Source organism: Triticum aestivum, chromosome 7B, assembly GCF_018294505.1.
Source record: "Triticum aestivum cultivar Chinese Spring chromosome 7B, IWGSC CS RefSeq v2.1, whole genome shotgun sequence".
Taxonomy (NCBI): Eukaryota; Viridiplantae; Streptophyta; class Magnoliopsida; order Poales; family Poaceae; genus Triticum; species Triticum aestivum.
In genome coordinates, this window is record NC_057813.1 from 511,368,874 (window position 1) to 511,440,962 (window position 72,089).

At 44.2% G+C, this 72,089-nt stretch overlaps 1 protein-coding gene across 2 annotated transcripts; it reads left to right on the forward strand.

The window, feature by feature from the left end:
- The first annotated feature begins 4,533 nt into the window (after window positions 1-4,533).
- Window positions 4,534-41,191, forward strand: LOC123155977 (rRNA (cytosine-C(5))-methyltransferase NOP2C). Of its 2 annotated transcripts, XM_044574149.1 has the most exons (12): window positions 4,534-4,777; window positions 8,060-8,384; window positions 9,046-9,193; window positions 9,376-9,513; window positions 13,970-14,032; window positions 16,031-16,152; window positions 30,010-30,247; window positions 30,591-30,784; window positions 37,423-37,523; window positions 38,104-38,185; window positions 39,771-39,835; window positions 40,731-41,191. In XM_044574149.1, the coding sequence occupies exons 1-12, from the start codon at window positions 4,593-4,595 to the stop codon at window positions 40,843-40,845; spliced, it is 1,776 nt and encodes a 591-aa protein (XP_044430084.1). In that variant the 5' UTR covers window positions 4,534-4,592; the 3' UTR covers window positions 40,846-41,191. The 2 variants fall into 2 exon arrangements, with proteins under 2 accessions (XP_044430084.1, XP_044430085.1); XM_044574150.1 differs by lacking the exons at window positions 37,423-37,523; window positions 38,104-38,185; window positions 39,771-39,835; window positions 40,731-41,191 and adding an exon at window positions 36,922-37,110.
- Window positions 41,192-72,089: the final 30,898 nt, after the last annotated feature.

Here is a 72,089-nt window from a genome sequence, read left to right on the forward strand (position 1 = left end):
TACATGTGTGAATACATAGACAAAACTACGTGTCCCTAGTATGCCTCTACTAGACTAGCTCGTTGATCAAAAGATGGTTAAGTTTCCTAGCCATGGACATGAGTTGTCATTTGATAACGGGATCACATCATTAGTAGAATGATGTGATGGACAAGACCCATCCCTTAGCTTAGCATAATGATCGTTCAATTTTATTGCTACTGCTTTCTTCATGTCATATATATATATTCCTCCGACTATGAGATTATGCAACTCCCGGACACCGGAGGAATGCCTTATGTGCTATCAAACGTCACAACGTAACTGGGTGATTATATAGATGCTCTACGGGTATCTCCGAAGGTGTTTGTTGGGTTGGCATAGATCAAGATTAGGATTTGTCACTCCGAGTATCAGAGAGGTATCTCTGGGCCCTCTCGGTAATGCATATCATATGAAGCCTTGCAAGCAATGTGACTAATGAGTTAGTTGCGAGATGATGCATTACAGAATGAGTAAAGAGACTTGCCGGTAACGAGATTAAACTAGGTATGGAGATACGGACGATCGAATCTCGGGCAAGTAACATACCGATGACAAAGGGAATGACATATGTTGACATTGCGGTTCGACCGATAAAGATCTTCGTAAAATATGTGGGAACCAATATGAGCATCCAGGTTCCACCATTGTTTATTGACCGGAGAGGTGTCTCGGTCATGTCTACATAGTTTTCGAACCCGTAGGGTCCGCACGCTTAATGTTCGATAACGATTGGTATTATATGAGTTATGCGTTTTGGTGACCGAAGGTTGTTCGGAGTCCCGGATGAGATCACGGACATGACTAGGAGTCTAAAAATGGCCGAGAGGTAAATATTGATATATCGGAAGGTTACATTCGGACACCGGAATGGTTTTGGGAAGTTTCGGATGATTTTCGGAGTACCGGGAGGTTACCGGAACCCCACGGGGAAATAATGGGCCAACATGGGCCATAGGAGAGAGGGGAGCCAACCCATAAGGGGTCGCGCCCCCCTCCCATAGGGAGTCTGAATTGGACTAGGGGAGCCCCCCCTTCCTACTCCGGTTCCCTCTCCCTTCCCCTTTTCCCCTCTGGAAAGAAGGAAAAAAGGGGGGAGGGGCGAATCCTACTATGAGTGGAGTCCTAGCAGGACTCCCCCCATGGGGCGCCCCTGCTGGTCGGCCTCCTCTCCCCTCCTTTATATACGGGGGCAGGGGCACCCCAAAGGCACAACATTGCACTACTAGGGAAAACCTTATACACAGAACTTTAGCAGTAGCGTGGGTCAAAAAAGCACGCTTGTGCTAAGTAGCAGTAGCGCGCCCGCGCAAACCTCACTACAGATAAAGTTCTAGCAGTAGCGCACCTTGCTCTAAACACGTTACTACTAAAATTCCCACGGCTTAGCCTATAGGCTACACATAGTAGTAGCGCGCCTATAGGCTACTAAGATGGTAAGATTTTTACTATTTGTCCTCAGTGTATCTTTTCCATACATTATTTTTAAGCTAAATTTCATTGCTAAGTATGTTACCATACGATGTTCTTCAACAGGGACTCCCGATGAATGTTGTGCCTCATGGGATCGAGACTAAAGGTAACATGAGTATTGTTAGGTTATGGCCAAGATATCCTACAAATCACTATAGTGCATTCAGGATTAGCGATGAATTCTTAATAGTGAAAGACTAGACCAAATTTGTGATGGAGGAGCGCAGAGAAGTACTAGGGCCAGCAAACAGAAATGCATCCCACGATTAGGAGACAAGTTCATCTGCATGCTCCAACTTTATGAAGGAGGAGATCTACACATGTTTTATATTATTTTACCTGAGAGAGAGAGCAGCAGGAGTGATTAGCTAGCTAGAAATGAGTTTGAAGATGATGATGTGCTACACTATGACTATGATGATTAAATAGCTAGTGCTGGTGGTAATGACTATGATGATTATTATTAGCTAGTGTTAGTGGTAATGACTATGATGATGATTAAATAGCTTGTGCTGGCGGATTAAATTCAAGTGGAGACAACATGTGGTGCACATCGAAAGTACTACTAGTCCAAACTAGATCAAGTTTAGATTAATAGTATACCTTTGACATGCACCACATATTGCCTCCACTTGAACCTAATCCACCTTCATCTGACACACTGTTATGGACATAATGATATAAACCTCATAATTGGTATTGTATCAAAATTTGTATAACGGCGGATAAATACACTAAAAAAAGAATACTAGTAGTGATGAATAGTAAACACACAGCAACTAGCTAGATTAGCAGTAGCGCGGGAGAGAAGAAGCGTTGCCGCTATGTGTCTTAGCAGTAGCGCGTGTGACACATGCTACTGCTAAGTAATAGCTATAGCGCCTTATTAGTAGCGCGGCAGCACACGCTACTAGTGGGCTTTAAACCCGCGCTACTACTAGGGTTTTCCCTAGTAGTGTTGTCTTAACTGAGTGCGGTGCCCTCCTCCACCATTTACTCCTTCAATAGTATCATCATATTGCTTAGGCGAAGTCCTGCGCGTATCACATCGCCAACACCATCATCACGTCGTTGTGCTGACGGAACTCATCGACTCCATCGACACTCTGTTGGATCAAGAGATCGAGGGACGTCATCAAGCTGAAGGTGTGCAAAACTCGGAGGTGCCGTACGTTCGGTACTTGATCGGTTGACTCGAGAAGACGTTCAACTACATCAACCGCATTAAGTTAACGCTTCCGCTTTCGGTCTACGAGGGTACGTGGACACACTCTCCCCCTCTTGTTGCTATGCATCTCCTAGATAGATCTTGCGTGAGCGTATGATTTTTTTAAAATTGCATGCTATGTTTCCCAACAGGCACTAGACGCACCTGTAATTTGGAATTCGAGGATGAATACCATAAGCAGTAGCAGAGTTTCCCCTTCAATTAAATTGGGTTGTTGCCCATAATATAGAAAAATCATCATGCATAAGCTTAGTTATCAGGCTCAAACATCAAAGGTTACTCAAAAAATCAAGCATAATTTGTCTTCCTAGCCACATTCAACTATGCTTAGCCCCCTCAACAATCTTCATCAAGCTGCTCTACTAATTTGGCGCGGAGGGGCTTCTCATAATTTTGAGGAAACTTTGGGAGCTAGGAAATCCACAATATTTAGAAAACGTCAATGAAGACAACCTAGTCATTGTTAGGTGCATTATACCCGATTTTACACTTTGGGCACATATAACTAAAGAACTGAGTGGCAAGTTAGTGTCCTAATCGTGGCGAGATTACTTCCTCATGCTTGGTCGGATGTGAATCCTCTGACTTAATTGAGGTGAATTTGGGTTGCTAACATGACTTAAGTTAAAGAAACTCAATTGTGCTTGGTTGTGGTCTTGTAATGCTCAACCCATTGGGTTGTTTTTGGAGTGGTATAATGTGTGGAAATCCAATTCTTCTCTTGGGGCATATGCTCCTGTGCATCAAAAATGTTATTTTGCAAATGCCATTTTTTTTAAAAAGGTGTGTTAATTGTGACATCCAAATGCCACCCGCAAAATTTTAGGGGGAAAGGTTAAGCATTTTGACCTCTGCAGGAAAAACAACAACAACAAGTCTAACGCTAAATGTTACCTCTAAATGTTACACTTAATATTGTTTCTTTTCACCGTTGAAGCACTGCTACCCTGTTTCACATAAAAATTGTCAAGCACGCTTGTTACACTAACAAGAACATCTAATAAAAACAGAATTTTTAAAATTTATCTACTACTTATTTTGAGCTTACTGTTCATCCAGAAGCATTTGCACCCAGAGCCAAAATGGCCATCCCATTTGCTTCGGTGGAGATTCTTTTCCCCTTTCCCCAACTCCCTTGCAATGATCCGTGAAAGAACATTTTACAAATAAATTTTGGTTTAACCTAAAAAAAATGACCTTTCCACACCTACTAGTATGAACCCATGGACGATCACACATTTAAATGACTACAAGAGCATGCAGAGCCCCACCAATTCGACATGCATGTGCAAGCGTGCTTCTAGTCTTTCAGATCGCCTCCATGACCCTTGATGGGTAGGTTTTCTGTCCTCGAAGAAAGCAGCAAACGCGGAAGTTTGACAACTATTCGAGGTGGATAGTGTTTTGACTAAAATCAAAACAAATAGGAATTTATTTTAGAAAATGTGCTTTTTAAACAAATATGTTCATGTATTCTACATGCCTGCAAATTTTATCAAAGAATACATGTGCCATAATTTTAGAAAACAACAAAAAACATGTTCAAAGGCTATTTTTTCTAGCATGGATTTTGCTGTTTTCACACGTCGCAACACATTTCTTTTCTCACATTTTTCAGAAAACACAAAAAATTCTTTCATAAACATTTTAAGTTTTAAATTTTTTAATTGTACATTAGCTCTATTTTTTTTTTGAACATGTACATTAGCTCAATTGTACTGTGAGCTTGAGCAGATTTTTTTGAGACAAAGCTTGAGCAGAGTTTTTTTTTGAGTCGCTGCCCAAAGAAAGCCCAAACCCAAAACCTTGCCTTGAGAGGAAAAAAACCCCAAAACCGCCCAAGTGCCGATTCCCGACCGTCCTCGCAGTTATGGATTCCTCCTCCGCCTCCCCCGCCGGGGCGGCGGCGGCGGCGGCTGCGCCTGCTGCTGGTGCTGCTGCCGCCACGGACCGGTACACGTTCAGGCCGGGGCTGCGGTGGCAGCCGGAAGTGGAGGAGTACTTCGCCTCGGCGTACGGCCGCGACCACTTCGCCCGCATCTCCCAAGCCCTCGCGTGAGTTTGGTTAAATTCCTGCTAATCTTAGGTTCCTTGCTGGTTATTGCTTTGAGTTTGGACGAGGGTAGCTGGAATAGATCCTTAGGGTCTTTGCCGGGACAAGTTTAAAGATTTTTCTGCGGGCGGCCTTGCCCTTGGACAGCCGGTGCCTATGCTTTTGTTAGTTTTGTGTGCTTCAATGTTCCACTGGAACAGCTGCGCTGATTAAGACGAAGCTCGAAAAGCTTTTCATCTCGATGCGTTGATAGCAGAATAGTTATGTACGAGTCCAAGGAAGGGCCGGAAGCAACACCGCTAGACCCACTGCAGCCAGTGACGGATCCAGGAAATCAACTTTGGGTGTTTAATTTTTTTTCACCCTAACAGAGAAGTCCATTGGCCCATGGCAATACAAATTGTTTACAAAAACAAAAATATCTCAAAAGACAGAAACTTACAAAGAGCTACTCCCTCTGTTCCTAAATATTTGTCTTTCTAGCGATTTCAACAAGTGACTACATACGAAGCAAAATGAGTGAACCTACACTCTAAAATATGTCTATATACATCCGTATGTGGTAGTTCATTCAAAATCTCTAAAAGACAAATACTCCCTCCGTCCGGAAATACTCGTAGGAGGAATGGATGTATCTAGACGTATTTTAGTTCTAGATACATCCATTTTTATGCATTTCTCCGACAAGTATTTCTGGACGGAGGGAGTATTTAGGAACGGAGGGAGTATATATCTAATTCCAAAGATAATTCATATGTTATTTTTTTACTAATGAATTCAATCCAAAGATAATTTATTTGCTGTTTCTAAATCAACAGTCTTCCTCTTTACTAATGTGGTCATGTGCAGACCTATATATATATCTCTAAATGACTAAATCCAAATATAAGCTCCTACAAATGTACGTGCCGCTCATTCCATGACCCGTTTGTGCTGATGTTGCATCCGCGACAGGCATGGCACTGCACGGCTTGACTATGGGGGGGCTCCATCCTGCCCGCCTCCGGTGCCGTCGGCTTGGTCGAGCCCTCCACTGGCACATCCGCACGCCCGCTCAGGCCCCGTGCTCGTTCGGCTCTGGTGCTGGTGGATTTGCTGAATTTAGACTGAGTTTTTTAGGGGCATTTGGACTAAGTTGAGCTGCTGAGTATCTCTAGTGTAGTCCTGCATGAGAGCAGAGGTGGTTTGTTGCTGCTTTTGGGCTGCTGGTTAGTGGGTTGCGCCGCTGCAGCCGATGGGCTTATTGATCTGTTTTGCCGATGGGCTTAGGATTCTTTTGCAGGAAATTTTGGGTGTACATCTGTACACCCATGACCAATAGTGGACCCGCCCCTGTCTGCAGCACTGCCCCAGTGCCCCTGTCTTTGCCTGTAGACAGACCTCTGCCCTCATTGTGTTGGGGAAGCTGTTGGGTGTTGGGCTACATTGTGGAAGAAGGCGGCATTGTGCTGCTTCGAGATCCACCATGCCACGTCATGCTCATTGAATAGGTAGGTGCCCTTTCGAGGGGTGGTGTGGGCAGAGTGGATGTCTTGCTATCACGAATCCACTAAGTATTCTCCAACAATGGGCAGCCGGGTGGTCGATCGAATCCTTGAAAAGGCCTCGTGCCATAAGGTTCAGGGAAGGGGCAGCCGGTGAGGAGGCGGGCCATGGTCTCCTCTGACTGTTCACAAAGCAAGCGCCGTGGGGCATGCTGCAAACCACGCTTCGCAAGCCTGCCTGCAGTCTAACAATGGTCATCTGTTAAGGTTCACCTGCGGAGGAGCCCAAGAGTTCAGTTAAGCTTCTAATGTCTTGGAAAAATAACGGCCTCATTGGTTCGAAGACTTTGTGGTTTAATTTCTCCTACATTGGATGGTAGGAATACTTCACCGTTTCTATGAAACCAAAGCAATTTCATAGGAATCAAAACATTTATCACTTCCTCTATTTTGCACATGCATTTATATCATATTACTTTGCACAGTTTGCATAGATTCATGCGAATAAAAGAGACAAAGAGGCCCTAATAATCCAAATAGAAAACAAGCTTAACTCTGATCTCTCCTGCATGGTTCGAAAAAACAAGCTCAACTCTGAGACTGTTCTATCCTAAGTCAGTCAACTATGATTCTGAAGTAATGTGAGACTACAGTGGCTGTGTACAAACAGAAACAAGGTGCTGATATGATTATGGAAAGACCAGTTCTTAATCTAATGGCTAAAGCAAAACACAACTAGAATTACTGTTTCAAGATTCCCCAATACTTGTTTGACTTTAGACTTTCTACTTAGTTGCTCTAATGATTGAAGGAAAAAAAAAGTCTTTTTGCATAGTAGTAGTTAATTAAGTACTCCCTCCATCCCACGATATAAGAGCGTTTTTGACACTAGTGTAGTGTCGAAAACGCTCTTATATTATGGGACAGAGGGAATTATTTTTTGTGTAAGTAAAAGTTTAGGATTTTTTATGTGATTAGGTTTAAGGATGAGGAACATCCGAACATGAGCATTTGCCTTTGCTTGTCTTGTTTTCAGTTTCCAACCTGCCAACTTGGTTGTGTAATTAACTTTATCCCTGCCTTTTCAGTACAACAAGGTGCAAAGCTTTTGTGTTCTCTCTCTCTCAAAAAAAAGAACATTTAAGCTGGAGAGAAATATAACTCAAAAAGGGGTATTTAAGAACAGAAGTGTGCTTTTACTTGGCCAATTGGTTTATAGAAAATTCATCTTCAACTCACCACTACAGTGTATTGATTGTCGAATTTTCTGATCCCATGACTGTCTGTTAATTTCCTAATTCATATGGTGTAAGGAGAATGTGTTTCGAGAAAGAGATGAAAAACAAGATGATTTGGGGTTGAGAGTTAAAGCTTGTGAGGTTTGAGCATGTAACTGCAACTTGGCTCAAACCCCACCCACTGAACTTTGTTGTGCATATGCTTTCGCTGCTTCCACTTATTACTACAAACACCATTTGTATCACTTCACTGAGCATGTGGATGTTGCTAAATCGTAGCAACACTTCAAGGATATTATGATTATGGTGAGTTTTCTTGGGATAGTACTCTGTGTCCTTGGCTTCCTTCACAGTATACTGTACATACTTTTCTTTACTATGTTTAGCCTTGGGAAATACTAAGTGGAAAACTAGAGTGGCTCATGACTTCACCATGCAGTCAAGTAGAGATTGATGGTAGCAGTAGTAAAAGGAGCTAAATCTGCAGTTTCGTGCCAATTTCCAATGACCTACGGTATTAATGTTATGTTATGACTAAACTAAGTTTAACTTTCTTGATCAGGCATCCTTCTTGCTACTCTTGCATCCGTGTGAATACTCTAAAGTCTAGCACTGATACTGTCATGCAAAAGCTGCTGAAATTGGTAAATGAGAATGAACTTTCTTGTGGATTTAATGGTTTGAAGATCGGTGAGCAGAATGGTGGAGAGCAAGCACATGAAGGGAGTTACCTGGTGCACAAATGCCCATATTCAGGCCTTGAAAATGTTTTATTTGTTCGAGGTTCAGGACCACATGCTCTGCATTACAATGACCAACCTGGTCACTCTATGAAGGAGATAATTGTAAGTCGAAAATGTGCAGAGTCAGTTCTTCGAGGAGCTCAGGTGTGTTCTAAAAACCACCACCATCTTTCAAAAGGCACTGTTGGTTATTCCTTCCATATTTTTTTCAGAAACTTCCACATTGACGTAGGACATTAGACTTCTTTTTTGCCATTCAAGTCTTGCATGATGTCCAAGTTTTGCGTTATCACTCTCAATCCCAAATTTAGCTGCCACATTTTTTCATGCATGTTTATCTACTTCTCAGTAAGTCAAAACATCGTTCGTAATGTCACAAACATGCTCATGATGCACTGGGAATACCTACTGTATCTTACTAAACTACCTTTAACAAGTTCGGAATGATTGTTGTTGCCCTTCTACAGTTAGCTAATTTATTTCCTTTTTTCTGGTTAAATGTAATATGCTTATATTGTTTTTTCCCTTTGCTGACTATTGCATCTATTTATTTTCTCTTGAGCTTCTTGACCTGCAATTGATAAATTACTGAAAAGAGTTTTCAGAAGTCCTTGGTGCTAGACTGGGCGGTGTGCATTAATCTTAATGTCTTCATCCATCTACATCTTTTCCCTGGAATTTGAAATTTGGAATACCTTAATTACTACTCCTAGATGCTATCTCACTGCAAGTTCACTGTTATTACGAAGCACACACTCCCTTTTCTGTATGTTTGATATTTCCTGTTCATTTGCTTTATCTTTAGGTGTATGTCCCTGGTGTTTTAGCTTGCAGTGCACATGTTGAAAAGGGTGATAAGGTTGCAGTGTCAGTTGCTATTGAACAACCTGTCAAGAACAGTGGTTGGGCTGTTGGTATAACACGAGGAATCGTTCTACAGGGGTTGCAGTCAGGTGAGTTTTTGTAGTGGAAGTTGCCAGTTCTCTTTGATGCCTTGTTGAATAAATTGATATGTTTTTTCTTATATGCCTTAGAATAGATGGTTGAGCTGTATTTGTTTTAGTTTGGTGTACAATGTTGTTTCCCCTGATCAAAATACAAGGTCATAAGTTGTAAAGTCTACTTAACATTGCAGATGCACATTATGAAGAGAGAAAGGGTTTGTACATTGGTCAAGGGATTGCTGCAATGTCAAGGGCAGGAATATTTCGTGTTCTTCATGGAGTTGCAGTAGAGATGACTGAGAGGGTATACAAACTACCATCTTTTAATGGTATGTTTTTTTCTTGAATACGCAAGAGAGCTGCATATCGTTGCATTAAGAAAAAGTGTATAGAAGATTAGAAGTACAACCCCACAAATCCACATAAACAACACCAAATTACATATGCGTTAGCGACAACATAACGACCATGACCGAAGCAATTAAACTACTAAACAGCCTCAGTTGACAGTAGCCTTAAGCTGCACGAACCACTTAGCTCCTGCCAAATAGTAATTTTTTTGATACATTTTTGAACATTTTTTTGCAAAGGAGCAAAGAACATCGCTTCCATGCCAAGCGGAAGACGTTGGTCATCCGCTTAACGCCGAGGTTCAACCCGTCTGCCTTCTCCTTCAGGAACCGCAGGGCGTCCCGTTGGTTGTCATTTAGAAAGGGGTTGAGCCAGGACTATTTAGTCTCCCGATGGTGCAGAGCGGACAACATTCCGAAACAGTGCACTATAATTCTAATGGAACCCGGGTCATGACTGCTTTGACAGAGTCACAGGGCAGGCAGTCTCCTTGCCTTTGCGATGTGAACGACGAGGGCCTTCGATATCCCTGGGCGTGAAGATGGTTCATCGATGGAGGACGGCGACGGTGTCAATTAGTGCTCTTGCGTCTGTGGAGCCGGGGAATTAACCACCCCGACATTTTCTTCGTTCCTGACCTCCGTTCTCCACTTCAGAAGCTCGGGGTTGGCCTGCAGGTGGGCTTCTTGAAGTGGCGCCTCCAGATTGCGCCACATCATCCGGTGCGGCCTGGTCGGCTCCCTCGCTGTGCTCGTCCTCTTCGAAAGCGAGGTGATGTTGGGGCAAGGAGGAGCTTGGGCGACCGGCACCGCTATCAGTGCCCCAGCAAAAGTGCGCACATGGTATGAAGGGTCACGACTGGAGTGCCCATTGAGGCACTAGCCAGATTGGCGCCTATCTCGCGCTGTGGCCTGCAAGACAAATTATATATAAAAAGCGAGTCTACTATAATGGACAGAGTAGCTGAAAAAATGACTTATAGGTCTTCTTTAAGCCTTGCTTGGACTTTTTTGAGGTGGCGCTAGTAGAACGATGTCCTGTAGCGCTGGGGAGGAATGGCTAGAGCCGAGCTGGCCGCTGGGTCCATGCATATCTTCTGGCGCTTTTCCCACCTTTCTTCCTCTTCAGGCGGATTTGGCGGGTCGACCTGGGAGCTTGGTGCCCCTTCATCTCGGGTGCGCTTCACGACAATAAAGCCTTCCGTGCTGGAGTTCGACGACCCCTCGTTGTGGGAGGCCGGTGTACATGTGGCAGTCTAGGAGTTGTTCATGGATTGAAGGAATATCATCTCGAAGGTCTCTTCGTCCTTGGACTGTAGAGCCGGTGAACGGACTCCATGAGCGATGTGGCTGAGTAAAGAACAAATTATCAGTCAGTTTGGATTATGAGGATTGACAAAGCGGAAAAGATGAGTGATGTTTACCTCGGCAGCGAGCACCTTGGCTGAGAAGCCCATGTTGGATAGTGCTGTGGGAAAATCCGACATCTTCCCCTTGAATAGCAGGGAGAGCATCTCTTGGATGAATTTGGATTCAAAGAAGGGATCCCAGATTGCCCTCGTGGGATCATCTTCCTTTGTGTACCGATGCATTGGGTGAGCTCGGGATTGAAGTGGTTGGATACCTCGCCTTAGGGCCACATGCATCACGTGCACATGGCTCACTCCTTTGTCGGCTAGATCGCACACTCTACGGTGAAGCCTCTTCACTGTGGCTGTTTCTACCAAATTGTTTTTGGGACTTTAGGAATGACGTTTGATTGGGGAACTGATTGGGGGAACCTGGCTATAAAGTGTGACTATACCAGCTTGGGGAGGGTTGTGGACGTAGAACCACTTTTCCTGCCATGTTTTTATTGGTTTCCAAGAAGTCGTCGATGAGATACTCGGATCTGGCCTGCTTGTAGATGGTGGCTCCTCCGCACTCGCAGGTCTCGCTCATGTTTGTTTGGAGCTTAACTTGGAAGTACCTCCTCCACAAGCCGAAGTGGGTTTCGACACAAAGAAAGGCCTCATAAAGGGTGATGAAGCACAAGATCGAGGGGGGGGGGGGGTATGGTGGATTTTGAGGTAGTAGGAATGCAGAAGACCTCAAAAGAAAGGATGAATGGGAAATCCAATACCGTGGATGAGGAAGGGGGATGAAAAATAACCCGTTCGTGTTGCTCCGGCTTGGGCACGACCTCCGCCAAGACATCACCGTTCTCCGCCAAGACATCGCCGTTCTCCGCCATGATGACCGGAGAGCGCGAGAAGGCAACGGTAGGCTAAGGGAGACGGCTACCGTTTGCGAGGCGTTCTAGCTGGCCGCCGGTTAGTTGAAGACATCCGCTTGCCCTTGGTCTTTGATGGGACCTCCTTGCGGTCCCGGTGTTGAAGGGCTCGCCGTTCATCAGGCGGTGCTTGCCCATGGTGGCGTTGTGGTGCTGCCTTGGGGCTGTAGTGTGGCCACGCAGCGGAGCAACAGGACGCGGCATCGGTGCGAGGAAGAAGGAAGCAGAGGAGGTGAGAGTGTAAAGCCCTCCCCCTCTCCGTTCATTCCCCTTATATAGGTGTATGGGAGGTTGAACAACGGCATCAATTAACGCCACGCGGCAAGCTATCTCTTCGTATCCTGATAACAACGTTAAAGGCGCATGGGGATCGCGGAGTCCGCCGTTAGCTGCGTGCGGGAATCGAGGCACACGTCGTTAGTTCATGGGACGTGGCCTTGGTGGGGCCCACTCCCACACGTCACTTTGACTAGCGGTTCAGGTCTGACACATGGTCCGGTTTGACTAGCTGATGAGATCGGTCCGGTCTGACAAGCAAGACTGGACAAGTTGAGTTTGTAAATGTCGCGTGGGAGTTCGGCCCGCGAGGGTCGGATGCGCGGGAAACTTCTTGTGGCGCAGTTCAGCTATCTTCATCAACAATTCCAGACCGAAGTTGTTCGTGCAACTTCGGAAGCAGTCCGTCATTCGAAGGCCGAGTGCGAGCAGATGCTGTTGGGAAAGCTTTGAAGAACCAGTTTCAACCTCGGCAAGCTGAAGACAATGTGTAGTTCGGTGCTGGTCAAGGTGCAACCAAGTTTGAAGACCGATTCAGGGTTACTGGCGGTGTTATGGCCTAGGGGTGCCGCACCTTGTCGGTTGCCAGCCCAAAGGGTGCCCTTTTGGCTGGTTTTGCCCTAGGCCATCAGTACAACCCACGGGCCTCGTAAGTGCAGACTCTAGAAGCCTTGCCATCAAAGACAAAGAAGCCAGAGCCACGGAGGACTCCCCTCCACGTACGTAGCCGACTAGGTTGTGTAACCCTAGGGGCCTCGGTATGTTATATAAGCCGAGGCCGAGCTAGTCGATAGATACATTACAATCCCTTGTTCATACTTGTACTTTGTACACCACAATCGCAATATACACAACAGTAGTAGGGTTTTACCTCCACCAAGAGGGCCCGAACCTGGGTAAACTCGCCTCCTTGTTTCCCCTCCGACAATCACCACACCAGGATTTGCCGGAATCATCTCCGACTGCTGGCCATTGGAGCCTAGCCCCGAAGGCCAATATATAGATGCATGTATAGAAGAAGAGGAATATAGAGCGAGGTTCCAAACTTTTTCCCAAGTTAACCACATGGTATCAGAGCAACCTTGATGGAGACGCTCTATCCTGGTGGCTGCCGGCAGCACGTCAGTATGACGACCTGCAGATCGACGATGTTAGGAAGTAAAGTTAATAGGGGGCTTGAATGTGCGCGCACACATGTGTTTGTTTGTCAGAGCCTGGTTCACTTAAGAAGAGGAGTAGAGAAGTGAGGTTCAAGAAATTTCACCAAGTTAATCACATAGATAAAGTGATTATATGTTGTTATCATTCTTAAGTGTGCCTCATTAGTAATTAATAGATACCCCAAAGTTAGTTTTATGAAAAATTTCGCTTGAGTTCTATACTTCTCTGTGCGTAAACTTAGGGCTCTGATGATATTTTCTCATAGGACTTGTATTTGAGGTATCTTAGAATAGTTAGTAAGATATTTTGAGAATGAAAAATCGATATAATAGATTTGTTTAAGAAGTATATTGAATATGGGGGTACCATGGCAATGATCTTCATGAAGCATATCTGGCCGAAAGCTAACTTTACCTGAGCAATCGTCTGTGGCAGTGAGAACTAGTGCCAATGATCCCCACGAAGTTACCATTACCCATAGTTAGCTTCCATATTTCCATATCGGACATTTCGCTGTAAATCATATCTGTTGTTCTGGACTAGTAACCAACACATATTTATCTTGAGTTTGACCGACTAGTTTGTGGACTGTGGATGATGCATTCCAAAGCTCAGAAAAAGTGATATAGCATGGAACTGTGGATGATGCAAAATGCCTTTCGCATCTGTTGTACTGTACATTTTCAGATTCATTAAAACTAACTGTCCTTTTCTTTTATCATTTAGACGTGCTTGAAGGGGAGATATTTCTTCAAAATTTGCCAAGTATTGTGGCTGCTCATGTCCTTGGTATGACTTGTATTTTTTTTAGAACATTTCTTTGTTGTTACATCAACCAGAAGTGTGATTTTATCCAACTCATTTTATCTGTTGCTGTGGTCTTTATTATTTGTATGTATAATATGTATCTGAAAACAAACTGCTGCTTGCTTTCTAGCAAGTTAGGATTAAGTAAAGGTACGGGGTAAACAATAAAAGAATGGCTACAGCTAAGGAAATAGTAGTTGTAGGATGGTCGTGACCTCACTGAGACCGACTAATAGTGGGGGACAAGCAACCTAAGGAGGTGTTCGTGGGGGGCAGAGGCACCGCTAAGCACACCCGTCGGCCACCCTATGCAGAAGAGCCTGAATGTTTGGCCTAGCTCCCTCAAACACCCTGGCACTCCAATGCTTCCAAACTTCCCAGGCCTCTAGGACAGATTCCATATGCTGAGGACCTCCCTTTCGCACATGTAGACCCACATCCTTACCATGGTCTTGTCCAGTATCACCATCCTATTGATATGGTGTGGGGTCAGTTCCACCATGCTGAGAATAACAATGGGAATGATAATGTGTCTGCTCAATTGCCATGGACCCTGGACACCCTCCTACCCTGGTTAGAGACCAACAGCTGCAAGATGGTCAGTCTTCAGAGCCTCGTTCCTCTGTTAAGATCTAGCTGATTGATAATAGTGATGCATATTCAGACAGTGTTAGCGACAGTGCTCCTGATCATGAGAGTGTCGCTGTGGACACTGCTTGGGCTAACTCTCCTGTCAGTCTTTAGGAAGTGGTGGAGTTGCTCTTCGAATGGCAAAATATTCAGATTCTTAAATGTGTTTTTCTATTGTTAACATCAGAGCTCCTGAAAAGAGGGTCACTGTAGACATGCAGGATCTCAGCCCACCCTTCCCCTCAAACTTATTGTCAATATGAGTACTTCTGCTGACCTTCGTACTGCCTCTAAGAAGCTCTGCTTTGATCAGAATCTGTCAGAGGACCTGCTGCTACTGCTCCCACAGCATGTTTCCTGTTTTGATCGTTTTGAGGATTGCTTCCAGGATGATAGAGGTGTTCGGATCACCTACTTCAGGTGCAAACGCAAACTGTTCATGTCTCTGAAGCTTCACTCAGGAGGAGCCCTCACATAAGCCAGCTTCATGATGGTCTCAAGACGCCATACCCTCTGCAATCTAAGAAGGGCAAGCTCCCGGGGGTCTCATCTCCTTCCTGCAAGAAGCCCTCTTCTAAAACCTGGAGTTGGACATCACACCACCTTATTGCCAGCATGCACCTTATCTGCCCCTGGACACCACCCAGGCCACTGGAACTGGCTACTGTGGCATCCCTCCAATGCAGCAAAGCTTCAGCTTCCAAGGATTATCAATGAAGATGTGGACTGATGGCCTTGGTGGGATGGGCTCCTTTGCGCCCTTCAAATCTTTTGGTTTTTTGAACTTTATCTATGTTTGTTATCACTGCTGGCCTATAGCCGTTTGCTTATGTGTCATGTTGGGATTGCTTTTGGATTATCTCATTTGCTATGGCCATGCTGTTAGGTGTATGTCACTGACGGACAGCTATGCTGCTCGTCCTTATGATCTCTAACTGTTTAAATATGGATAGAAATGTTTCCTGTGGAGGTGGCCGCCGAACTTGGAGTAGGAGCTGGCGTGGGGCTGTTGGGAGGGGAGGCGCCGGGAGGGGTAGGGGTAGGTTAGAGGGCACGAGCTATAGCCTGTCTTTACGTATTTTATTTAACTAAAACTACAAAAGAAGTTGTTGGAATAGTCAACCAATTACTCTTGCTAGAAACAAAGCAGTTGAAATGTTGAACCGTGGGACATCTGATTTAGTTTTCTCCTAGCAACATGCATGTCCACATATGGTTGACCTACAAGATATTACTTGCATGCTTTAGAATTTTGCTGCTGTAATTATAATGGCGACCTTGGGTTATCTTGGGTTTGAGTGTTTTTTCATATAAACAACAGTATTTCCTGTCCTTTATTTTATTTAACAGATCCCCAACCAGGAGAGCAAATATTGGACATGTGTGCTGCTCCAGGAGGGAAAACAACAGCAATTGCTATCCTTATGAGGGACAAAGGAGAAATTGTTGCCCTTGATAGATCTCACAATAAGGTAATTCATTATGTTAGATTCAGCATACGATATTGCATCGAGTTAATGTTGCCATCTGAGCTTATGTGGTCATGTTTCTCCCCTGCATGTTGTGTCCGGGTCATGGTTTGATGTGTTATATATGGCTTCATGAAATATCCTTCTTTCATGACAAAAGGCAAATAGAAACTACAGTGGTTTGTGCTGGTCTTTCGTGGAACTAGAGAAGGGAAGAAAAGATTGTGAATCTCAAGCTTTGATCGGATTGGTAACACAATAATGCATGCTCACCCTCATCTGTGTCAATGAGCTCTGAGCTATGGTTGATTTATTTGGGGAAGGTAAAAATAGAATTTCAAAAGCGAAAAGGCAATTATTCTGGGCTGGGTGATCCTCTTCTTTAGAAACACCGAGTACAACTTAAAAGCACACGCATACATGCACCTACAAAAGAATAGAGTCACAAAGCTTTAAGATTGATGAAGTCACCAGGCACCTCGCTATCGGCAGGAAGCCTCCCATTGAAGGAACATCATGCCTTGGTGAAACACACATGGCCACAAACTTGGGGTTTGAACCCTAGTGGGCTAGGGGTACAATCAACCTTCTCGCCATCCAACCACAACTTGGTCCTATGGGTTGGGGTGATCCTGGCTAGGACTTCATACTCTTACTCTAGGATAACTCAATTCTAACTCCATCCATTCCTAATTGATGATATGACTCGTATGCAACATGGGTGCTTTGTGTTTGCTTCTCCAAAAGGCTAAAGCTAGTGCTCTCATCCTGTTAGACCTTATTCCATTTCTTACCCAGACTCAGTGATCTGGGTTTTATCTCCTACTCCCTCCGTTCCTTTATATAAGGTGTATTTATTTTTTGATAAAATTCCAGAATGTAAGGTGCATTTCTTCTAACTTCTCATAATTCCCTTGTTAGCCCTCCAAAAAAAGGGAATGTATCTCTCTCCTGATTGTATGTATCTCCTTGTAGCAAAAGAAGGAAAATATCTCTCAGTCGATTGCATGTATCTCATACTTTCCTCGACTAACTGATTTACTTCCCACTAACAAATAAATTTGCCAAGGGTAATTTCGTCCTAACATGTCTATAATTCCGTGCCTTGGTCATCGTGCCGAAAATAATACACCTTACATAAAGGAATAGAGGGAGTATGAAACAAACCACTTTGCTCAGTCCGGCATGCTCCACCTCAAAGCTTGGCGCTGCTGCATATTGGAACTAAAGAGTATGCTAAAAATTGGACTTTGTTGCGGTATGTCAGATATATGTGTCTCCAAAAGGAGTTTACAACATTTATTGAGGGTAGAGGACCAATCAAATAACAAAGATTCTTGTGATAGATAATCTTATGACGCTGTGGCTTGTCAAGGGAATTTTGCCCTATGGAGAGGCTACACATACATGAGGATGCCAAAAGGCTACAAGAGGATGCCAAGAGACTAGAATGCAAAAGGTTAAAAGACATCACTAATATAACTCTACCCCCCCACCCCCTCAAACTCATGGTGGATCCACAACATTCAGTTTGGAGAGATGAAATCCATGTTGCGCTCTAGTTCTAGTCTAGGCCTTCGTGAAGAAGTCTGCTAGTTGTAACTCAGAAGGCACATACTGAAAAGCAATAACATGATCCTGCAGAGCAGCGCGCACATAAGAAGCATCAACACCAATATGCTTGGTAAGCTCATGCTTCACGGGATCCCGCGCAATACTGATAGCACCTGTACTGTCTGACAAGAGGGTGGTAGGTGTAGTAACAGAAACACCTAAATCCTACAGTAATCATCGTAACCAAGTCACCTTTGCTGTCAGAAGAGCCATAGCTCGCAACTTAGCCTCTGCACTTGAACGGGAAACTGCAGTCTGTTTCCTCATCTTCCAGGCAATGAGAGAACCACCAAGAAAACACAGTGAACAGAAAGTGAACCGCGATCCGTAGGATCACTAGCCCACGTAGCATCCGAATAGGCCTGGAGCTGTAACAAGCTGGAATGGGGGAAAAAGAGACGACGATAGATCGTGCCATGAAGATATCGTAGAACACGTAGAAGGTGACTATAGTAAATTGAAGTGGGAGTAGAAACAAACTGACTCAGAATATGGACAGGATAGGAGATATCCGGACGCGCGACAACAAGATAGACAAGACTCCCACAAGATGATGATAACGCGTCGGATCAGACAAGGGCTCACCATCAGAAGCGCGAAGGTGAACATTGAGCTCCATAGGAGTCTCAACGGTGCGCTCATCACTAAGAGCCGCACGAGCAAGAAGATCCTGGATATACTTTTCTTGGAAGAAAAGCCATCAGAGGTGGAGGAAACCTCAATCCCAAGAAAGTAACAAAGAGGACCAAGATCAGACAATAGGAACTGCTCACTGAGATGGGCCTTGACAAAGGCAATGTACTCAGAATCATCGCCAGTGATGATCATGTCATCAACATATAGAAGAAGAAGAGTCCTACCACGAGCAGAAAGGTGGACAAACAACGCTGGATCATGAGCACTGGGCGAAAAACTGACTGCTGTCACCATAGAGGCGAAACGGTCAAACCAGGCACGGGGGGCTTGCTTAAGGCCATAGAGAGAGCGACGAAGACGACAAACCATGCCACCAGGAACAAAATACCCAGGTGGTGGCTGCATATAAACCTCCTCACGCAACTCACCATTTAGAAAGGCATTCTTCACATCGAGCTGAGACACAGACCAATGGCGAACAGAGGCCACGGCGAGAATTGTGCGGACAGTGGTCATATGGGCCACAGGAGCAAAGGTCTCGTCATAATCACGACAATGCTCCTGCTGAAAGCCACGAGCCACAAGACGAGCTTTATAGCGCTCAAGAGAACCGTCAGAGCGAGTCTTTATTTTATAGACCCGCTTACAAGTGATGGGACGAACACCGGGAGGAAGAGGAACTAGATCCCACGTACCTGTGTGCTCAAGGGCAGCAATCTCCTCAGCCATCGCAAATTGCCATTCAAGATGAACAACATCTCGATAAGAAGTGGGCTCAAGGATGGTCGAAAGACCATAGCGAGAAGGAGAATATCTGTCAGGGGGCGGACAAGGCCGAGAACGAAGACCATAAGTCGGCTGAGAGGACGACACACCAGAAGTAGAGGGCACATCAGTAGACTCATCAACAATACGTGGAGTATAATGGAAAGGAAAGGAGGGAAGAGGTGGAACCATTGGAGGTGGTAACGGGGAAGGTATCGGTGATGAAGGTCGAGAGTCATGCGATGAGGGAGGAGAATAAACCGTAGGAGAGGACGGGGTCGGATCTGCAACAACGGGACGAGGAGTAGGAATACTGGGTACAAAGGGAGGTGTATCTGGAAACGTAAGAAAAGAGATGTCCTCCGTGGAAAAGGCCGATGAGGATGGACGTGGGTAGAAGGGATGAGGCTCATCAAAGGTCACATCCCGAGAAATACGCATCCGACGACCGATAGGATCCCAACACTGATAGCCCTTGTGCTCATCACTGTATAGACACACTCAATAGACTGAGCAACCAGTTTGGTGCGTTCATGCGGGGCAAGCAAAACATAGCAAACGCAACCAAACAAACGAAGCACCGAATAATCAGGAGAAAGACCAGAAAGACGCTCGAGAGGAATACCACCCTGTAGAGCAGCAGATGGCTGAATGTTGATGAGATAGGTGGAAGTGGTGACAGCCTCAGGCCAGAAGTGAGCGGAAGAGAGGCGGCGATCATCATGGCACGCGCCGTCTCAAGAAGGTGATGATGCTTGCGCTCAACCACACCATTTTGAGCATGAGCACCAGGGCAAGAGAACTGAGTAAGGCACCATGCCCAACCAGGAATCCTTGCAGCGCATGGGAGATATACTTACCAGCTGAATCTGCACGAAAAACTCGAATAGGAGTGGAAAACTGGGTATGAAGCATGGCGGCAAATTTTTTGTATATAGATAAGACCTCACTACGAGAAGACATGAAATAGATCCAAGTGTACCGTAGAAAATCATCTATAAAGATAATATAGTAGCGATGACCCCCTTTCGAAGCGAAGGGAGCCGGACCCCAAACATCAGAGTGAACGAGATCAAAAGGATGCTCGGACACTGACTCACTGTGAGGATAGGGTAGCTAAATCTGCTTACCAAGCCTACAACCTAGACAATCCAACGAAGCGTTATCGGAGACGAAGCCTAGAACACCATGATGAACCAAAGACGAGAGGCGAGAGCCACATTCATGGCCAAGACGATGATGCCACTGCTGAAAAGAGCTGGTAGATGCAGCAACAGGGGTTGCAAGACTGGCGGCGGTGGCAGCGGAGGGAAGACAATCCAGTCAAGTTCCCAGAGACCATTAGGGTGTTGAGGGCCAGCATTAAGTAGAGCACCCATGCGGCGATCCTTAATGGAACACAAATCAAAGTTAAGAATGACCCTACAACTAGAGTGAACAATCTGACCCCCCAGATATGAGCTGCATGGTAAGTCGAGGAACATGAGCGACAGAGTGAACATGAAATGAAGAAGTGCTAAGAGTGCCTCGACTAGCTACAGGGAGAGGAGTGCCATCAGCCGTAAGAATACGAACAGTAGACTCAAAAGGTCGCACGGATGTCAAAGATGAGGAATCATAAGTCATATGAAAAGAAGCTCCAGTATCAAGGATCCATGGGGATGTACCTGAATGAGTGGAATGTGGTTTCTAAGTGCCAGAAGAGTCAGTCACGAAAATGCAGAACATGTCAGTGAAGAATCCCAAGCAGCAAGCATGCATCGCAGCTGCGCAATCTCACGTGCAGATAGGGACAAGACGGAAGAGGTCGAGGTAGAGACACCTGTCGGTGATGAGTAGTCGCCACCACCAGTGGAAGCCGCGTGTACAGTCAACCGAGAGTAGCGAGTCGACGTAGAGCCGCATGTGGAGTCACTGGGGGAGTCAAAATAGAGCGGTCACCGCCGTGTAAGGAAGCCGCGAGAGGAGTCGGTGTAGAGCGGGCACCATCGGGGGCAGAAGATGCGAGAAGAGTCGATGAATAGCGATCAACACAACCCGCTGAAAACGCCATAGGCGACAACGTCACAGACGAACAAGCACCAAGCACCGAGCGACGATGTATGTGCGAGACTTGAGTCAATGTAAGGAACACCGTCGAATACTACCTCGCAGAGCGGGGTGGCAACATAGCCCGACGAGGAAGACATTTTTTCTCTCTTTTTTTCTCACGTTTTTCTTCTGTTTTTTCTTTTTTTTAATGAATGCAACATTGAAAGTATTAGGGGACAACCAAACAAGCTGGCTAATTAATCGAGGAGCACGGCGGCCCACCAGCGGCCTAAGCAAGCCGATCTAGCATGGGCCTGGAGAATAGCACGCATGCTGGCTGATCTAACGATTTAGCAGGCACGCACACACTGCTTGGATCATGCGACCCCGACGCGGTCAACGCACGCAAGCCTGCGGCGGTGGAGCACGGAAACCGGCGGCCGACAATCGATCTTGGGAGGGAACCAGGCGCTGCGGACGACAGCCTAGGCGGGAACAGGTGGCCGGCGGCCAAATTTGGAGGAGAGCCGGTGATCTAGGCAGCACACGATATGGACGGAGCCTGCGGTGGAACTGGCGGCCGATCTTGGGCGGGAGCCGGTGTCGGCGGCCAAACTTTGATGAGAGCCGGCGATCTTCGAGCTGGGCAGTGCACGATCTGGACGTGCAGGGCGACCGTGAAGAATCCACATACCGGTGACTTGGGTCTGCTTGCATTGACGAGACAAGAGCAACAGCTAGTGGGGAACGAAGGAGCGGCTAGCCGAGAGAGAAGAGCATCGGTGTCCAACGGGGAAGGGAGGTGTAGCAGTGGCCGGTGAAGAAAACAACGGCGGCACAAAATTGGATCGAGAGCATGAGTTGTGCGTGCGAAAAAAAACCCTAAGCTCTGATACCATGTTAGGAAATATGCAACTTATGTTATTGAGAGGCCAAAGCCAACATATATACACACACATGAGGTTGCCAAAAGGCTACAAGAGGATGCCAAGAGACTAGAATGCAAAAGGTCAAAAAACATCACTAATATAACTCTAAAAATCACATGCATGCATGCATTCATGCGTAATCGTCGACCTCATGCTTGCATCACCGGCTTAATTACTAAATCCAAATTTTCAAAATGATTTATCACACAAATTGTTAATCCAATTATCGACCCGTCTTCACCTGTGAGTTCGTCTCGACGAGGGGCTTCAAAAGTAGTAACAACTACTTTTCAAACCCTAGAAGAGTGGTTGTTACTGTTAGAGTAATATATACATAGCTTTACCCTTTGTATTTTCCATGTGGCTATTAATTAGAAGAAAGACTGTTTCAGACGCCTACAATTGAATAGGAGTGCAGACAACATATCAAAGTACAAGATGGCAAGGAAGACTGCAAAGAAAGTTGTGAGTGAAGCAAGGGGTCGGGCGTATGAGGGCCTCTACCAGCGTTTAAACACGAAGGAAGGCGAAAGGGACATCTATAAGATGGCCAAGATCTGAAAGAGGAAGACGAGGGATGCCAACCAAGTCGAGTGCATCAAGGACGGAGCAGGTCGGCTTCTGGTGAAGGACGAGGAGATCAAGCATAGATGGTGAGAGTACTTCAACAAGCTATTCAATGGAGAGAATGATAGCTCTGCCATTGAACTGGACGACTCCTTTGGTGATACCAACAAGCGTTTTGTGTAGTTCGAGGTCAGGGAGACTTTAAAAAGGATGAAATGAGGCAAGGCGACGGGCCTTGATTGTATCCCCATTGAGGTCTGGAGAGGCCTCGGAGACATAGCGATAGTATGGCTAACTAAGCTTTTCAACCTCATTTTCGGGGCAAACAAGATGCTCAAAGAATGGCGGCATAGCATATTAATACCAATCTTTAAGAACAAGGGGATGTTCAAAGTTGTACTATTTACTGTGGGATTAAGTTGATGAACCATGCAATGAAGCTATGGGAGAGTCATTGAGCACCGCTTAAGAAGAATGACAAGCATGACCCAATATCAGTTTGGTTTCATGCCTGGGAGGTCGAGAATGGAAGCCATTTTCTTGCTACGACAACTTATGGAGAGATATAGGGAGCAAAATGACCTGCATATGGTATTCATTGACTTGGAGAAGGCCTACGATAAGATACCACAGAATTTCATGTGTGGGCCTTGGAGAAACACATAGTCCTAGCAAAGTACATTACCCTCACATGTACGATAATGTTGTGACAAGTGTTCGAACAAGTGATGGCGACTATGATAACTTCCCAATCAAATAGGACCGCACAAAGGGTCAGTTGTGAGCCCTTATCTTTTGGCTTTGGTGATGGATGAGGTCACAAGGGATATACAAGGAGATCCCATGGGATATGCTCTTTGTGGATGATGTGGTGCTAGTCAACTATAGACTGACGGGGGTCAATAGAAAGTTAGAGCTGTGGAGACAAACTTCAAAATCGAAAGGTTTTAGACTTATAGTAGAACTAAAACCGAGTACATGAGTTGCGGCTTCAGTTCTACTAGGCACGAGGAGGTTAGCCTTGATGGGCAGGTGGTACCTCAGAAGGACACCACCTTTCAATATTTGAGCTAAATGAGCCATCAAATCAAAGCTGGATGGATGAAGTGGCGCCAAGCTTCTGGCGTCCTTTGTGACAAGAGAGTGCCCCAAAAGCTAAAAGACAGGTGCTATCTTATAACGATTCGACATGCGATGTTGTATGGCGCTGAATGTTGGCCAACTAAAAGGTGACATGTCCAACAGTTAGGTGTGTAGCAGTGATGCGCATGTTGAGATGGATATGTGGCCACACAAGAAAGGATCGAGGTCCAGAATGATATTCGTGATAGAGTTGGGGTAGCACCAATTGAAGAGAAGCTTGTCCAGCATCATCTAAGATGGTTTGGCCACATACAACGCAGGCCTCCAGAAGCGTCAATGCATAGCGGACGACCAAACCTGATAATGTCAAGAGAGGTCGGGGTAGACCAAACTTGACATGGCAGGAGTCCGTAAGTAGAGATATGAAGGACTGGAATATCACCAAACTAGCCATGGGCAGGGGTGCGTGGAAGTTTGCTAGCCACGTGCCATAACCATGACTTGGTTTCAAGATCTTATGTGTTTCAACTCTAGCCTACACCCTGCTGCTGCATGTACGTGTATATATATTGGCCTATGGCCACCTGGGAATACAAGTTGCTATTTCCCCTAACATGGTATTAGAGCCTATTTTTTTTCACTCCCCGCACACGCAGCTCGTGTTCATCCCGATCATTCTCTGGTCTCGTTTCTTTTCTCCTTCGATCTACACCACCACACATCCATCTGCTTCCCTTGATTGAAGCCATCAAGCTAGCACCAACTGACAAGCACACGTCAGTTCGCCCGCTGCCCATCACCATCTGCAAGAGGCATCTGTCCTGTCAAGTCTGCCCACTAGTTAGCAGCCGCCACCCGCCAATCTTTAGACGAATCTCCGTTTTCAATTGAAATAGGGAGACATTGTCCAAAAGATTCTGCATGCAGCTGCGAGCGTTCGGTTTGGTGAGTTATTCAACGATCGAACCATGTTAATTTGAATAGGATGTTAGCAAATACTATGGGCATTCAATAGCTATATATCAAGCGCTTGCTGTGTTGGTAACATCCTATAGATAAAATTGACATGGTTGTATTCTTGAATAACTCATAGAATTGAAGAAGAGATGTCAAATTGACGTTCGCAGCTGCGTGCAGAATCGTCTGGACAATGTCTCACTGTTTTGTTCTAAAATCAATTATTTAACTGTTGGATCTTCATGAAATTTTGAGGCTTGAAGAAGATACAATCCCACACAACTTCAATGGTGGGTTCATTGAGAAGATACTCGAGTCGATGAGAACGAAGAGATTACAAAAGATTTTTTGCCGTCTAATGAGATGTGCAAGTTTTGACTTTGGGCAGCTTGGGAGATATGGTTTTGGGGTTTAGAGCCCTGGGGTAGGAGGAGCTTATATAGAGAGGGGTTAGGTTGGTTGACTTGGCCCTAGGTTTCGTAGTCCACTCAAATCAATGGTGGAAAATGAATCCGCAAAAGTGTGCAACGAATTTGAGGTGACTTGAGTCTCAAGGAAGCTTTCATAGCCGAGGAAGATGTCTCGTTGCAGGGACAAGGAGGTGTGGCTAGGATAGGGGGTCAGTCTTTTGTTTGAGGCGGAGTCGGAGTAAGTTTACGGCGTGTTTGGTTGGGGAACGAAATTGAATGGAATGTCATGGTTCCATTCCTCCGGAATGGGTTGGTTCTGTTCCCGTGTTTGAGGAAGATAGCTGGAATGGAATGGTGACATTTCGGTGTTTGGTTGGCGAGATGGAATGGGATAGTGACAATATAGCTTTACCGAAAAAGGCTTTCGCCCCGCTTTATAAATAAAGCAAACCATCACAACCAACGAGTACAATAAGGTTCACACCCTCACACACAAACATAGAGCGACAGAGACGAAAAGTACTAGGTTCTGTTGAGGGCACAGCTCAACAAGCCCAAAACATAAAAAACAAGGCCAAGCCGCAGGCATGCCAACAAAGTGTGTGAGGCCAACATAAAAAACAATATAGCTTTATATGTTTAAGAACAAATTATATGGCATTTCAGTTGTATTTGTAGGATAAAAAATTTATAAATTGACTCACAAGCATAACAAAGTGCCCCATATCTCAATTTTATTTCAATCTGCTTTCTCTCGAACACTTACGGTGATTTGAAGATGAAACATGCACTGCTTATTATGATAAATATACAACTATCTCTCTTGCATGATAACCTACCTGAAAACAAAAAGAATAACTAGCTGACTCTAAGCAATAAATTTAGGGTTAATGCTAGTTGGCTCGTTGCCATTGAGTAAGCATCAGATTGGAGGAAGAATGGGAAGTGGCTCCTGCGAGTCCTAAACGGAAGACCGCATCGTCTAGCAAGAGGTCGCTGCCGCTCTATCGCAGATCCGGCCAGGTCGCCTCCAACAAGCGAGGTCCGGCGCGCCTGCTATAGGAAGCGACGACGAGCCATATATAGATGAGGGCGGCACCAAACGTCTGACGTGCCCGCCGCTCCGCCGTGTCTGTCACTCATCTCCTTCAGCTAGATCTGTGGTGTGGCGCCGCCAACAGGGATGAGGCGGCAGGGATGAGGGGATTGCTGGCCCAAAGCTACCGGCCAAAGGGAGAGACGGAAGGGGAGAGCCGTCAAATTGAGGGAGAGACGAGAAAGGAGAACCGTTGGCCTTGGGAGAGATGAGGGAGGAGGAGCGACGACCGTGAGGGAGAGGGTTCGCAGGGCGAGTGCGTCGGTAGGGAGATGAGAGCAAGAGGCTGTTCCGCGTGGTTCCTCTATATTGGAGGTATAAGTGCGTTCCACATATGAATATTCTGTTCGGGAGAACGAGTGGGTTTCGATTCCTAAATCAACCAAACACGAGAACAGGGCCCAAATGCGGAATGGACCCGTTCCATTCCACCCCATGACCCGAACCAAATACACCCTTAGATTGCCGGATCGAAACAGAAAATGAGAGTGGGCTGGGTTTTGGCTAGAGGATGGTTATAAACTCAAGTACTAGTAGACATCCATTCGACATGGCCTGCAGAAAAAAGTTTAAGAAGGGAATAAATTATTTAATAATTTATTTTAGCAATTCCCCCGTAGCCCTTCTAGTAACAACCACTTCTCTACAGTTTGAGAAGTGGTATGTTATAAAAACAAGATCACATGCTGCGTGTAGGTTTGTTAGTAAAAAATTAGACCTGGTGTAGATCGTGCAACCGGCCCTTAGTTTTAGGAACGAATAATCTTGTTCCTTCCTTTTTCTTGTTCGTTCGTGTGAACAGATCGAGCAGATAACTGTCTTTCTTCCTTCCTTCTCATGGACAATCAGCATACCAAGGAGGCAACCTCCCATCCCATGGAGCCGGCGACGTCCCTTCTCAAGGATGAGGAGATCAAGCCGGTGGACTCCGTTCCATTGGACAAACAACAGATCAAGCCGATGATCGTGCCATGCGTCATGTGTCTTAAGTGCCTGGGACGATGAACGACTTAATGAGTTGGTTCTCGGACTTGTCATCCTACAAGTGTACCATCTGCAGCGAGATACGAGTTTTGTTCGAGCTGCTCCCAAAAGAATCTTCAACGAGCAGCTCGGAGTTTAAAGGTAACGACGATGAAAATAATGGCAGCGACTTGGACACCGGATTGAAGATTAGAGAGTCTGTGAACATCAAATATGGGAACATGTAGGACTTGATCGGTACTCTACTTTCTGTTAGCAGTAATCCTTGTCTTATACTCCCTCCGTCCGAACTACTTGTCGCAGAAATGGATAAAAATGGATGTCTAAAACTAAAATACATCTAGATACATCCATTTCTTCGACAAGTATTTCTAGACGAAGGGAGTATTTACTTAGCTAGGGAGTAGTAGACTAGTGGTAGGCCGGCTGGAGCTTCCTTAGTAAGGTAGTGCATGCATGTAGACAACAATAGTCAATTTGGTTTTTGCATGTACCAGCAGCTGCTAGAGCTGCATGGTCGGTTTGCATAGGAACCGACTTCTCCTGTACTATATATATGCCTCAGGGCAGCAATATGTTAAACAGCTTAAGTAAACCACTTTCCTGTCTTCACTCCAACTCCCTCTTGCTCCTCTGCGGTCTCTTTCTAACACTTTCGATGTGTTCACAATGTAGGTGTTGAAGATTATAACATGTCGGTTTGAGCATGAATAAATTTATTGTTGTATCTCTACTTCTATTTATTGTCATATCTCTGCTTTTGATGTGTTCGTGATGTAAGAGTTGAAGATTATGACATGTCTGTTTGAGTATGAATACATTTATTTTTGTACGTTTACTCTATTTTTGATGTGTTGCCGATGTATCCATATATTTCCACATGACTTTGAGCGTCCACATGTTAATCACCATACATATATTATTGCCATTGAGTGTAACAAAGAGTTGAAGCCAAGAAGAGCATCAAGAGTTGAATGGAACACTATCATGAGTAACACTAATCCAATTACATTATCGAAGACCCTTGACTAAAACCATTTGGAGTTCAATGCGAAACACTACGAGTTGAATGGGAAACCGCTCGACGACATTATCATGGTAAGCACTACACATCCAGTGAAGATTTAATGACATCGTTAACAATGCTTGCAGCGCATAGTAATGCCACCGGGAGATCGCCGAGCCTCTCTCATAGTTCTCGCCAAGCCTCTCTCCCGTTTCTCGCTAGAGGCTCGGCGATCTCCCGGTGGCATTACAATGTGCTGCAAGCATTGTTAACGACCATTGGATCTTTATCGGATGTGTAGTGCCTACCATGATAATGTTGTCGAGTGGTTTCCTGTTCAACTCTTAGTGTTTCCCGTTGAACTCTAAATGGGTTTATTCAAGGGTCTTCACTAATATAATCGGATTAGTGTTACTCATAATGGTTACCCATTCAACTCTTAATGTTTTTCTTCTTGGCTCCAACTTTTTTCTACACCCAGTGGCAATAATACGTGTATGGTGATTAACGTTTGCACACTCAAAGTCATGTGGAACTGTATGCATACATCGGGAACACATCCAAAGTAGAGTATACGCATGGCAATAAATTTATTCTTAGTCAAACGAGCATGTCATAATCTTCAACTCCTACAATCGGGAACACATACGGCAATAATTTTATTCATGCTCAAACCGACATGTTGTAATCTTCAACTCCTACATCGGGAACACATCGAAAGTAGAGTACCGATCAAGTCCTACATGTTTTTGTATTTGCTTTTCTCAAATTCTCTAATCTTCAATCCGGTGTCCGAGTCTCTGCCATTATTTTTGTCGTCGCTACCTTTATACTCCGAGTTGTTTGTTGAAGATTCTTTTGAGGGCGGCTCAGAGAAAACTCGTATCTCGCCGCAGATGGTACACTTGTAGGATGCCAAGTCTGAGAACCAATTCATTAAGTTGTTCGTCGTCCCGGGCACTTGAAGACGCACGAGGCATAGCACGGTCGCCGGCTTGATCTGCTGTTTGTCCAATGGAACAGAGTCCGCTAACTTGATCTCCTCGTCCTTGAGAAGGGAGGTCGCCGGGTCTATGGGATGGGAGGTCACCTCCTTGATGCGCTGATTGTCCATGGGAAGAAAGGAATAAAGACATTCGGCTGCTTGATCTGTTCACACGAATGAACAAGAAAAAGGAAGGAACATGATTATTGGTTCCTAAAACTAAGGGTCGGCTGCATGATTTGCACCACGTCTAATTTTTTTCCTAACTAACCTACACGCTGCATTTTTTTTCCTTACTAACCTACACGCTGCATGCAGAAAACACACGGGTTGGGGCCGTCCTAATAAAGCATCTTCTTTTTCAAGGGATGTAACACGTGGGATTTGATCAGTGGAAGGGTAAAATTGTCAACAAATGCAACACACCATATAATCTGGATTTGTCCTCAAAAAACAATATACCCTATATCCAGGTCTAGAAACGGAGGGAGTAAATCATATATGTATGGTACTAGGTTTCTTGTATTTCTTTTTTCAGATTCCTAGTTTATCTCCTAAGGTTATGTTCACATTGCTGTGTTAGAAAGCTTTGAGATGTCAGCACCTGAGCAACAAAAAATCTGTCATGATGCACATGCACATGAAAGTATGCCTTTATTTATGTATTTAACATTTAGCATGTGCTCCCTGATGGTGTATATCTTATGTATCTAACATTTATCATGTGTTCCCTGATGGTGTATATCTTTATCCCGAGAATCATTTTCTCGTTGTAATAACATAAAATTATATTCCAGGTGATGGGTATTTTGAAGTTGGCTGACGAGATGGGCCTAAGTTGTATAAGAGCTTATAAACTTGATGCTCTCAAATCTGTACGGAAGGCTTGTGAGGAAAGAAATCTTGGCGTGGCTGATAATTGCTCTGAAGCAATTGTGACCCTAGCGGAGAACTCTGGCCCTATCCGTAGTATAATCGGTGCCAGGGTTACGGATGCAGCTGAAGACAGCTCAACCGCAATAGTTGAGCAGACTGGTAAGCAGCATGCCAATTTATACCCATGTCTTCGTTTTTCTTCACCACATCAGCTCTATTCTGTGCATCATGTATCCTGGATCCTTTTTATTCACATGATGGTATCATATGGATTTTTCAGATCTCTGGATAACATGGATGTTTTAATATTCCTTAGGTATTTCTAGTTTGGAGTGAGAACTGTGTCTGAATTTGTTTGAATTATTTAGACACTAACCTAAATTGTTACACTATTTCCTGAAGCAGCAGCAATCATATTTGTTGTACATGTTGGACACTGTATATGTTGATCTTTTCCACTATTCAGGAATTTCATTTTTTCTTTTAAATGATGGAAAACCAGATGCCAAAAGCTATGTTAGCAAGGCAGACCTCAGGAAGAATTTAAGGCGAATGAGGAACGGGACAGGAAGAAGTAACTGCTCTGGAGGTAGAGTTGAAGACTCAAAAGGATTCTTTCCAAGCAGCTTTGATCGTGTCCTCCTTGATGCTCCATGTTCTGCACTTGGCTTGAGACCTCGTCTCTTTGCTGGTGAGGTAAGGGACTACTATACCTAAATTGTGCATGTTGTTGATCGTTAAATTGCACTTTACATTTTTTGCATCACTATATGTTACAATTGTTTGCCTATGTGAATACAAGAGCAACAAAACAGTAATCATAATTTATAATTACTATCCGTATTGTATTTATATTATAAAATAAACTCAGATATTTCATGTTTAACATAGTGACATCTAATCAAGCTTCAATCCATTATTAAGTTTCATGCACCAACTAGTAGAACCAAAAGTTGGAGAAGGTTGGGCCTTGACATATACTTGAACACCTCCTCTCACGTGTGACTCGATAAGGCCTACATGTGGAAGAAAGAGTGCAAGCAAATATTTATTTAAAATGTGAAAGCCAAGACTTGAACCCAGAGGTTTCAGATTAACAAAGCTTGGAGGTGCCGTACTTTCAAAATAACCCGCTATCGGCATAAAGAACTAGGCACTCTAAAGTCCCTGACTTCTCATGCCAGGAGGTACCAGACCCAACCGGGCACCCTACGAAAATGATTTGGTAGATGTTGATCTGGTATGGGCCTGGCCCATCAGAACTTAGGCCCGTAGGGCCGAACTCGTGTAAGTGAATTAGAAGAGGAGGGCTGATCAATGTTTGGAGACGAGTGCTACCACATCCTACGACACACAAAGACGAGCTTCTAGTACACCTCTCCTCATTCAACATAGTATCAGACGCCGACGACGGCGGGGCCTGACGGGAAGGCGGCGAAGGGGCTCATCTCGGTAGCGGCCACTCATCTCGCGGCTGTGCGCCGGCTAGCGGGGAGGTCTGCTAGTGACTGCGTGCGAGCGCGGGAGACGTGGAGGTGGCACGTGAGATGTGTGGCGGGGCTGCACGGGAGACACGGCGACAACACGGCTTGGTCATAAGGAGACGCTCGTGCTGCTAGAAACTGCTGCTACTAGAGGCTTGTGTTGCTGCTGTGGCTGCTGGTTCTATGTGATTGTGTAGTGATATCATGGGCGAGAGTAATGGATAATCCATTTTTCATTTTTATCTTGCGTCCAACAAGATTTTTCAGGTCTCCAGAGATTTTCTTCATCATTAGCGCATCCCTTCTGGAGACCCGACCCTGCAGAAGAAATTAGTTCTTCTTAACCACCCACATTTGTTAGGGTGGTTGAGAAGCAATGTATCTAAGTGCACCAATTGAGAACTTGGGCATTGAAGCAAATGCACTTCTCTTCACAGAGGGGTTAGTATAGTCAAATAAATATGTTGAGAAATTTTCAAAAATTTGTGGACATAGTGGTTAGAAGAATAATGCACACATTCATCAGACCGATGATTGTTTCACTGTGAAACAAAGGCATTAACACGACCATAAGTGGGTCTGCGACCATTTGAAGACTTTGGTCCATATGAAATCCTCGGGGTTTTTCTTCTTCATCAGTGGTGTCATGACGACATTCACCTGAAGACTTTCTAGAAGGCTTTTGGGCACCCAAATTTTCTTCATTGGGGGACTATTCCTGCAGTTAGTTCCAACAAACTTGGTAAATACTTCACCATTCTGATTTTTGAACAGTTTGTAGTTGGAGTCAAATGACTCATCACAGACATAAGAAGTAGCATAGTTATAGCCAGACAAAGTGGATGGATTGACAGGAGGCCCTTTTGCAGGCACCCAGGTGGTTTGGGGTTACTGCTCAGGTTTTCAATAGGATCCATCTGCATTGATTTTTCTTTCAAATGCAATACCCTCTTTCCTAGGGTTCCTGTTCAAGATCTGCTTCTTAAGCACATCTCAAAGGGTTTGATGCCCTTTGAGGCTTTTGTACATGCCTATCATATACAATTCCTTCAACCCTGCATTTTCATCAGTGATATTTGTGGTTCCTCAGATGAGGGGTTAGTAGCCTTCGAGACAGTTGAAGAAATTGCACTTGCATTTGAACATTCAACAGAAGAATTTGCATTTTCACGGTCAAGGCATTTCAAGTAAGGTGACACAAATTCTTCCTGAGCGGTACTGATCTATTGAGCGAGCAAGACATCGTTTTAGGTTCGAAGATCATCATGAGACGCTCTCAGTTTTTCGAGATCTTGCTTCCTTTGAAGAAATTCAGAGGAAAGCTACTTATGATTGACTGCGAGGGCCACATGACGATTTTGAAGTTCGTCATACTTTGACTGAAGACTTTGAAGATCACCAGTCAAAGATTGACTTCGATCCATTTCCTCATCCAACAAATCATCGCTTTTGTCTAGCAGTTTTTGAATCTTTTCCATAGCAGTTTGTTGCTCAGTTGCAATTTTAGCAAGTTTCTTATAGCTAGGTTTAGATTCATATTCAGAGTCATCTTCATTGAAGGTATCAAAGTAGCTAGCACGCAAGGATACCTTTGGCATCTTTTGCCATGAAGCAATAGGTGGGAGTAGAGTCGTCGTCATAGGCCTCATCGTCGGTGACGTAGCCATTTCCTTCATGGTTGAAGATGGACTAGGTGATGAAATCGGCAGCGAGAGGTTGGCTCGCCACATCCGAGTCTGACTCCTTAGATTCCTCATCTTCCTCTTGATCGGATTCTTCCTCAGAATCCATTTCCTTGCCGATGAATGCACATGCTCTGCTAGAACTGCTCTTCTTGTATGATGAAGATTTTGAAGAAGACTTTGAGGATTTCTTCTTCTCATCAGAACTGTCATCCTTGCTCTTCTTCTTCGTTGATTCCTTTTCCCAGAGAGGGTAGTCGGTGGTCGGGCTTCTTGCATTTGTGGCAAGTTCTCTTCTTGTAGTCTCAGGCAGAAGCTTCTCCAGTTTTCTTCGAGTCATACTTTGAAGGCTTTCCAAAGCGGGGTTTCTTTGAAAACTTCTGGAATTTCTTCATTAGCATTACAAGTTCTCTGCCAATTTCTCCGAGGCCATCGGAACTGCAGCCATATTCCTCTTCAGATGAAGAAATTCCTTTGGCTTTTGCTTTTGCCTTATACATGTCTCTCTTCTCAAAAGGGTAGCCCGGTGCATGTAGCTCTCGCTTGCGCAGGGTCCGGGGAAGGGTCCGACCACTTTGGGTCTATTGTACGCAGCCTTTCCCTACATTTCTGCTAGAGGCTGTTTCCAAGACTTGAACCTATGACCTCATGGTCACAAGGCAGCAGCTTTACCACTGTGTCAAGGCTCCCCTTCTCAGCTTGCTAAAATTCAAGAGTGTTGAGCCTCTCAAGAATATCAGCCAGGTCAAGTTGCTTGTAGTTAGGATGCTCTTGAATCATCAGTCCCAAGATGTCAAATGAACTGCCAAGCGATCTCAACAATTTCTTCACCACCTCATGGTTGGTGATGTCAAAGGCCCCAAGAGCTTGAAGCTCATTGGAGATATCAGTGAGGCGATCGAATGTTTGCTGGACGTTCTCATTGTCGAGTCTCTTGAAGCGGTTGAAGAGATTGCGAAGAACATCAACTAGGGAGTCACGTTGAGTTGAAACCCCCTCGTTGACTTTGGAGATCCTATCCCAGATAAGCTTTGAGGTTTCCAAAGCACCCATTTTGCAATACTGTCCTTTGTTAAGATGCCCACATATGATTCTTTGCTTGAGAGTCAAGTTGTTTGAATCTCTTCATGTCATTAGCATTAATACTGGGTCCAACAGAGGGCACATCATTCTCGACGACAAATCAAAGATCGTTGTCGATAGCCTCAAGATGCATGTGCATCTTGTTCTTCCAGCACGGGTAGTCTGTGCCTTCGAAGATAGGGCACGCAGTGGAGACTTCGATCATACCTGTGGTCGATCGACATAACTAAAACTTCAGGTGGTTAAACCAAAATCACACAAAACTAATCTCTGGGGGGGGGGGTGTTGAATGGGAGATTTTTACAAATTCGTCAAAGTCGGTAGAGTTTAACGAATAACAGAGTGATGAAATAGAAACAGAGGGGAAACTAAATGATCACAGTGAAGCAAAACATGCGCACATGATAGATGTAGATGAAGAACATGCAATCATACATACAATCAAAAGTAAACATGATGAACTGAAGGAATGAAAAGCATCAAAATGAAAGTCTTCAGAATGCAGGACACAAATTCTTCAAGTGCACAAGTACCGAAAGGGTTGAGGAATTTGAAACCAGGTTGGCTCGGTGAAGACACGGTGATTTGTTTGACCAGTTCCAGTTGCTGTATCAACTGTATGTCCAGTTAGGGAGGCTGAGATTGAACTCAAAAGACACCAAGTCTTCACCTTATTCCCCTTATGCTAAGGTCACGTAGACCCCGCTCAATCATTCGTGGTAAGTCTTCAAGGTAGACTTTCAAAACCTTCACAGACTCGTTCTATGGCACTCCACAAATTCTTCTTGTATGCTCAGAACATGACGCCTAACTGCCTGAAAGAATGACGGTCTTTAAAGGTAACAGGCGTCGAATCACACAGGACAATCTCTTCAGTGACGCTCAATCACTTTGGCTTTAGGTGTTTGGGTTTTTCCTCACTTGGGTTTTCTCAAGTTCGTCAGAGGAAAGGTTGCTCTCAAATGACACTTGTCAGGCTTTAGGTGTTTGGGTTTTTCCTCACTTGGGTTTTCTCAAGTTCGTCAGAGGAAAGGTTGCTCTCAAATGACACTTGACAATCTTTCTCTTGGAGCAGCCAACCAACTACTGATTGTGGGGGGCGGCTATTTATAGCCAACCATACATGGTAAGACATAAATCCCCTTCGGACACGACCGTTGTTAAGATAAGGATCCACTCAACAGCTGGCACTTGCATAACAACGGTTAGAACGGCAATTTCATCGGAATTCTCATTTTCCTCACATGGTAGGCAGATCGCACTAGCGAAATCCTAACTCTTCAGCCAGACCAATTTCGTCAACGACCAGAAGAACTTTGTCTCTGTCGCTGAAGAACTCGACTGCACTGCAAGAGATTTCCAAAGTCTTCACTCAAATAGGGTCATACAAAGGCAAACTCCATACTTAAATCTGACCTTATATTGCTATGGTTTCAAGCTATCCTTCACATAGCAGCCAGCCTGTGGAGCATGCCGAATCAGCGATCCGCTTGCCGATTAGGACATGGCAACTTGTATCACCTTGGGAGAGCTATAATTGGTCACTGCAGATCTCGTATGTGTACCTTGCTCCTGAGTGCCTATATCCCTCCTGGCTGTTTCTCCATGTTTTGGGCACCTGCCCCAGTGCGCCTCACCTGGGTCCTGTCACAGCAGGAATGCCTCGTTCAGCAGGAGTTTTTCCAAAAACGAGTGCAGACACTCTTCAACTCGTCGGCGCTCTACATCTACCTTTGGGATTCGTATTAGAGCTTAGTAATTGTTACTATGTGTTTGGCCTTACGCCAGAACATTATATCAGGATCTTGTTTATTGCGTGATGGATATTCGTTTCAAGTTTGAGAACAATGGTTGTTCTATATATTTAGAGGATATTTTTTATGGTTGTGCACCTGTTAAGAATGAGTTGTTTATTATGGATCTTGAATGTAGTAATCTTGTCTTTAACACTATCTAGCTAATTGCCCGTGTGTTGCAATAGGGGCATACATATTCTAGTGGTTCAACACCAATTGTGTCTAACATAAATCTTACACCAATCATATTCTAGATTTTGGTAAGATTTGATTTGATTTGAGTATGGGTAGGGGAAGGCAAGAAATGTTTTGATTTGGTTGGCTCGTGTGGCCAGCTCATCAATTGGAATCGTAACATACCACTTTTGGAACCCCAGAAAAGTTGTTAATAGAAGAGCTAGGAATTTTTCCGCCTAGAATAAAATAAATTATTGAACATTTTATTTTCTCTATTGCAGTTTCTTTTCTCCGGGCCATGTCAAAGTGGAAGTCCACTAGGACTTGAACTTATATCTATCTTCTAGTCAACATCCAGCCCCCCTCCTATCTTTCGTTGGATCCGGTTCCAAACCTACCCCGACTTGGACTTGGACCCGTGACCAACGACCCATCCTAGCCAAACCTCATTAGCCCTGTGCGAATACATCTTCCTCGGCTCCGAAATCTTCCCTTGGAGATCTAAGCCAACTCAGATATCGAAATTATATTGACATTACAAAACTGTATGCAAATTTTATATACAAATTCACATGCAAATTGACAGACAAATTCACATATACCTAAAACAGGAGGACTGCATTTACCTCGGGCCAGCGCACTAGGAGTCCGGGTCTGGCATGGCGGCGTTCCTTGGGATGATGCGACAGCGATGGAGGGAGGGTGAAAAATGCCAGGTCCGTATGGCAGTTTTTGTGGACGCCAGAGCTCTGGCCCAACAGCATGCGCTGCGCGGAGGGGCAAAGGTCAGTAAGAGGAGGAGCTGCACGGCGAGGGGGGGGGGGGCTGGGGAGGTTGGAGGCGAGTGTTGCGCAGCGGAGGCCCGCTGGTGAGCTCCCGACACGGGAGGGAGAGCCACGTGCAAGGGAAGCTTCCTCCCGCTCTCTGACGTTCGGTTTTGGGGCCTGAGGGTATGCCTGCGGGAGTTGGGGCTGGGCGGGAGGGGTGTTATGGGGGGCCCGCATTTTCCTGGCTCTGATAGGGGGCCTGCTGGAGATTCTCTAATATCTAGATGGCTAATTTTAGTACAACTTGCTAACTTATTTGCTGTTTCATGCATTGCATTATTACAGGAAACTCTGGAATCGCTGAGAAAGAATGCGACATATCAAAGAAGATTGTTTGATCAAGCTGTTAAGCTAGTTCGCCCTGGTGGGATAATTGTTTATTCCACGTAAGTCTGTTGAACGTTTTTTATTGTTTCTGGGGTAGAAGGTCAAAAACTCGTGCTACATTGCTCTGTTCTCTGCTGCTGGTACACAGTAGTTCAATTCATGTTTTCATTGCTTACTTGACACAGTTAAGAGATACTGAGTACCCACTGTATTTCCTGTACTGGGATAGTGGGTCTCTGTTTGGATAAAAAGCACAGAGCCTGGATTATAAACAGTGCAGCTAGTGGTCTAACAGAGATTCATTGTAAGTTCTGTAGCAATACCAAAAAAAAAACATAAATGATGTTTTTTCTAGTCATGCATGATATTTTATTAGTATTCAGCAGGTGAAACGATCAATTTTGTTCCATCTACATACACTGCTGTACACGATATCAGTGTTAGCTACTTGATGGATAATCGTAGTTGCTCCATAAACTGCATAACTTGCTAGTAGTCATTTTATCTTGCATATGCCCACCATTTATGCTGGTGTATTGTTTAAGTGACCTACAATTTAAATGGGAAGCAGATAAGCAATACAACTCAATGAACAGTGTTGATTACTACTGGTACCTTATTTATTTTTCTGCTTTCCAGGTGTACCATAAATCCAGGAGAAAATGAGGCTTTGGTCAGATATGCCTTGGATACATACAAATTCCTGTCACTAGGATCACAGGTAAGTTCAGTGACTTGTATGTTGTTGTGTCTTCGCTGCGGTGGATTAATGTGTCAGAAGATTTTGTCTGTGCTACTGCACATGTAAAGTTTTCCGTTTCTCTTTAAAGGCGATGCATGTCTTTTATCTGCAACGTGTCTACTTGATTCTGCTGTTGGAGAGACGTGTCTTATTTTAGCCATTCGAAAATTTTAACTCCCTTCTGCATTTTCTACTTCCGTCACCCTTGTTAGCTCTGGCACCTTCTACGGATGCGAGTTTAAATTTTTGGCAGAACTGCAGCCATGAGAAGTGAGCTAGAATGGTTAAATTTGTAATGTTACTCTTTCCCCTTGTCTGTCCCCAAAGTGGTCGGACCCTTCCCTGGACCCTGCGCAAGCGGGAGCTACATGCACCAGATTGCCCTTTTTTTTTTCTCCGTTCCCCTCCTTTCACCCGCGAATCCTTCTTTTTCTCATTCATTGGCTGTTGGGAGCCAACTGGCATGATTACTTGACGCTGGTCCCCAGCTGCCTGTGCTAAGGCGGTGCAGGAGGCATCTCAAATGGCCTCTCCACCACACAGATCTGTTCCTCTATCTTGGTGCCATCGTGACACACAGAGTCCTCCACATTTGCGGCACTACATTCCACAAGTATGCCTCCTCGCCTCATTACTGTATTACTGCCGTGTCGAGCCGCTGCAGCGCTGAGATGCCTTGAGTTCCACTCATGCTGGTGCTCTCCAGGGTGTCTTCGTTTGGTCAGTTGGATGCCGCATGGCTGCTTGGCCCGTTTACCACTGTTGGCGGTGTGCCAACGGCGCTGGCCCCTGGCCCTGAGATCCAGGACTGGTAAAACATGAGTGCCCAATTTTCTTTTAACGGGGTTGAGCGGCAGAAGTACTAAAAGCAAACAGGAGTGGCAAAAGCAAGGGACACCTTTTCCAATGCAAAACTCAGTAGCTATATATTTATAGCACAAAACTTGAAAATTATCCCATTAATTTATCTGTTGCATTTCATCACTTGTTTGAAATTAATGGTTGTTGCAAAAGTTGGCGCAAAAGCTTGGTCGGTTTGCGAAGATGCCACTGAGCTTCTCACCTGCCTGGGCTTGAATCCCTCTGCCTGCATTGTTCATAACATAATTGAAATATTCGTTTATTTGCGAAACAATAGTTTAGCTCAACATTATAGTGCATGTTAAAGCTGGTGAACTTGATTTAAAAATGATAGCATGCCACCTTAAGACAATGTAGAAGCAAATTAGGTCTTGGACCCTTTGGTGGTATCTGCATTTTTGCTTCAAATATGCATACATATTTCTAACTTGAGTAGAGAAACTGAGTGCTTTTCTTATACTCCATCTGTTCCGAATTATAAGATGTTTCTAACCTTTTCTGAATCTGATGTATATAGACGTGTTTTAGTGTGTTTGTTCACTCATTTCAGTCCATATGTAGTCCATATTGAAATATCCAAAGCGTCTTATAATTTGGAACAAAGAGGATATATAATATGTGTATTTGAGACAATTAAACTTGCTGTGCTATATGACTCATTGCTAAACTCCCGACACCATTTCTATTGTCAACCCTTTTTCAGCACCCAAAAGTTGGAGGACCTGGTATTATTGGCTCGTGTAAGCTGCCCAACAAGGCATATACTGAGTAAGATCCAAATATTTTTATTATATCTTTGTTTGAATTTGGCTCCTGAACCTGTTATCTAGATTATGTTGTGGAACGACCATTTTGTGATTTGGCAAAACTCAGTGCCATAATTTGGCACATGGCTACAGCCGGATGTGGTACATCTGGGGATTGCATCCCAAACTTTCATTGTTTCTTTTGACTTTTTGAGAATAGTAGAATAACATGAGGCATTTCATATGCATAGGCATCAGCAATCTACATTAGTTTGATAAGCTGTCCTTGTGCATAAGACTCTATTGGGCCAAATAAGCTGGTTTGTTAATCAAACTGCTGGACAAGGTTTGTTTTAATAATTCTGGCCCTTCTTGCAGCGTGCTGCTCTGTAGTACTAGAAGCATTTTATTCCCTCCTTCCCAAAATATAAGGCGTGATTGACTTTGCACGTTTTTTGATGTACGACTTTGACCACTAATATATATCAAAGTACATGAATAGAACATGGATAAATGGCATTGTCGTATTTGTCTTGTAAAACAATTTTATTTCATATGTTTTTATAGACATACAATACGTGAAAATCAGTCAAAGTTGTGCGATGAAGACCAAAAAAGTCAAACGGTGCCTTATATTTTTGGAAGGAGGGAGTACATTGTTGGAAAATCTTTTGGTCTATGGCATTTTATAATTAGCACCTGTAAAAAATGTATTTACAGCTGTTCAGACATATAACGACTAGCAGGCGGCACTTGGCTGAATCAATATATGTTTAATCTTGCTTCAGTATATAAAATGGTTTGTATTACTATGTGTAAAATAGTCATGTACCTACCCTTTACCCATGAGACTTTTATTTTGCATGTGTTCCAGTAAAAGTTGCCTGGACAACTCTAAAAATCAAACGCTCTTGCAGGCAGTGGTTGACGGAGGATGAAGCACAACTTGTCCAGAGGTTTGATCCATCATCATCACTGGATACGATGGGTTTCTTCATTGCGAAGTTTAATGTTGGGCAGAAGGAGGACTGAGCAAAGGGTGGTTTGTGTTGAGCACCATATGTTGGGTACTACAAATCTTCGATAGAATCAGTTAAATTGCAGGCATTTTCAGTAGTCACTGGCATTTATTGTTGCGACTACCTGCATTGCATCCAAACATTTCTTGAGAATTTTGGTTATCTAGGGGCTTATGTAGTAACGAAATCACAAGATGACTATGATTTAAACATGTGTAAGTTTGACATGATAGAAAAATTTCGAGGTGTTTCTAGGTTATTGTGGGATGAGTGGTGGGTTGGAACAGAATTAAAGAACAATGTTGGGTTGACCTTCATGATAGGTCTTTCGCTGGAGAGGTGACTAGTTCAATTGTTCAGTGTGTATTGTTTCGCAAAACTGCAATATTTTCTTATTATTTGGTTTTTTGTTACTTAAAAACATCTCTAGCAGATGGTGTTAATCCAGTAGCCAATATCTTCATATAGGTTATTGGTACGGCCATGGGTCTACATCAGTTGAGAACTGAAAAAAGATTCATATGTATGTGACCGTGAGATCTTGTTTTGAAGCCCTGTAGGTTATTGTTAAGTTTCATGCACTAGTCAACGCAAAGATAGCCTCCATGAATGTGGCCCTCCATGTCACTAAGGATGGCCACGCTGTGCTGCCTCTAGTATCGGGAGTGTCATGAAAAAGCTACACATGATACATGTTGCGTCCGTGGCGTAAAAAAACTAATGTGGCCAGAAGTGAGGGTAACAATACGAATTGTATCTTAAAGTTATTATAAGGGGCACGTAGGTATATAAGATGGGTTCTGATGTAACCTAATGAGTCGTATTCTTAGTTTTGTATGCGAAATCATTGGTGTATTCTCATGGTACCGCATCGCGGTACAATGGGCTGATGTAGTTTCATTCGGTCTTTGGAGGAACGCCTTCGGAGCTTGTCTCGAGTGGGGAACTCAGGGTGTATGGAGGGTGCATGAGAGCAGAAGTTTCCTTCTCGGTCCATTTTTGGGTGTTTGGTAGAGTGTATGAAGGATGCATGAGTCCATAGTTCCACACTAGCTCAACACAAATACAATAAGAGCATGCATGAGGAGAGCATGCATGAAGAGGGGTGGTGAGATAAGCATGCATAAGGAAGGAACAACTATGCTAAGATGAGAATGCAACCAAACACACACTCAGATATCGATTTGTGATCTGTTGGAGGTGTGTTCTAAGTGCCGCGTTGTTGCTTTGGCTATGGGACAGCCAGAGCCCAGGCACATGTCATTTGTGAAGTGTTATTCCAAGTAAGGTTGTCGCTCTGATTTTGAATACACGGGGTAGATTTGTTGTGTAGGGCGGCAGATCGATATGGAGTATAAAGGTAGCATAGTCTTACATGTAACTATACCCAAGCCTCTATTGCAGGCAGTGTTTTCACGATGAGACTTACCCACTTGGTTGAAAGCGGCCTGGCGGTAACTCATTTGATGGCACGTGTATTTGTTTGGTACCTGGTTGGGTACGAATGTGCTGTGACTTTGGTTTGCCGTTTCAAATTTTTTGAACTGCCATACAACTTATTTAGGTAGATTTAGTGTATGTTTAGCGTTTCTTCCTGTGCTTGCGTTCAGTCCACGGCGGCGCCATCTCGATCGCTTCTTTTGGTTGTTGATGTCGCTGTCAGTTTGGCCGCTGTTGGGTTTGCATGTTTCTTCCAATCGGTGGCGCTTTTCCCGTGTCCTCTCAAGATTTCCTTGCCTGCGTGTCGTTCGTTCCAGAGCTTGCTGCTGTTTTCCATCGGTGCCGAATTTCTTGTGTTTTCGGGAGGCTTTCTGTGAGCTGCGGGGCTATAAATAGGCTGTCCCTCTCCTTGTGTCATGGCGTGTGGTTTGATTGTTGCTCGATGGTTTCTTCTTCATCTAGCCGTAATGAACCGGTGGTATGCGGCTGCGTCGTCGTTTAGAGCAGCTACGGCCTGCTGCAACTCAAGGACTCGCCGAGCTTCAGCACGATCAGGCCGGAGAGCAGCGTCGTGTAGATGGCCAACGTGTCCACGTTCTTAAGTCCGCCGAGCTCGCCGGGAGGGGGCCAGAGATGCTGGTCGCCACTCGCCACCAGGGCGGTTGCCGCTGTCTCCGACTCAACCGTCAGCTCGACGTCATCGTCATAGTTTCATCCTCGCTGGTGCAACGTGTCTCTCTTCTCGGCGCTCAACATCGATTGCTGGGCTGCACTAGCTGCCGCTGCTTATAGGCCGCCCGTGGTGCCCATCGAATCTCCATCCAGGGTGGAAGGCAGTCCAGATGCCAATGTCGAGGACGGAGGAGCCGCCATGGCTGGGGCGACCGAGGACGAGCTGTGGAGGCGTGGTGACGGGGGCTATGGATGCAGCGGGCGCTTGAGCTGCATGCTTCTATATGAAGACGGCCGCACGTACATGCATACAGATCTTGAATGCATGTGCAACCTAGGTAGACTACTTTTGTCTGTCCTCCGAACGAAATTGACTAGCATGTGTTTTCTCTAAATTTCAGACTTTAGAACTTGGCTACTTGCTGCCGTTTGATGTTATTTCCTATGGGGAGTAGTTTTTAGGAGGGAAGCCAATCGTTGGGATAAGAAACAAGTGGAAACAAAAATATTGAACAGATGGTGAAAGATAGCTTCCTCACCTGCTGGCCGATGCGTATGGATGGTCTGCGTGTCTATATACATGAGCTGGGTCAATCTAACCTTTTTTTTGTAGATTTATTCATAAGCCCATCCATTTTTTTTCTTTCACATTTCTATGTCTAAGTGTGTGACTGAAAGGAATGTGATGCTTGCTGAAAGATAGACAAAAGGAACAGCTAACCAAGAAGCTGTCGATCCGTATACGTGTAAATATTGTAGCTTTTCAGTTTCAGGTTGGTCAAGCAGTTTTCAGTTATTGTTGATCTAACCTGAAAGAATTTCATAGGTGTTGTATCTGTCAGGAGAGAGTTTAGTGTAGTCTGATGCAAACCAGAACTAGCTAGACTAGCAGTTGCAAAGATGAATGAAACATCGGAGATGCATACGAAAGCAATCCTAACCAGTTTGCATCACAATTGTCGAGGAACACCCTTGCTATTGCACCAACTGCATTGTTTGCTTCCAAGCAATGTGCTTCTGAAGTTCTGATCATGGAAGGAAATTGTTCTTTTGCTCTGAATGCAAAACGGTTGGCTACAGTGAGAAATCTCTGGAGAAATGCATAAAACCCTGACTGGCACAATTGACATCCATGTCTTTCGTTGCTGCTGTTGACTAGCACAATTGACATCCATGTCTTTCGTTGCTGTTGTTGTTCATGATGATCAAGCATTATCCAACCATGAAATTTCTCCTTGATTTCTCCACTAACAAAAGCAGAACGTCTGCAATAGTGGATTCAGTACTACAAGTTGTCTTAACTCATTCATTATTTTAATAAGATGTATACCTAATGATTTTAAGCTTAGCGAATTGGCTTTCCTCCCGAGTTGGGTTAGTACTGGATAGTCTTAATTAAGCTTCCTTGGATTAGTACAGGTTAATGCCCAATTGTACAAATCAGTTATAATATATATCAACTATTCGGTCCAGTGGTCTTTCTTACAATACTAGGTATAGCTGCCAAATTGAACTGTTCGTCATAGTTACATGTGGTCGCACGATCCCAGTGCCGATGAGCTGAAAAAAGCATGACCACCCTTCGGTGACGTTTGGTGCTAATTGGTTTTAATTCTTTTCAAAGGTCGAAAGTACTATGCACAGGATGATTCCTTGTATAAAATTCGCATGATGCAACATCCACTGGACGTACCCCGCAAAAAAAAAAAAACATCTACTGGTCGTTGCGCTTTCAGTTCACCTCACCGACGGGTAGATCTGCTACATCGTGTGTGATTCATGTGAGATTAAGATGTGCTTATTTCAATTATTAAGTGTGAGTTTCATTTAAGAAAAGCAAACAAAGGAATATACATAGAGCAAATCGAGGAAGACTATACGGAAAGCAGACTATACGAATTAAGCAGCGTTCTTGCAAATATGAAAGCACAAGATGACATCACTATGGCTTCATTTGATGATAAAGACTACTTTGTGGAACATAAAATCACTGCTATGGCCTACAATATGGATATATTAAATTTTTACGCATGGAACACTGTTCAATTTTTGCCTTAAGTCTGTCTACACAACATCTATTCTATTATATTAATTTATATCCAATGTTGATGTCTTCCTATGTAATATAGTCAAGCTAGATTATAAAATAAATAAAGATCCTTGAATACCACTCAGCTAGAATCATTCAATTATTCTATTGACTTAATTCTCATACCAAGGAACTTATCAAAACCAATATATTTACAAAAAGAAAATGTAGAATAATTTCACCTGCGATAAACAGGCGCCAAGTTACCTATGGGCCGGAGCAAAGACTCTATGCCACTTCATCACAAGCACTAATTCAAGAAGAGTCTACACTAGGATGGTCTTGTCTGGCATGAGCTTCTATGTTTCTTTCATCTTATTGCAACAGCATCATCGCGTACCGTTTATTCTGTAGAATGTGCCACGTATGACGAGAATAAACGATCCTTATCAAAAATGTACTATCAACGTGTGAAACATGCAGCCTGCGTGATGGAAATAAGTATGCTTCTTTCCAACATATCTTTCGACATCCACATTTTTTATGTAGATGATTTAGGCATTTTAAACTAATAACATTTATTATAGTTGGTTAACACAATTCATATGGACAAACCGTATTGACAGGCGCAACGTGGCGCCGCGCGGGCTCTGCTAGTATAAGACTAATGCTCCCTCCTTGACACATTTCTTTTCTTGGGCTCCTCCATCTGGTAGAAATTCTTGCAGACGACCAAACCCCGCCTTCTCTGCCTCGACGTCATCGAGGTGACACTTGTGTGTCACTCATTTGGTCTTGTCCTGCTCGCCACGAGACTTGGTGTAGATCACCAGTACCTTATTCTTACCAGTCTGTTGGTTGTTGGCCTTCAATGCCAGTCTATTGCCGGTCTTGTGCTTTGTCGTCACACTCCATCTATCTTGTGACGTTTTCTCATTCCACTCTTGCACGTCTTGGAAGGACAGACTAATAAATGCTTGCTCATGCCGTCCACTATCACGCCTGCTCAAGCGATGATTGGACACAATAATTGATAGTTAGTTTAAGTATTGTTGCGTGTGTCTGTGAGATGTGAACGTTCAACGTTATCTTGGTTGATGCAACAAATCGGAATATATGACATATTCCGTATCCTAACCAAACCTATGTCAGTATAAGTACACAGTCCCACAAATATTGCTAGTGTACGGTTCAAATAGTATTTTTTTTGTTCATGGCTAGCTAGCTAGGAAGGAAGGAATGCCGATGAGTGTCTCACCTAGAAATTTCTCAGGATGGGCGCAACATATGCCTTCCTTGATGGCTATGGTGGGTAACAAATGATCAATCAGAAGTTGAGATCTCATGCCCTCATCTCTCACTTTGACCTCGAGGTGCTCCATTAGTTCTTGGTCTTTGGGATTGAACCCGAAGCCAGCCAGCAACAATGACCAATACTTTTTGCACTACAAACCTGTCAATTCCCTTACAAATGTTATCGGTGTATCAAATCCACACCTGGCGCCTGGCGGACAGATAAGGTAACTGCCAATTCAAATCTACAAGTAGGAGAAAACCCCAGGAAAATCTAGCATACCTGATAGATTTAGAAACCCCAACAACAATCCAATCCCTTCCATCGATTAGTAAAACTCAACAAATATCCAAATTTGTCGGACAAATACTTAAAGGGCGACCACGGTGATAGTTCCTTCCTCCATGAATTTATGGGCTAGTAGCTGTTCATACACACACTTGTATCTTGCCTTGAGTGTGTGTGTGTGTTGTGGTCACGAATTGTACGAGTCGGGTTGTATGATGGTCGATGCTTCATCTATAGAGCAGGCATGGGACCTTTTGGGTAATTCTAGGTTTAGATCACAAAGCCACTTCACATGTTTCTATGGGTGGGTGGAGACAAGTACATATACATGCATACATGTAGCAACCACGTATCACATACGCCACCACTGTTCCTCCCTACATTTAGGTTACGAAAATAGTGATTAAGGGTCTCCCCATGGATGTAGCTAAAAGAGGTTCCCCGTAATCACCTATCAAGAGGTCAAGGGTGGAGGGAGCTAGCTTCTGTCACTGCAGTACCTCCTCAACCCACCATCTCGCAATGATAGTAATATCCTTCCATCCATAAAGGAAAATGTTGAGTGGTCGACCTTACACAACATTGGAAGAACATTAACATGAAAATACAAGAGAGGATTTCATATCCTATCGTCGCTCATCACCTAAACATACTAGGGTTCCTCCATATTCCCGAGAACTAGGGGTTTTACTCAGACATATATACAACAAGCATCATAGGCATAATCATTGCAATCATGGATGAATACATGCTCAATGTAAAACACGTAAGAATCCACGTAGGGTTTTGGTACTTCAAAGAGATTAATAGAGGGGTGGTGATGATGACGATGGTTGATATTGGAGTCTCCTTGATCGGGTTGATGGCGTGGTAGAGTAGTTCTACAGATTGCGCCTTCAGAGGCTAGGGTTATTGGTTCTGGTGCGTATTCTGATCTATTTGTGTCTCCTATCTACGATTCGGCGACACGGGGTTGAAGTAGTCAACCAGGGGATGGGGGCGCCTCATGGTATGTGAGCTGGTACATAGGGCGCGCTCGTACCAGAGACCGTCTTTACCTTTGAAAGCGACATTGTTGCTGCTTTTCCTACCACTTCATTGTTGCTTCGTTTGGTAGGTTATTATCACACTGATTAGTGTGATTTTTACCACATAATGAAGTTATCTTCTTTAATGCCTCAAATCTTCTCCTTCATTAGGATCCTGGTAGAATCAACTGAAAAGGATGCATGAACACAATGAAATCCCCCAAATCCTATAACTACAATGCAAAACAAGAAGTAAAATATGATGCAAATTTGGACCCATCACCTCCTCCGATGAGGTGCACCCTAGACACAGCTCATCTAGAGGGCCGTACCCATGCTAAGACCACACGAGTGTTCGGATCCGAGCCACCGATGATTGGTCGTTGCTGGCCCCGCGTGAGGCCTTCATCATCATTGATCGACAGTCGCCCTGGGAATAGCACCTACCGCTCTCTAGATGTTGCTACCAACTCCCGTGTCGGTCATCCCACCCCTACGACGAGTTTGTCCAAGTGGAATCACCCAGGCGCTCAGGATGGAGGGGGGGGGGGCTAGCTGCGTGTTTCCGTCAGGACACGCCGCCCGTCAGCCTGGTGTGCTATGAGTTAGCAGCTTACAATTAATTTTTGGGGGCCCGACACCTTGTCATGTCGAGGCGTTGTTGTTCGTCGCCTCTCACGGTCTCTCGTTGCCCTATTTCCACCACATGTGAAGGGATAGGTATGGTCGACTAGCGGGGGGTTGAATAGGTGACTAATAATTTTTAGCTTTGCTCGCAAATTTTAGGCTCAGCAATAAAATAGGTTGTCTAGATATGCAACTAGGTGGGCAACCTATATGACAAGCCTAACATGCAACAAGTGCAAGCAAAGGTAAGCACAAGATAAAAGCTTGCACAAAGTAAAGGAACAAAATAACCGCAAGTGGAGTCGATGGAGACAAGGATGTGTTTCCAAAGTTCCCTCCTTTAGGGAGGTATGTCTTCGTTGGAGGGGTGTGGGGGAACAATGCTCCCCAAGCGTCCCAAGGACTCACCCTATTGTCCTCACGCCCTCGCACAATGCAAGGTGCTGCAAATCCACTAGCAGTGCCCTTGAAGGCGGCGACCGACATCTTTACAAATAAGGTTGGGGAAATCTCCACAACTTAATTGGAGGCTCCCAACACCACCACAAAACTTCACAAAATGGAATGTGGCTCCATGGTGACCTCTTCTATCTAGGGTGCCCAAACACCTAGGAGTAACAAGTTAATGCTGCTGCTGCTGATGATGATGATGAAAGAGTCGGTAAACACAAATTAGTTTGGTAGGAATATAGATTGGGTGAATCTCCTTCTATCCCCAAAGTATGAGAGAGTTTGGCTGGATGGGGAAGGAGATCTCAAGCCTTTTCTGGTTTGGCAATGGAGGGGAAAAGCTTGAGGAAGATTAGGGTTGGAAGGAAGAAGAAGGGGGGGGGGGTTTATACCCCCATGGGAGAAATAGTTATTGCACAGTCGCAACTCCAGGTACCCGGACTAAAGGGGTCCAGGTACACTGACCATCCAAAGAAAAGATGCCCTGCCCCAGGCACCCAGACAAATCATGCGTTGGGTGGGCCAGGGCGGGTACCCGGAGGTCCAAGACATTGGGTACTCGGGATGAACAGAGACTCATGTGGGACCCCGGGTACCCGGACTCTGGGGACTCTGGGTACCGGACATGCCTGAGGCCATGTGCAAGTTCTCTGGTGCCCCAGCACCCAGACAAAAAGGAGTCTGGGCACGTGGACATCTCGAGGAGTCGAGGTGGGTATTTCTTCGGTGATAAACCTCTTCCGATGAACATGGCATATATATTGGTAAAGTTGTATGTGGAATTTGTTTGAGTTCCCCAACTCCTTATATCCGCAACTCCTCTTAACAGTACATATGTTCCTATGACTCAATAATTAACCGAAAAAAATATATTCAGAGCCTCTGAAGAACACTGTCTTTTGGCCATTTTGAGTAGATGGGGTTACCGATGTTCGTAGACCAAATGGAGAAGCCAATGTTCGGAGGTAAACTTGATAACCAACATTTGTTCTTGCAAATTGTATTGTGATCAACACCAACATTGTAATTGAGTGACAATTCTACTTTCAGCATGATTGACTCTTTTGATGTGGCCGAGGGCCGATGTTTTTAGTGCCTCACTAAAGGTCATCAAATCAGCTTCTGCAGGGACCAAATCTGATGCATGAGATGCCTCCGATTCGGCCGCATCGCCCGCTTTTGTCGTGCAAAGTATCACATCGACCCAATTGCACTGCTCCATAGTGTTGCTCCACTGCCTCTTCTGATGCGTGCACCAGCCAACGGTGCAACCCTGGTAGATGCGTACCACACTTCGACACCCCGACTTGCTACACCACTGCCTACCTCACAGATAGTACCGATCAATAATGCAACCTTGGTTGACATGTCACCGTAGTCGCTACTTGCGGAGCAGGCTAAGCACACTAAGCTTTGAGTATGCCTTGCATGAGTTGGTGGTGTTTTAGTGAGAGAAGAGGCCGCTCTCGGCAAACTATAGGTTTACAAGTTGTGTGTCCAATCATCATTGAGACTGTGGCACCAGTGTTGAATATTATGCTTGAGCTATAGGAGCTAGGTGGGGAGCCCACTTCACCTCTTTTGATGGTGCTTCTGAAGGAGATAGGCTCGATATAGTGATGTCCACGACACCCACACAAGCATCGTTGGAGCCCATCCAACCGCTCGCCTTTGTGGACCATCGAGCCCGGACAATCACTCGCCCATGACCATTGGACATGTGGTACCTATGGCTGATGAGGTTCATGATGCAGGTTCGTTGGTACCCGATTCTGAGGCTCTCTTCACGAAAGAGATTTATGACTTGCTCACCAGCTTGGAGGCAGCTAGCCCTGGATATGATAGGGCAATTTTTGCCTCCTAGTGACGACAGGTACTATGGTCAAAATTAAAAAGGTGGAGAAGGCTCTCAGGAGCAAAGGAAATAAGAGTGCTATCATGGGAAAGTTGCCCACTGTTGCTTAATACATGGTCCTCTATCTCTTTGGATGTGGTTTGAAAAAATAGCTCTGGAATGATGAATTTTGATGTGGTTGTGTCGGTTCTAAGAGCATATTCAACAGCAGGCCAAAAAATTTAGTCATGATAAAAAAAACCTCCCTTTGGTCTTTTGGAGCAAAAAAAGGGCTCCATCAACAACCCTATACCTACATGGCAACCAAGAAATAGCTACAAGTGATGTATCTTTGGGTCACCGTGAGAAGCTGAACAAAAACCAAAATCATTGCGTCGGGAACCCCATCATCGCTCAATGAACTTTCATAGTCGCCTCACCCTGCCTTTACGTTGGCCAATTCCAGTCGCCGGCTGCCACTCCCGTGGCCACCCTGAGCCCCATCGCTCGGGGGCCACTATTGCGCCCCACCATTGCAGCTGAGCTCACACCGCCGTCGTCTGATCCCGCCCAATTCCAGCTATCCCACCATGCTCCACACCATCGGATTCGCCCCACCCCTGTGCCATGCTTCCTAATGTCGTCCTTGAGCTCCTGCCGCTCACCCCGATCACCGCACTACCAGATTCTGCCATCACCATTGTCGTGCCCGTCGAGCTCCTTCCTGCCGTCGAATCTGCCTCCCAGTCACTACCGTTAGATCAAGATATTTCATGTGGTTCTTAATTATTTTTTGTCTCCAGCTTTTTGTCTATTGAAAAAACACAAGAAAATTTTGACCTAAAACCTTCTCTCTCCATCCTTAAAACCAGTTTTTGATCATCAAATTTTTGGTCTGCTCTTGGAGACACTCCAAACATATCGAGCAACATGATTCTTGGAGGCGCCCCAAAGAGGTTGTAGGCATCGAGGAATTAGGCCATCTCCAATAACGACCCCCAAATCAGACAAGGTATCCATTCGTGGACTGGTCTGGACCATTTCGCGCACATGGATGCAGGAGCAGGACATCCAACCACATCCCCTAAACGTTTGCCCAGGTCCTACCAATTTGAAATATAAATGCATAGTGCCCGATCACAATCAAAAAGAGTCCGGTGATCATTGATTTTACATGCCCAACCACAAAATTATCTTAATCCAGCAGTCTATGCAAATTTTCTTGGATTTTTGCCCTGCTGGACCGGTGAAACATGAGAGTTATATAGTATGACATAGAAAGATCCTCTATTCACACTAAGACCAAAATGGGGTTTTTTGATTGGATTAGGAATTCCCTCTTTTTTAATCCTTTTCTACTTTTTCAAGAGAGGGCACCGAGCCGCCCCGCGCCTGGTGTCACGTGGCCGGACAAGTTGCGGCAATGTAGACTCAAATAAAAGGAGTGGCACAACATTGACGTCGACACAATAAGGCACGTGCCCGGCGGCGGATGCCAAGGATTTTCTGTCGAGCTACTTGGTAGTATAGAAATATGGAGGCTTGTATTGTTCTAGGTAGGACAACTTCTGCATGGACGGTTACGGCAACGGCGCCCCATGTCCTGAGCCCCGCTCGCCCCCATGCACCACCCCCATCCCGGTCGCCCTACTTTTTGAGAAGCGCCGCCTCCTTTGCCTTCAGTTTGAGGTGGCGGCTTGCCATGTCGCTGAGTTGATCTTTTGGGCGGCCGCCTTCGCCGGATGCTCCACCATCACCATCTTTGACACCTTTTTGTACGGATTCATGCGACAGCGACAATGAAAAGGACGGGCATTTGGGTGGAGAACTGAGGGATGGTAGAGGAGAGGGTTGAGAAAGGGGGGTTGCCACAGAAACAATGTGACCAACTCCAAATGTGTGGGCTGTGCCTCAATTTTGGGTGGCCCGAGGGTGTCAAAGTCCTACGTGGCTAGTGTTCGGACTCCAGCAAAGCCCCTAGTTTGCTTTTGGTTTGCGGGGAAATGGACACCCAGACTGGTCTGTGGACAAATAGGGAGACCATTGGTTGACTTGCGACGGAGGGAGTAGTATATAACAATATTTGGTACTATATATATATACTATTATAAGGTAGTATGTAATGTATTTTTACTATATTTTTATGTACGTACAAATATGAAGGTATTTTCAAAATATACAAAAATGCTATGGACTCACATGCAATTTTTTCGTATAACTTGCTTTGAAATATCTTAGATATAGTATATGAACATATTTAGAATGATAAAGTAGTATATATACCATCACATGGCAGTATACGAGACATGTGGGGTAACTACCCCTGGGTGGTGGGATGTATTTTAGCTGCCAAAAATACGTACATTATGTTAATAAATTGAAAAACATAACTAAAAAATAAACCATAGATCTAATGGTCATCACTCTTCTCGTCCTCGTCTCGTCCTCATCCTCATCGGCGAGGTCGATGTAGACCAAAGGAGACCATGGATATGTCCACGACACTGCTCCTAGTGTCGGCGTGCGCGGTTCTTAGTGATACATCTCCAATGTATCTATAATTTATGAAGTATTCATGCCGTGTTTACAACAATTTTATATAGTTTTGGTGCACTTTTATATGATTATCATGAACTAACCAATGAACCTAGTGCCTAGTGCTAGTTGCTGTTTTATGCATGTTTTTGGTTTAGAGAATCCATACCAAAAGAAGTCCATATGCGATAAAATATTACGTACGATGATTTTTTTGGAACATAAGAGAACCACTAAGCTTCGAGGGAGGACCAGAAGACCCACAAGGGAGTCATAAGCTCACCCTTCGTGCCCTCGGGGGTAGGGAGGGGCGTCTGAGCACATGGGTCCCTAGTAACTCCTATTGGCGGGAAACCAACACTGAAAATTATTACAAATCAAGAAACTCCCAAAATACCTAATACTTTCACGCTGCTGTCACAAGCCTCTGTACCAAAGCAACCTCATTTGGAGGCCTTTTACAACACCCTACTAGAGGGGTAAATCATCACCGAAGGCCATCTTCATCATCTCAGTCGTCTCCATGACGATGATGGAGTAGTTCACCCTCGGGGCTGAGGGTATGTATGATTGCTTATATCTGTGTTGGTAATTCTTCAAAGAGGAGAGGATGATGCAACACAACAATGGTAAGTATTTTCCTTAGTTATGAAACCAAGGTTATCAATCCAGTAGGAGAACCAAGCAACACTATGTAAACAACACCTGCACATAAATAACAAATACTTGCAACCCAACGCATAAGAGGGGTTGTCAATCCCTCCTCGGTATTGAGATAGATTAAATTGTATGAGATTTGATAAATAGATCTTGCAAAAATACAAAATAAAATAAATAAATAAAAATTGCAGTAAGGTATTTTTGGTTTTAATATGATAGGAAATAGACCCGGGGGCCGTATATTTCACTAGAGGCTTCTCTCGAGAAAATAGCATACCGTAGGTAAACAAATTATTGTTAGGAAATTGACGGAAAAGCGAATAATTATAAAGATATCCAAGGCAATAATCAATTATATAGGCATCACGCCCAAGATTAGTAGACTGACTCCTGCCTGCATCTACTACTTTTACTCCACACATCGACCGCTATCCAGCATGCATCTAGTGTATTAAGTTCATGGGAAAACGGAGTAATGCAATAAGAATGATGACATGATGTGGACAAGATTATCCATGTAGGAATAACCCCCATCTTTTTATCCTTAATGGCAATGACACATGCGTGTCATGTCTCTTTCTGTCACTGAGATTGAGCACCGCAAGATCGAACCCATCACAAAGCACCTCTTCCCATTGCAAGAAAAATCAATCTAGTTGGCCAAACCAAACCAAAGTTTCGGAGAAGAAATATGAGGCTATAACAATAATGCATAAAAGAGTTCAACAAAGACTCAAATAATACTCATGGATAGATCTCATCATAAACTCACAATTCATTGGATCCCAACAAACACACCGCAAAAAGTCATTACATCAAATAGATCTCCAAGAACATCGAGCAAAACATTGTATTGAAGATCAAAAAGAGAGAAGAAGCCATCTAGCTACTACCTACGGATTCGTCGGTCTTTGGTAAACTACTCACGCATCATCGAAGGAGCAAGGGTGATGATGAAGGACCCCTCCGTGATTGTTGACCCCTCCGGCAGAGTGCCGGAGAAGGCCTCTAGATTGGATCTCATGGTTCCGGAACTTGCGGCGGCTAAAATTATGTTTCTTGACTCCCCTAGGGTTTTTGGGATTTTAGAGTATTTATAGAGGTAGAGGTCAGTGGAGGGGGTGCCTATGGGCTCCACTACCCACCAGGGCACGCCTGGGGGCCCTGGCGCGCCCTGGTGCCTACTGGGCCCCACATGGCCCCTCTGGTGCACTTCTTGGGCCTCCTGGGTGTCTTTTGGGCAGAAAAAATTCTCTAAAAAGTTTCGTGGCATTTGGACTTCATTTGGTATTGATTTTCCGTGAAGTAAAAACAAGCAAAAAACAACAAATGACACTAGGCACTACGTCAATAGGTTAGTTCCAAAAAATGATATAAAGTTGCTAGTAAATGAATATAAAACATCCAAGATTGATAATATAACAACATGGAACAATAAAAAATTATATATACATTGGAGACGTATCAACATCCCCAAGCTTATTTCCTGGTCATTCTCCAGTAGGTAAATGATAAAAACAGATTTTTTGATGTGGAATGTTGCCTAACATGTTCATCACATATTGTTTTCTTTGTAGCATGGACATTTGGAATTTTATACGATTCAAAGCAATAGTCTAGTTTTGACATGAAGATTTCAATACTCAAGCATATCAACAAGCAACCATGTCTTTCAAAATATCAATACTAAAGCAAGTTATCCCTAGCCCATTGTGCTCAATCATTGATCCATTCATGAAACACACTTGCATATTAGCTACACCCAATGCACAAGTATGATCATAGTGTTCCATAGTTTGTGCTTTGTAAGAGAAGATGGAGACTCAATAAAAATAAAAATTGCATAAAGTAAATAGATAGGCCCTTCGCAGAGGGAAGCAGAGATTTGTAGAGGTGCCAGAGCTCAAAACTTAAATTGAGAGATCAAATATATTGGGAGGCATGCTTTTTCCTTCAACGAAAACGACCGAGAATTCGCAACACTCTCCATGCTAGGTAAACCATATGCGTTTCCCAAACATAAAATAAAGTTTATTCCTTTTTCCACCATTCTTTCACAATCCATGGCTAGCCGTATCCACGGGTGCCCTCCATACCAACACTTTCCAAGGAATTTATTATTTTGCAACATAAATAATTTTTTTCATTTCGGGACTAGGCATCCCTAATACCGGCCATACTCTCGTGCAATGACAACTGAATAAACACTCATCTTGAGAATAAAATATCTATCATGGAAAATATTGGCCACCCCCTACTGCTTCATGAGCGGTACGGGCACACAGAAAGGAAATTCATTTTGAAAATTAGAGTTGGCACATACAAATTTACTTGGAATGACATGGAAATACTGCATATAGGTAGATATGGTGGACTCATTGACACAACTTGGTTTAAGGAGTTTGTATGCACAAGTAGTATTCCCGCTTAGTACAAGGAAAGACTAGCAAATAGATTGAGAAGCAACCAACCAAAAAACAAAAACGATCATAAAAAAGCATTAAACATAACTAACACTAAATAATGCACCACAAGTAGGATGTAACTTCATTGCATAACTATTGATTTTCGTGCTTGCATAGGGAATCGCATACCTTAACACAAATATTCTTACTAAAGCATAATTACTCACCAACATGACTTACATATTACTATCTCCATATCTCAAAACTATTACGAGGAATCAAGTTTATAATATCCAGTGATCTTCATGAAAGTTTTTATTATATCCCCCTTGAATATCTATCACTTTGGGACTAATATCATATATTACCATTGCTACTAACAAGCTCTGAAACAAGTTTAGTGAAGAACAAGAGCATAAATATTTCCTAAAAGTTTCCTTCTCTCAAAATAATATAAGTGCAGCATGAGAGAATTTCTTAGAAAAATTACTAAATCTCAAAATGATCTAAGTGAAGCATGAGAGTATTTCTTCAAAATTAAGGCACCGCTGTGCTCAAAAAGATAAAAGTGAAGTACTAGAGCAATTCCATAGCTCAATTTTTTCAAGTGAAGCACATAGAGAAATTCTAGCAAATCATAACATCATTATGGCTCATTCAAATAGGTGTGTCCATCAAGGATGATTGTGAAAAAATAAAGAGCAAAACAAGCAAATACTCATATAATACAAGACTCTCCAAGCAAAACTCGTGATATGTGATGAATAAAAATATAGCTCCAAGTAAAATTACCGGTGGTCGTTAGAAGAAAGAGGGGATGCCTTCCGGGGCAGCGCCAAGCTTAGTTGTTTGGTTCTCCTTGAATATTACCTTGGTATGCCATGGGCATCCCCAAGCTTAGTCTCTTTTCACTCGTTATTCCTTCATCCATCATGATCTCACCCAAAACTTGAAAACTTCAATCACATAAAAATTAACAAAAACCTTCATTAGATCCATTAGTATAATAACGCCAATCATCACTTTAAGTACTATTGCAAACCCATTCATATTTTATTATTACAGTATACCTACTGTATTCTAACTTTACCATGGCTTATACCCCCCGATACAATCCATAGATTCATCAAAAATAAGCACACAATGCAACAAAAACAGAATCTGTCAAAAACAGACAAGTCTGTAGCAATCTGAACTTTGACCATACTTCTGTAACTCCAAAATTCTGAAAAATTAGGACAATGTGGGAAATATGTATATCAATCATGTGTAAAAAATTCAGAGCAAAAGCATGTTTTTGTGAATTTTTAAAATTCCAGAACTAGGCGCAAAAGTTTCTGTTTTTCAACAGGATCAAATCAACTATCACCCAACATGATCCTAAAGGCTTTACTTGGCACAAACACTAAATAAAACATAGAAACACAATCATAACAGTAGAATAATTGTGTGAACACACAAAACAGAAAGAAAAATAGAAAATTTATTTTATTCATTGGGTTGCCTCCCAACAAGCGATATCGTTTTATGCCCCTAGCTAGGCATAATGCATAGATTCAAGTATTGTCTTCTTTAGTTTTTGCTCCATAGGTTGCCCTCGTAATTGATTCATATGGTGGCTTAATTATTGTTCGAGGGAAGTGTTACATACCCTTTCTTAACGTAAACTGAAATTTAATATCCCCTTCTTTCATATCAATCACGACACCTACAGTTCATAAAAACGGTCTACCGAGTATTATGGGACAAGATGAATTGCAATCAATATTAAGAACGATAAAATATATGGCCACATAATTCCTATTTGCAAGAATAAGAACATCATTAATTCTTCCCAAAGGCTTTTTAAGAGTAGAATCCGCCAAGTGCAAATTAAGAGAACACTCTTCCAAATTGGTAAAACCTAGCACATCACATAGAGATTTTAGAATTGTGGAAACACTAGGACCCAAATCACACAAAGCATTGGACTCATAATTTTTGATCTTGACTTTTATGGTGGGTCCCCATTCATCATATAATTTTCTAGGAATTGAAATATGTAGTTCTAGTTTTTCTTCTAAAGATTTCATCATCGCTTCTACAATATGTTTAGTAAAAGCTTTATTTTATTCATAGGCATTGGGTGAATTTAGCATGGATTGCAGCAAAGAAATGCATTCAGTCAAAGAGCAACTATCATAATTAAAGTCTTTGTAATCCAAAAGAGTGGGCACATCACTAGTTAAAGCTTTGACCTCTCCAAACCCACTTTTATCAATGTTTTCAACAAGATTTTCACCCTCCAAATTATGGGGACACCTTCTAGCTAAAGTTGACTCTTCTTCAGTCCTTTTATTATCAAGTTCAACATTACTAAACAAGGAGCCAATAGAAGAAACACCAATCATCTTAACATCCTCATCACTATTACCTCTAGAGATTCTGGCTTAGCCGCCATTTGATTTACTAGTATAGCTTGCGCGTCCGATATTTCACCTAGTAAATTTTCAGTATGAGCATACTTAGATTGGAGATTGGAAACTTCTCTACTAACATGATCAAGTTGTTTTGTTATAGCATCTAGCACAATAGAGTGTTCTTTAAGCTCTTCGGTGAAAAACTTATTATGCTCAAATTGTATAGTCATGTATTCCTTGGTATTTTTCTCAATCTCAAGCAAGATGTTGGGATAGGGAACATCATAATAGTGTCTTCGAGACATCATGACTACGCAAACAAGATCGCAAGCAAACATAAAATAGAACAAGAAAAGGCGAACGAAAAAGAAGGCAAATATTTTTGTGTTTCTCTAAAAATGTTTTAGAAGTGGGGGAGATGAAAACGAGATGCAAATGGAAAATAAAGTAATTGCAAGGAGATGAGATTTTTTGATCGGATACTTGATAGATGTTGATGCTGTCTCCCCGGCAACGGTGCCAAAAATTCTTCCTGGTTGCTTGTATTTGCGTTCGTAATTCCCCGAAGACGAGAGGATGATGCACCACAACAACGGTAAGTGTTTCCCTCAGTTATGAAACCAAGCTTATCAATCTAGTAGGAGAACCAAGCAACACTATGTAAACAACACTTGCACACAAATAACAAATACTTGCAACCCAACGCATAAGAGGAGTTGTCAATCCCTCCTCGACATTGAGATTGATTAAATTGTGTGAGATTTGATAAATAGATCTTGCAAAAACACAAAATAAAATAAAGAAATAAAAATTGCAACAAGGTATTTTTGGTTTTAATATGATAGGAAATAGACCCAGGGGTCGTAGATTTCACTAGATACTTCTCTCGAGAAAATAGCATACGGTGGGTAAACAAATTACTGTTGGGCAACTGACAGAAAAGCAAATAATTATGATGATATCCAAGGCAATGATCATGTATGTAGGAATCACGTCCAATATTAGTAGACCGACTCCTGCTTGCATCTACTACTATTACTCCACACATAGACCGCTATCTAGTATGCATCTAGTGTATTAAGTTCATGAAAAAACGGAGTAATGCAATAAGAATGATTGATACGTCTCCATTGTATCTACTTTTCCTAACACTTTTGCTCTTGTTTTGGACTATAATTTGCATGATTTGAATGAAACTAACCCGGACTAATGTTGTTTTCAGTAGAACTACCATGGTGTTGTTTTTGTGCAGAAATAAAAGTTCTTGGAATGAAACGAAACTTTTTGGAGAATTTTTATACAATAAAAGAAAAATACTGGAGCAAAGAACCACCGGAGGGGGGGCCCTGGGTGAGCACAACCCACCAGGGTGCGCGCCCCTCCAGGCGCGCCCAGGTGGGTTGTGCCCACCTGGTGACCCCACAGACCCCGACTCCGACGCTATAAAATCCTATTTTTGGAGAAAAAATCAAGGAGGAAGAATTATCACATTTCACGAGACGGAGCCGCCGCCGCCTCCTGTTCTTTATCGGGAGTACAGATCTGGAGTCCGTTTGGGGCTCCGGAGAGTGGGATCTTCGATCTTCGTCATCACCAACCCTTCTCCATCGCTAATTCCATGATGCTCCCCACATGGAGTGAGTAATTCCTTCATAGGCTCGCTAGTCGGTGAGGGAGTTGGATGAGATTCATCATGTAATCAATTTAGTTTTATTAGGGCTTGATCCCTAGTATCCATTATGTGAGATTAATGTTGCTATGACTTTGCCATGCTTAATGCTTGTCACTTTGGGCCTGGGTGCCATGATTTCAGATATGAACCGTTTATGTTTTCACCATTATATCTATGTTATAGATCCGATCTTGGAAGTTATATGCACCTGCTACGTGTTGTGATCAGCAAACCCCGGAGTGACAATAGTCGGTATACTTTCCGGTGCTGACCGTAGTTTGAGGAGTTCATGTATTCACTATGTGTTAATGCTTTGTTCCGGTTCTCTATTAAAAGGAGGCCTTAATATCCCTTAGTTTCCTTATGGACCCCGCTACCACGGGAGGGTAGGACAAAAGATGTCATGCAAGTTTTTTTCCATAAGCACGTATGATTATTTATGGAATACATGCCTACATTATATTTATGAACTGGAGCTAGTTTTGCATCGCCTTAGGTTATGACTGTTATATGATGAATATCATCCAAGGAATTCACCGATCCAATGCCTACGAATTTCCTACATATTGTTCTTGCTAAATTGTAACTGCTGTTGTTACTATTTCACTTGCTACAAAATCATTGCTACCACTGTTACCGTTACTATTGCTGCTACCACTATTATCAAAACTATCATATTACTATGCTACAGATCACTTTGCTGCAGATAATTAATCTCCAGGTGTGGTTGAATTGACAACTCAGCTGCTAATACTTGCAAATATTCTTTGGCTCCCCTTGTGTCAAATCTATAAATTTGGGTTGAATACTCTACACTCAAAAACTGTTGCGATCCCCTATACTTGTGGGTAATCAACGATGACATGATGTAGACAAGATCTATTCATGTAGGAATAAACCCCCATCCTTTTATCCTTAACGGCAACGATACGTGTGTGTCATGTCTCTTTCTATCACTGAGATTGAGCACCGCAAGATCGAACCCATCACAAAGCACCTCTTCCCATAGCAAGAAAAATCAATCTAGTTGGCCAAACCAAACCAAAGTTTTAGGGAAGAAATACGAGGCTATAACAATCATGCATAAAAGAGTCCAGCAAAGACTCAAATAATATTCATGGATATATCTGATCATAAACTCACAATTCATTGGATCCCAACAAACACACCGCAAAAGTCATTACATCAAATAGATCTCCAAGAAGATCGAGGAGAACATTGTATTGAAGATCAAAAAGAGAGAAGAAGCCATCTAGCTACTACCTACGGGCCTATAGGTCTATGGTAAACTACTCACACATCATCGAAGGGGCAAAGGGTGATGATGAAGAACCCCTCCATCGGATTGCTGGAGAAGGCCTCTAGATTGGATCTCGTGGTTCTGGATTTTGCGGTGGCTGAAATTGTGTTTCGTCGACTCCCCTAGGGTTTTAGGGATTAGAGAGTATTTATAGAGGCATAAGTCGACGAAGGGGGTGCATGTGGGATCCACTAACCACCAGGGCACGCCTGGGGGCCCTGGTGCACGCTTGTGCCTAGTGGGCCCCATAGGGCCCTGATACGTCTCCAACATATCTACAATTTTTTATTGTTCCATGCCGTTATATTATCATTCTTGGATGTTTTACAATCATTTTATATCAACTTTATAATATTTTTGGGACTAACCTATTGACATAGTGCCCAGTGCCAATTTTTGTTTTTTGCTTGTTTTTTACTTCGCAGAAAATCAATACCAAACGGAGTCCAAACGCAATGAAACTTTATGGGCAATTTTTCTGGGCCAGAAGACATAGGATGGGCCAAAAAAGTACCAAAGGGGTGCCTCGAGGGGGGCACAACCCACCTGGGCGCACCTGGGGGCCCAGGTGTGCCCTGGCTGCTTATGCCCACCTCGGTGGCCTCCCGCACCGCCTCTTTGCTCTATAAATACCCAAATATTCCAGAAACCCTAGGGGAGTCAATGAAAAAAAAACAATTCTAGCCGCCGCAAGTTCTAGAAACCACAGATCCAATCTAGACACTATCATAGAGGGGTTCATCATCCTCATTGGCGCCTCTCCGATGATGCGTGAGTTGTTCATTGTAGACCTTCAGGTTCGTAGTTAGTAGCTAGATGGCTTCCTCTCTCTCTTTTGATTCTCAATACAATGGTCTCTTGGAGATCTATTTGATGTAACTCTTTTTGCAGTGTTTGTTGGGGTCCGATGAACTTTGAGTTTATGATCCGATCTATTTTATCAATGAAAGTTATTTAAGTTTTTATATGCATGATTACTTATAGCCTCGTATTTCTTCTTCAAATCTTTGGTTTAGTTAGGCTGACTAGATCGATTTTTCTTGCCATGGGAAGAGGTGCTTTGTGATGGGTTCGGTCGTGCGGTGTTCTTTCCCAGTGACGGAAGGGGCAGCAAGACACATATTGATCGTTGCCATTAAGGATAACAAGATGGGGTCTATTCCTACATGAATAGATCTTGTCTACATCATGTCATCGTTATTGTTGCACTACTCTGTTTCTCCATGAACTTAATACACTAGATGCCTGCTAGATAGCGGTCGATGTGTGGAGTAATAGTAGTAGATGCAGGCAGAAGTCGGTCTACTAATATTGGACGTGATGCCTATATAATGATGATATCATCATAATTATTTGAAGTTCTATCAATTGTCCAACAGTAATTTGTTTACCCACCGTATGCTATTTTCTTGAGAGAAGTCACTAGTGAAATCTACGGCCCCGGGCCTACTTTCTCATCATATATCTTCAGATCTATATTGCTATTTGCCTTTTTATTTATTTGCATCTTTTATTTTCAGATCTATATTATCAAAAACCCAAAAATACCTCGTTGGATTTTATTTGCCGTTATTCTATTTGCATCTACCAAATTATATCTTTACCAATCTTTTACGCCGGGGATTAACAACCCCTCTTATGCGTTGGGTTGCAAGTATTTGTTCTTTGTGTGCAGGTATCGTTTACATAATATTGCTTGGTTCTCCTACTGGTTTGATAACTGTGGTTTCTTCACTGAGGGAAATACCTACCATAGATGTGTTGTATCATCCCTTCCTCTTCGGGAAAAAACTGACGCGGACACGAGCCATCAAGAAAGGATTTTAGGTGCTGTTGCCCGGGAGGATCAAGTCAAGATAGTCTCCCAGCCACGTGCCAATTTCTGACGCCGTTGCCGGGGAGACATCATCAACATCTATCAAGTTCCTAATCACAAATCTCATCTCCTTGCAATTGAAATTATTTGCCATTTGCCTCTCGTTTTCATCTCGCCCTTCACAAAAATTTGTCATTTTATTCTCCTTCTTTTTTGTTTGTCTTTTTCTCGTCAGATCTCTTGTTTGCTTGTGTTCTTGTTTGCTTTATCGCTTTGTCTCAAGAAAATACCAAAAATATGTGTTGCTTGTGTTTCCATGTGCCTTCTATTTGCTTGCATCATCGCTTTCTAAAAACCTATTGATATGGATCCTCATCCACTTGCTAATCTTTTCAAAAGACCAAATTATGACGAACCAATTGCTAGTGAGTTGAGTGCGCTAGATTATCTTTATGAAGTTTTCCTTGAGATTTATGAATCTGAAAATTGTGATGAAGTGTTAAACAAAGAAATTTATGAAGTGATTCATGATAGCTCCTTGAATGAAAAGCATGATTGCAATGATGTTATTATAAATTCTATTAATGTCAATTGTGTTAATGATATGCAAAACCCCAAGCTTGGGGATGCTAATTTTGATAGATCCACTACTTATTGTAATGTTCATGATTTGGGTGATTCTTCTTATGGTCTTGAAAATTTATTTAAACCTCATGATGAATATGCTTGTGATAACATTGAAAGTGGGTTTGGAATAGTGTCAACTCTAGGTGATAATGATCCCACTACTTTGGAGAATGATCAAACTTATGAAATTTTTGATAAAAGTGGGCTTGGTGAGGTCATGAATTTATTTGATGATAATCCCACTATATTGGAAGAGTGTCAACTTTGCATGCATGTGGATCATGAAGAGAATATTTTATGTGATAGTTATATTGTTGAATTTGAGTATGATCCTAAATATAATTATTATGAGCGAGGAAAATATGGTTGTAGAAATTTTCATGTTACTAAATTACCTCTTCTTATGTTGATATTTTTAATGTTTTATTCCTCTCCTTTGCATATGCTAGATATTTCTTGTCTTGATAATTTGTTTGCTTATAAAATTCCTACGCATAGGAAGTATCTTAGACTTAAATGTGTTTGTCACATGTTTTATGATGCTCTCTTTGTGTTTCAATTATTATATTTCATGTGAGCATCAATGAAATCTCAATGCCTAGCTAGGGGCATAAAACGATAACGCTTGTTGGGAGGCAACCCAATGAATAAATTTTATTTTTTCCTTTTTCTTTCTGTTCTTGAGTTTTTTTGCGGGGTAAAGAAGAGCTTTATTCAAAAGAGAAGGCACCGGCCCTACCAGCCAGAAGGCTGGTGACCTACAACCCCGGGGGGGAGTCCATCCAACACTCCGTCACCTCCAGTGTGCATGCATGCTGTGCACAAAGGTGTGCGGGGATGTTTGCATGTCTCTTTACATGATGAATATCAAAATAAAGAAAATTAGCAGCTAGCTCTTTAATATCTAAAAATAACGGCGCTAACATAGAGCGCGAAGTCCGGCGCGATTTCCAGAGGTTCACCACCTCCAAACTATCTGTCTTGATCTCCACACGTGCAAATCCATGGAGATTCGCCACAATCACACCTTCACGAACGGCTGACGCCTCCGCAACAAGAGGGTCCGTAACACCTGGGCAAGGCTTGCACCAAGCATAAATTAAAGCAGAAGATGATCTCGCACACCTCCAATACCTCCTCTATGCTCCTGCATAGAAATACCAGCATCTGTATTGATCTTTATCCACTCCTCCTCTAGCGGCCTCCAACAGTGACCCGGTAGAGTACTCACGTGTTTGGTCGGGAGCTCCAACACCGCAAGAGCATCTTTGATCATCTTGAGTAACTGGACCGGGCTCATATTAACTTTGTCATGAGTGATATTGTTTCGAGAAGTCCACATAGCCCACATTACCGAGACAAATTTTGCTCTATCCGACGCATAAAATCTCACGTCACAAAGGATATCTCTGGCCCATGTGATCACATGTACCTCTGGGAGCTTTATATGCAGCCACTCGCTTGCTTCCCTCCAGAAGCACTTTGCGTGAGAGCATTTTATGAGTGCGTGATACATGTCCTCATTGGCTGCTAGGCACACTTTGCACCTAGCAAGACTCGCTATGTGTCTGTGTTTAAGAGTGCTTTCAACAGGGAGAATCCCACGCAACACTCGCCACCAAAACACATGGACTTTTGGCACCACGTTCAGCTTCCAAAGCTGTCGGCATTCTGGGAACGGGGGTCCCCAGACTTGCCTGCCTGCGGCTCGCGACGTGGATCCACCAGTGGCCCAGTACGGCCTGTCTTCATCAGCCGACGCTCAAGACCCTCTCGAGGGGCCAAGCCTCGCGGGGCGGACAACACACGACCTCCTCAGGAGCGGCCTCACCAGGAAGGCTTGCGAGGAGGCGGAGAGATCAAGGCAAGGGGTACATCACGAGGTTCCCATGACACAAGTCATGACGACCAAGGCCAGGCTGGTGCCAGCGCGCGCAGTGTCCTCGTTTCCCCTTTGGTGCTAAGGGGGCAAGCGCAGGTGCAGAGTACCGAGGCATTAGGCAAAGGTTTCCATATCGGTGCAACAAGACCAGGACCAGCAGGACGACAAGATGGATGTCACCATGGAGCCCAAGACGGCGTCACCACCAGCGCCTTTGTCAGGCGAAGACCACCTTTAGTCAGGATAGCTTGTACTAGCTGCCCCCCTTCAAATTGGCCGTTGTTGGATCCCTTCCTGCTTAATATTTGGGAAGAGGACCAGGGCCTCTATAAATAGGGCTAGCCACCACCATAGAGAAGGAGGAGAGAGATCCATTCAGACCAGAACCACCCACCAAGCACAAGAACACCTCGCCTCAGGAGGCTATTCTTCCCCTTGTACTTTTCATCATCATCTCACGAGGCAATCCACCACCACCACACTAGAGTAGGGTATTACACCACAATGGTGGCCTGAACTAGTATAAATCTTGTGTCTCTTGTGTTGTGAGTTGATTGAGCTAAGCTTAGAGACTGCGGCGAGGCTGAGAGGCGAGATCAGTAGGGGAAAAGCTTCGTGCGCACCCCAGTGTTCGAACCTCAAGGGTTTTGCCGGAACCCGAAATCTGACATTTGGCACGCCAGGTAGGGGTGTGCCGGAGCCTTCCTTCCGCTGATCCGCGTCCGATCACTTCATGCAGCCATGTCTGACGCCCGTTGTGCCTGCGCTGAGCACCGGGCCGCTATCGCCGCGCAAGTCGCCCAGACGGCTCCTGTCGGCGGGCCTCCCCGTCGTTCCCCATCGCCTGCCGCCCATGCCGCCACCGTTCCGACGGGGAACGAGCAGCAAGCATCTCGCTGCATCCCTCGGTGCGGCGGGACGTCTGCACTGCCACTCCGTCATTGACCCCAGTCGGTTTGTCATCCCACGCTCGTGGCGCCCCTGCCGACGCAGGCCGTGCTGCTCATGGCGCGCAAGCTCCTGCATTACCGCCCCGTCGACGACCTCTACCAGGAGTAGATCACTCGCATCACCGAGCCCGTCAACGCTACAGGGGGCTTCCCTGCGTCGTCCCTCTCGTTGCCTGTCCCTCCGCCAGGAACGGGCAACATGGCTCATGGAGCGCCTCCACCACCTCTGCCCCAAGACCGCGCTCTGGCGCCAAGGTGTGCGGCCCTAGGGCGTGACCCACCGCATCCGGCACCCGCGCGAGAAGAAGGAAGCTGCCAAGAAATCCCTCAGCCTCAAGAAGGCGCACCCGTGCTCCCTGCGCCGACACGACAAGACCACGTACTGCCTATGGCGGCGGTGCGCGGGTACCATCATGAGCAAGCTCCACGGCAGCAAGGGGCCCCGGTGACCACAGCTGGTTGCCGCGCCTTCACCTCCGAGCTGCGTAGCGTCGCCTAGTCGGGCAAGTTCAAGCCAGACCTGCCTCCTTGCTATGACGGCACCCCCGACCCCGTGGAGTTCTTGCAGCTCTACGAGCTGAGCATCAAGGCGGCCCAAGGCGACAAGAAAGCGATAGCGAATTGGTTTCCCATGGCACTCAAGGACGGAGCCTGCTCATGGCTCCTGAACCTGCCCCCGGCTTGATCTCCTCCTGGGAAGAGATGCGCAGTCGCTTCATCGCCAACTTCCAGGGCACTCGCGACCGCCCCCCGGCCGCGGGTGACCTGCGCCGCATCAAGCAGCAGCCCGGGGAAACCCTACAGAAATACATCCATCGCTTCAACAACACCCGCCTCAAGATCCCCAAGGTGACGGATGAGGCCATCATCTCAGCGTTCTCTGATGGCATCCATGACATCAAGATGAAGGAGGAGCTCGCCATCCACGAAGAGTTGTGCACATCCCTGGAGCTGTTCAACCTGGTGATCAAGTGCGCAAGAGCTAAGGAGGGACGCCTCTCCCTCCTCGGGCTCCCAGCTGTCGACCCATAAGAAAAGAAGACCAAGGCCAAGGACATGAAGCACAAGGGAATCGCCGTGCTTGCTGCAGAGCCAGACATGAAGCGCGCCAGAGACCAGCCGGAGTCGTCCAAGGGCAACCGACCGTTCTGCGCCTACCACAACCTCCACACTCACAACACCAACGACTGCTAGGAGCTCAGGTCCGTTCGAGAAGGACGCTTCGGTCGACGCCCCGAGCGCAACGACCGGGGCTACAGTCGAGGAGGAGGATGTGGCAGAGGACGATGGGACGACCGTGGCCCTTGCCAGGAGTGGCGCGACCGACCTCGTGAGGATCGCTGGCAGGACCAGCCTCGCGAGGGCGCTTGGAGGGACCAGCCTCGTGAAGGTGCTTGGAGGGATCAACCTCGCGAGGACCGCCCCCAAGGTAACACGGGCCTTCCCCCGCTACCACCGCCAAGATGGAATGACGACCACCATCAGGACAAGGGGCTAGGGGCTTCCAGGAGCCACGTACTATCGCTTGCATCTTGGGCGGAGCTCAAGCCCCAACCTCACAGTGCATCTTCAAGCAGTTTGCTCGTGAGGTGAACGCAACCCTCCCCAGGCTCGGGGCCACGCACCCAATCAGGTGGTCCAAGTGTGCCATCACCTTTAGCTCGGCAGATCAACTCAAGTGCACGGCTACTGCTGGCATTCTCCCGATGCTCTATTCACCAGTCATCAGCAACGTGCAAGTCACCAAGACCCTCATCGACGATGGCGCAGGGCTTAGCGTCCTGTCTGTTGAGACATTCGACAACCTTCAAGTGCCATATGACCAGCTCTAGCCTACCAAGCCCTTCTCAGGAGGTATCGACGGTTCCACCACCCCGATAGGGCAGGTCCGCCTCCCTGTCACTTTCGGACAGCGCGACAACTACCGCACCGAGCTCATCGACTTCGACGTCACCCACATCCGCCTGCCATACAGTGCCATCCTCGGGTATCCAGCCCTGGCCAAGTTCATGGCGGTGACCCACCACGGCTACAACGTCCTCAAGATGCCGGGGAGCGGCGGAATCATCACGCCCCCCTGCAAAGAGAGAGATGCAGTATGCTCCCTTGAGCGTGCTTTCCAGGCTGCAACAATCGAGGACCGAGATAGCAGGGGCAAGAACCCTCCTAAGGCCATCCCCAAGAAGAAGAAGCAACCTCTCCGTGCAAGGCCCCAGGAGGACGAGGCCTCGGGTGGAGTCGCGTCAGGATCAGCGCCCGTGCTTGGGGCGCCTCCTTCCATCGCATAGGAAGGCGTGCCCGGCGCCCTCCTCGGGCAGGGCTCGGGGGCTCTCTCCTGGAGGGCCTCAAACCTCGACGACATCACGAGGGAGGAGCTCGGGCACCACTTGGAGGCGTGCCTCACAGAACGTTTCCCTCATGAAGGCACATGGTGTGGAAAGCCCGACGTTCAGAAATTCATCGCTAAGACCACTCAGGAGCTTCAGGAAGCAAGGGCCATACGAGGTGCTCGCCAAATCCTACTTGGGGTACGTCTCCAACGCATCTATAATTTATGAAGTATTCATGCTGTTATATTATCATTCTTGGATGTTTTACAATCATTTTATAGCAACTTTATATCATTTTTTGGGACTAACCTATTGACCCAGTGCCCAGTGCCAGTTGCTATTGTTTACATTGCATGAAATCAATATCAAACGGAGTCCAAACACTGTGAAACTTTTTGTGGATTTTTATGGACTAGAAGACTACCAATGGGCTAGAGAAGCACCTGGGGGGGTGCCCCGAGGGGGGCACAACCCACCAGGGCGGGATTGGGCCCCCAGGCGCGCCCCAGTGGGTTGTGCCCACCTCGGTGGCCTCCCGCACCCCCTCTTCGCCCTATAAATTCTCAAATATTCCAAAAACCCTCAGGGAGAACCTAGATCGGAAGTTCCGCCACTGAAAGCCTATGTAGCCATCGGAAACCAATCGGGAGCCCGTTCCGCCACCTTGCCGGAGGGGGAGATCATCACTGGTGGCCATCTTCATCATCCCGGCGGCCACCACGATGAGGAGGGAGTAGTCCACCCTCGGGGCTGAGGGTTTGTACCAGTAGCTATGTGTTTAATCTCTCTCTCTTGTGTGATCTTGAGATGCCATGATCTTGATATATCATGGGCTTTGTTAACATAGATGGATCATATGATGTTTCTCCCCTTTCTACACTTGTTGTCATGAATTGAGTCTTTACCCTTTGAAGTTTTGTCATGTTGGATTGAATGTTCAGATTTGAGAACACATGATGGATGTCTTGCGGTATTAATATTTGAGGTGACAATGGGGTATCATATTGATTCACTTGACGTATGTTACGGCACTCAATTTGCAGATTCCCGCAGTGACATTGGGGTAATCTATGCATAGGGGTTGATGCACGTTTTTATTATCTTTTCTCCGATAGAAACTTTGGGGTCTCCTTGTAGTTCTTTGTGTGGATTGAATATTATGATCATGAAGTTGTTTGATGCATATCGTAGAATTAAGTCACGGATACTTGTGGTGACATTGGAGTATCTAGGTGACATTAGAGTTGGTTGATGTGTGTCATATGGTGTTATTTTAGTACGAACTCTTGGCTAGATTGATTGGAAAGAATAGCTTTGTGTTATTTTAGTATGAACTCTAGGATAGATTAATCAGAAAGAATAGCTTTGAGGTGGTTTCATACCCTACAAACAATTTCTATCTTTTGTTCTCCGCTAATAGGAATTTGGGAGTGATTCTTTATTGCACTTTGAGGGATAATCATATGATCCAACTATGTTAGCATTGTTGAGAGATTGCACTAGTGAAAGCATGCACCCTAGGCCTCATTTTCCATCAATGCAATACCGTTTGTGCTCCATTTTACTATTTACTACCTTGCTGTTTTTTATTGTTCGCACTACAAAAACTCATATCTACTATCCATACTACACTTTTATCACCATCTCTTCGCCAAACTAGTGCACCTATACAATTTGCCATTGTATTGGGTGTGTTGGGGACCCAAGAGATTTCTTGTATTTGATTGCAGGGTTGCTTGAGAGAGACTATCTTTATCCTACGCCTCCCGCGGATTGATAAACGTTAGGTCATCCACTTGAGGGAAAATTGCTAATGTTCTACATAACTCTACGCTTGGAGGACCAACACGAGTCTACAAGAATACAGTTGCATAGTAGACATCAAGCTCTTTTCTGGCGCCGTTGCCGGGGAGGTGAGTGCTTGAAGGTATATCTTTAGATCTTGCAATTGAATATTTTAATTTCTTGTTTTATCACTAGTTTGGTTTATAAAAGAAAACTTCAAAAAATGGAATTGAGGTTGCAACATATTATTGATCATGTTTATAATATCTTTCTTGAAAATGATGGATCAAAAAATTGTGCTCAATTGTTAGAAGAAGACGTCAATAAAATGTTTGGCACAAAATATTTGAATGATGAGCATGATTGCAATGTTGTTAGTATGAATTCTTTGAATATCCATGATGTTAATGATGATTGCATTGGTCATGATAATGATGTATCCTATAAGAATGTCGATTTTTGCGGAGTGAATTGGGAGTGCACACACACACACACACACACACACACCCCAAAAAGGGAAGATAGATTTTGTAAAAAGAATAAATATTTAGAAACTAAAAAGTTGCAAGAGAGGCTAGATGATTGTGCTGAAAGATTTAATTTTTCTCGTCATCCTTGTGAACTTTGCAATGAACGTGGTCATTTAAATCTCCAATGCTATTTGTTTCATTATCAAATCGTGTCCAAAAATTGTGATAACTTGATTACCCTTGAGCATCATAAATAGCTTAGTCTTCTTTTGGGGTATGAAGAAATGAAATGTATAACTAAGGGTATTCCAAAATTTAACCTCAGTAGATTTCTTGATTTTGATCTAGAGGAAATTTATATGTTTTGTGCGGTAAATTGCATTGAGAATCCTTATATTGCCAACTATCTAAAGACAAGAAAACAAATAGAGTATGAAGAGAGTACTAAAGAAAGGGAAAATATTTCCCAATACCCTCGTAGTGTTTATTATGATGAATCAGGTAACGAGGAGGAGCTTCCTATCCAATCAATCTCTTCAACAAGAAGCTCGGAAAAATTGATTAAACCCACACATGAAGTGGTGAAGAAGAAAAATAAAATAAGAAAAAGTAGAGGTAAAAAGGTAACTCTCCCAAGTAATATTGTGAAAGGATCGATATGGTTGACTAGAGGGGGGGGGGTGAATAGGCAACTAACAATTTTTAGACTTTTCTTTAACAATTTAAACCTTGCAACAAAATAGGTTGTCTAGATGTGCAACTAC

Coding starts and splice junctions, on each gene's coding strand:
- LOC123155977 (XM_044574149.1), top strand. CDS start 4,593: ATGGATTCCTCCTCCGCCTCCCCCGCCGGGGCGGCGGCGGCGGCGGCT. Junction 8,385..9,045: donor CAGTTCTTCGAGGAGCTCAG/GTGTGTTCTAAA, acceptor CTTTATCTTTAG/GTGTATGTCCCTGGTGTTTT. Junction 14,033..16,030: donor TGTGGCTGCTCATGTCCTTG/GTATGACTTGTA, acceptor TTTATTTAACAG/ATCCCCAACCAGGAGAGCAA.